General features: G+C 41.8%; 1 long non-coding RNA gene across 1 annotated transcript; it reads left to right on the top strand.

Annotated features, from left to right (window-relative positions):
* Positions 1-40,200: 40,200 nt before the first annotated feature.
* Positions 40,201-48,721, top strand: LOC118939470. Its single transcript, XR_005036388.1, has 3 exons — positions 40,201-40,475; positions 40,796-40,880; positions 47,915-48,721. It is a non-coding gene; the product is annotated as an uncharacterized LOC118939470 (long non-coding RNA).
* Positions 48,722-72,089: the final 23,368 nt, after the last annotated feature.

Raw genomic sequence — 72,089 nt, 5'->3', positions numbered from 1 at the left:
CAGCAGACAGTGTGTGATCTAGGGGCAGAAGGGGAGGAAGTTGAGAAGTGAGAGAGGAAGGGAGAGGAGAGGGGAGGAGAGAGGTCTGACCCTGATCTCAGTGATACGGGTGTGAAAATGTCAGATGCTCCTGAAATTATATAAAGGCGCAGTGCAGTCGTCAACATGATATTTCTGTGTTTTATACAGTATATATATCCACACTATGAGGTTGGAATAATACTGTGAAATTGTGATAATTATGATAACGCCCTTTTAGTGTAAGAACTGTTTGAAAAGACTGCCTGAAATTTCAGCCTGTTTTGGCAGGATGGAGTTTTAGCCTGCCTGGTGACTTCATCAGGCAGTAATTTAGTTAATAGACCAATAAGAAAGAGTTCCAAACCTCTCTGCCAATAACAGGTCGTTTTCAGTTGTCCCTTTCCCACCCAGACCACTCCAAGACTGTACTAGAAAAATGATTGCTTGAAAAACGGCTCTTAATTTTTGTTTCTTTTTGACCACTTTCATTGAAAACAATCACATACACACATGCATTATTTTATATTGAGATAAAAAAAAAAATGGTTGCATTAGACCTTTAAAGACTACCAGAAGAGATGAATCATGTGTTTTGTAACGTTTGCACCTGTTATTGTCAGGGGAGAATATTTATGTTTTAAGACCTTGTTAAATTTGTATTAACTTAATCTCTTTTGTCAACCTTTTAACATAAAGTGCCTTTCATGCTGTTCCCTTATGGCAATAACAGGGTTGGACCTAGCACCGCACTGCTGCACAAACTTAATAAATCAGGCTTTAGATGCATGAAATTATGAACGCTATTTGAGTCTCACTCCGTCTCAAAAGGATAGGCCTACATTATTAACCCTAACAGAATATAAACAGCATTAAAAATACAACTGTGTATATGAATTATAAAATATGAATGTGTTATAAAGTGAGTGTTAATATTAACTGCTAAAAGCAGCCAAGCTGATTCACTCTTTAACTTCAGCAGCCAGTGGATATGTGGCAGTTCCCACATTTTTTCCCCTGGCCAAAATACTACTGTACGTTGCCCTGGGATCTACGCGTGACGACAGCACATAAAAGAGTAATGAAATGCAAGCTAGACTCAATTCAGTCTGCTGTCATGGTCCGATGTGGTCTGGATAATCAGATGTCAGAAGCACTCGTGTCATGTTGATGTTACCTGTTGAGGAGAGCTTTCTGTCCAGTTATGCAACAGCCAAGATTCAGCATGTACGGAGCAGTCGTTCCCTACGGTCTGACACGGACACGTCAGCCCGATGTGACACTGTGATGCCATTGGTCACTTTGTTGCTCCTTGTATCGGTAGCTTATCAAATCATTTGGCAGTATTTCTATCAGGATAAAAAATCAACGGAATTGCAAAACTGTCAGTGGATGGTTTGGAGGATAATGTGGAAATGCTTCCAGATATACGTGCTTGTGACATCAGATCGTATTTGTCCCATGCACCGAATACAACCTTACAGTGAAATGCTTACTAACAAACACTTAAATAAGTGTTAAGTAAAAAAACATAGGTAGGTAAAAAATTTAAATAACAAATAATTAAAGAGCATCAGTAAAATAACAGTAGCGAGGCTATATACAGCGGGTACCTGTACAGAGTAAGTGCGGGGGCACAGATTAGTTGAGGTAATTGGGGTACTATGTACATGTAGGTAGAATTAAAGTGACTATGCATAGATAATGAACAGAGAGTAGCAGCAGTGTAAACGGAGGGGGCAATGCAAGTAGTATGGTTAGCCATTTGATTAGATGATTGGATATTATGGAAAATTATTCAAATGCCATCATCACAACTATCTAGTAGAATTTTCCCTATAACCATGTATTTGTTAATCTCTTGCGAATCTGCCTATTGGAACTGTCACCTGATTGGACAGTTGGCACTTAGCCCTCCAACAGAGAGACAACCAATAGGAGCTAGTCTGTGGGAAATGTCCTCGTCCAATCATCTAAACGTCAAAGTGACGCTGAGGTAGTCATCCAAAGTGCACACCCGACCCCCTGGCTAGGTGCAGCATGCTCACTCACATCGGATCAGAGCTCAGCATGTGAATAAATACATTGAAGTGGATCACTGAATTGGTACATTGTCACATTGCCAGTGTTGATAGCCTACTGAGCCCTCAGATGGCTTCACAATGTCCTTTACTGTGTTCATCCCCACTCTTGTGGAAATTGCATCAATTTAATCTAACGTTCTACAGGAGAGTCACTACTTTAGAATCAAACTTTATTTCAGACCAACAAAAATATCAAGTTTTCACCATGTAATGCAACGCAGGCCCCAATACTTCACATCTATGAAATTCTTGGAAAACAGATTTTTTAAATATTCGAATTAGATGCCTAAAGCGAAATGTAAATTGTTATACCCACTCCACTGGAATATTTAACACAGGTAGCGCAATTGAAAGACTTGTTCACCTTTTTTGGCAATTAATATTTGCAATAAAACTGTTAGGGCTTGGTTTGTCTGCCAGGGGCCATGTATAATTTCACATAAGCCATTAACTAATGTGCATAAATATTTCATTTTAAGCAAAAGACCTGAGGTTGTTTTTACACTGCTCTTGTTCCTGCAGTAAAACATGTATTCTGTGTATTTGTATTTATTAGTGATCCCCATTAGCTGTTGCCAAGGAAGCAGTTACTCTTCCTGGGGTCCAAACACATTAAGGCACTTACATCACATATAAAACAAAAGATAAAACAGTACAATATAAAACATTATTACACCACTACATATCTATAATACAAAATGCATATTACCACCATACTACAATATTATAATGTACGTGTGTGTAGAGTGCGTGTGCTAGCGCTTGTGTGCATATGCGTGTGTCTGTTGTAAGGTTCTGTATTTATTTTATTTGTCAACCTTGTGTTCTGTTTCGTTGTGTTCTTGAACGTAGCCCTGTCTTTCATTATTGTTAATTGATTTCACCTGGGTTAGTTACTCACCTGGTCTCATCAGCTCCTTACGGAGTTCAGTTCATTCTGGTTGTGCCTTTGTGAGATATTGTTAGTTTTGACTCTACTAAGCCTTTTCCTTGCTCGTTTGTGAGAACCAGTTATAGCCTTCAGTCCTAGTTTTGATTCACCTGCCTGTTTGCCCACCTGTGTATGACCATTGCCTGCCTGTGACCACGATTTCTGCCTTCTGCGAAGGCGAAATAAACACCTGCCACGCTCTGCGTGTGAATCTACACCTTTTTCTCCCTGATTATTCATTACATCTGTACCTTTTATGTGTCTCTTCACAGTCCCCTCTGTTCCATAAGGTGGGTTTTTCTAAATCTGATTCTACTACTTGCATCAGTTGCCTGATGTGGAATAGATTTCCATGGAGTACTGTGCACCTCTCATAGTCTGTTCTGGACTTGGGGATTGTGAAGAGACCTCTGGTGGCATGTCTTGTGTGGTATGCATGTGTGTCCAAACTGTGTGCTAGTAGTTTAAACAGACACCTTGGTACATTAAGCTCGTCAACACTTCTTACAAAAATAAGTAGTGATGAAGTCACTCTCTTCCACTTTGAGCCATGAGAAATTGACATGCATATCATTAATGTTAGCTCCCCACATACTTAAGGGCCAGTTGTGCTGTGCTGTCCGGTTCTGAGCCAAATGTAATTTTCCTAAGTCCCTCTTTGTGGCACCATAGTAGCCATATCTAAGAAAACCAAAGTTCCAAAAGGCTGGGCAGTAGTCCAGGTGCAGCAAAATTAGGACCTGCCTGTAGGACCTGCCTTGTGTTGCAGTCATTTCAGTTGCTGTAGAAGCTGACGTATAGTGTTGAGTCATCCGCATACGTAGACACATTGGCTTTTCATGCGATGAATGAGCCATCTGATTCAATTACATTTTCGCAAAATGTAATTTAAGGTGCGCCAAAGCTTTTTACTATCATTCTTTATCGCATGTTGGGAGGGTTTCATAGTATAGTTTCTTTCTTTTTATTTAGTTTAGTCACACGATTTCTCAATTTGCAATAGGTTTGCCAATTGGTTGGGCTGCCAGAGTTATTTGCCATACCTTTTGCCTCATCCCTCTTAACCATACCATTTTTCAATTCCTCATCAATTCAAGGGGATTTAACAGTTTTTACAATCATTTTCTTAATGGTGTGGGCTTATTTGTAACTGGAATAAGCAATTTCATGAATGTGTCAAGTGCAGCGTCTGGTTGCTCCTCCACACACCAAAGACCAACAAATATTCTCTACATCATAAGAATCACTACAAAACGTATTGTATGACCTCTTATACACTATTAGGCCCAGCCTTTGGAACTTTGGTTTTCTTAGATATGGCTATTATATTGTGATCACTACATCCGATGGATTTTGATACTGCTTTAAAGCACATTTTTGCAGCATTAGTAAAGATGTGATCAATACATGTTAATTTAATTTCGGTACTGTTTGTAAATACCCTGGTAAGTTGACTGATGACCTGAACCAGGTTGCAGGCACTTGGTACAGTATTATCCAGATACTGACTGTTAGCACTTGGTGTTCTATAGCAGCTTCCCACAAGAATGGGCTTCAGGTGAGGCAGATGAACCTGTAGCCATATTACTTCAAAAGTATTTAACATGAGATCCACTCTAAGCTTTACAGGAATGTGGTTCTGAATATAGACCGCAACACTGCCCCCGTTGGCATTTCTGTCTTTTCTGTAAAATGTTAACCACTGTATAACCAAAGGCATTATTAAGTGAGTTTCAGAGATATTCAGAATATGAATGTCATCTGTTACAAGCAAGTGATTGACTTCATGAACCTTGTTTCTTGGGCTACACATGTTAATACGGGCTATTTTTTTAGCACTTTTCTGGGTTTCTTGATTGTTTTTCATGCTTTATTGGGAAGCTTATCAGAATTAGACTAGCTCATGTTATTTATATTGGAGCTGATAGCATCAGTCAATAAATTGGATGTAATTGTTTAAAATTAGGCATTTTGTACACAACACAGTCAAAATATATATACTGTACTCTATCTCAGTGGTTCCCAACCAAGAGTACCAAGGAACCCTGGGGGTACTTGACCTATCCACTTGAGAAGACTCATGAGACCATAGGCCTACTGGTAAAATGCACATGATGAGGTACTTAAGGAATACTCTGGGCAGAGCAAAATTCAGTTGGTGGTACAGTAGCCGAAAAGGTTGGAAACCTCTGCTCTATTACCAGTTCATCAAATTACATAGCAAAACATCCTCCTGCATCTCAAACAGATTGGTAATCAGATAGTCAATGCGGTTTGGTAAATGGATTCCATTTTAACATCCAAGGGTGAGATTCATCATGGTGAAAAGTGCTGACTGATCTCTACGAGGGCAGACTTACTGAGCAGCTAGGGGTTTCCCTCCCAGGCAAACTGATCAGGGACTATTCATCTTACAGGGGTTTATTTATACACATGGCATTCCTAACTGGTAAGTGCGCAGTTAACTAGATATAATACTCCATTAACACTCCTAACCATGGGCATAACTTATTTTTATTGATACATGTTCAATCAATGACATCCCTCATCAGAATTGACTACAGGACAGAAAAGTCAATTTTCACCCGTTTTTTAAATATATATTAACACTATTGTTTCTATACATTTGACATGGTCTGTATTTTAAGAGGGTTAGCAGGAGCTTAGTGTCTAGTGTCTGATCATTGATCATATCTGGGTACCGCCAAAGCGGGTATGATGCGCGAACAGTAATTACCCAAATGCATTCATGCATTGCTGAAGAGCACAGCTCCAAGTACACATGCTAATGTATGACTTGGGTGGTCAAATGAGATATGGCGCAGTAAATCCATCGTTGCGTCAGCCTGTGAAAGAACTATCAAGTGCTAACATATGGATCAATCTCCATCTATCGGAACGATGAGTTTGTAGCACAAGCAACAAGAGATCAGAATCTCCCTCTCCACTGCCCAATGTGTTTTATCATGTTATGGGGTTGTATAGCTCCCTAAAGCTATATGATGGTACAGTTGAACACTATAAAAGGAAGTCTGAGAAGAACAGAACCCACATTTTATGTAATAAACCTTTAATATCCATGGTTGACCCTATCACTCCAAGGGGTGTCCTCTCTCGAAGTGGAAATGTAAATATTCAGAATAAAAATATGACACAAAAGGATATTGCTTCCTCAGATGATATATAAGATACATTCATAATTGAAAAAAGTTAATTTCATTCCCGGATAACTGTCGACTTAGCGGGCTCATGAAAAAGGATTATAGGAATTTAAACATGATATTGGATTATTTGTAAGTGTGTCATATCAATCAGACTATGGGCGGCAGGTAGCCCAGAAGTTAAGAGTGTTGGGCTAGTAACGGAAAGGTCACTCGTTCTAATACCTGAGCCGACTAAGTGAGAAATCTTTGAGCAAGGCACTTATCCCTAATTGCTCCTGTAAATTGAGGGTCTGCTAGATGACCAAAATGTAACATTTTTCAGTTGAGCTGAAATGGTTGCAAAATATACTGGATGTGGAGGTTCATGAACATACCGCCAATCCCTTTGTTGGGTTCTAAACAAACAAAGTTAAACTCAAGCAGATGACTAGGAAAAGCTCAAAACAAGTGCATTCCCCACTTTGTCAAACAGCTGCAAAAACACATACACGTTTCCACCAGCACAAGTATTTATAACCTCGTACTAGGCGGGGTCTCCTCCTTGCACCTCTAGACAGCCAATACATCTTTGTCGCTAGGTAGGAACTTGTGTGTGTGTGCAATAGAACTGTTCCGTGTCACTTCATCTGACCTGACTTCGGCCCACATTCCTCACTCCTCCCTAATCCGCGGCTCTCTAACCTTATCAGTGACTGAAACCAGACTGTTACCCTTTGGCCCTCTCCATAGTATCCATGAGATTTAACAATAACATGATATATGTAAAGTAGTTCTACTATAGTCACATGAATAAATATATATTTCAAGCTAGAATTCAACAGTCCCTCCTTTTTGAACACACTGTTCAACATTACACAAACTTTGAAATGACTTATAAACGAACAGAATATAAAACATGATTAACATTCTCAGTTGATTTGTATGTTTACACACCTCTGAGACGTATGGTCTCTGATCTATAATCACACTATTGCACACTCATATTCCCCCCTCTCGTCGTACAACTGATAATGACATTTCAGATGGAGCTTTGGACTTTCTCCTTTTCATCCTTCTGGTTCCAAGAGATTGACAGCACAATACTTGAAAAGCAAAAGGGAAACACAAAACATAACAAGTATTAATCATGCGATAAGCTATGCATAATTATACATGCAAAGAAAAACCAAAGTTTGATAACATGGCGATTCCCACTCTCACTTAGCCTGACTCTATACCTTCGGGATACCATTCTACTGGGGTCCACAAAAACGAAGGCCCTAAAAACATCCTAATGCTTTCACCCAGTCTTCCCCCGTTAGGCAACAGGTTAAAAAAAAAATGTTCCAACTCCATGTCATCTTCACTTTCCTCCCTATCTCCTTCTTCCTCCATGGCCACCCGATATACACGTGCGGTAGACTTAATCAACTTTACCTCATCCTGAGGTAAATCAGCACTGTATATACATTTCAACATCAATGCCTTCAGTAATATCCCAGCAATACTAACAAGGTAACCCCTGCTACCACTAACACTGCCCATGATACATACTTCAAGATACCCCTCATTTTCGCCGTTGTCCAATTCCAGGTTGTTACTATAGAGTCCTTCTGTTGCTGTCCCTACGGCGACAGCCGTGAGAATAGCTATTGCATTAAATCTGTCTCCTGCTCCTGATCTCCTATTGCCCTTGTCGTTCACCGATAGATCTAGGACTGAATCTTTCAGACACTCCCTACCCGTCTCCCAACTCCTACCCAACTTTCCAGCCACCAACATCTTCTATGACATCCTATGTTCTGCTACTTTCGGTATCTGTGAATGATACTTCCCTGTGCTCAGGTTAGGTACACATCTCTCATCCCAAGTCCGATCTACACCCCACCCCTTTGTGAGAACCCTCATTACAGTGGAAACTTTGGGTCCCAACAGTTGATAAGCAGCAACATTGACACTTTCCTGTTACCATCACTTGGTCACAATGCTGGCAGTTAGGAATGGGGGACAGATTAGTGGAGTTGGAAGAGTGTCCAACCATACAAAACTCTGAGTCTGCCTAGTTAGCTGTACAAAACTCTACAACCATACAACACTCTGCATAGTTAGCTGTCCTTCCTTTCCTATGAGCCATCCCCTGGTATCACTATACACAGAGAAGTGGTATCATTTCCCAGATACTCTATTACCCACTTCCTTAATCTATGAGCCTCACAAATCTCTGCCCCAGTTATATTCAATTACGCTTTCCCAATTCCCTGTAATGTTAATGCCATGTTTTGTTTTTTTACTCCATAGAATGCACTGACGTTGGTCCTAACTAACACTCTTCTGCAAACATTCAGTGTCAATGGTGGTGGAGGCTCAGGTGAGCCTCAGGCCACAAATACATTTGCGCATAAATCATTCCATCTAAGCCATAACACGTTAGTCACTACTGCTAGCCCACTTTCATGGCTATAAACATACTAAAACATGCTCAAGTCAATTAGTCAGTTTTCAACAATCCCTCGTCTGGAACAATGATCACTCACTTGTTCCAAGCCACCTAGAAAAAACGTTTACGTACACAGGACGAGAGAATACATGTTTAATAATTTCATACCACCCTTGACGAGAATGAGACTGGGGCAAGGACTGTCCATCCGCTCAGTTCTATGCCAATGGGATGCTAATCTCCATGCCAGTCTCCTTCACCCTCATCCTTGGGGGTCAAAGCAGTCTTGCAAGAGTTTATGGAAACCCTAAATCAATTTACGTGCACAGTTGACCCCCCCAGCTCCTTCCCGGCCTTCATTCATTCTTCTGGCTTCTCTTCCTTTTCTTTTTCAGTTAGCTTTACAGTTCATCCTCCCAAGGGCACACATGTAACTCATGCCTGTCAAAGTTGATGGCCTTTGATAATGTCTGGGGTATAACCTGATTTTTCCAAGCAAACACATTTCTCACCTGAGCCTCCACCACCATTCTGTACAGTCCATTCTGTCTTGTCCATTTTTCCACCAGTGCACCAGCAACATGAGAGGAGTTTGGACGTGATCTCTCTCCATGCTCACTCCACATGCACGCTCTCGCCGCCCGTACACAGGTTGCTGGCTCGGACTCAGGTCTCAGGTAGAAGTGGTGCGGGACAGGGCCATAGTGAACGCCATTGTCACCATTACTTCAGCCGGTTAGAGGGGGTTAGGCTCACACTGCTCACTGTCAAATTATCCCTTCCATGCATCTGCTGTAGATAGCATCTGGAGTCATTATAGCGATAACTTCGAGAGAGGACAGACCAGAACAGTTCTGATTCAGGAAATCCAGAAAAACTATTCACCGTATGACAAATTATTACATTCCCAATTTTCTAAATACAACATTTCTAAGAGAAATGTCAAAGAGCGTAACAACACTGATGAAACCATTTAGCAAATTAGCTTATACTCCCTTATCATGCTCGCAACCTTACCACAGAGTTACAGGGTCAAGGAATGAGGGCTAACCCTTAGGAGAAATCCTGACCATACATCAGACCCAATCTGGTGTTTCCCGAGGCTGTTGTCTTGGGAGAGCAGTTAGTGAAATTATACAAGTTATGAATTATAAAGCTACCCGGATCCGGCTGTAAAAGGAGCTCCCAAATAAGAAAGGCCTGGCCATTTGTTAGATTTTTCCCTACGTTTTACCACACACACCAGCACACGCACGCACACACAACTCACTTGTTATGAATATTTGTTAGCTGTGTTAATACCGTGTCTGACTTCCTTGTGTGGGGTCTTTTAATTTGGTTTTAGTAGGTTCTTCACAGTTTAGAAAGGATGCACCTTAAAGCACACAAATGACATTTTCAGAAGTATATGATGTACTGTCACGCTGAATGAGAACTTTTAATGCAAAAAGTGGACAAAAAAATTATAGAAACTCTCCGGACAATTCCTACCTATACTGCGTCTCAAGTCAACAGAACAGAACTGATAATTGATCACCATAGCACATTTGGCAATAACCTTGGATAGCACCTTTAATGGGAAAGCTTAACACTGTAAGGCAGCCTGTCTTGAAGGTGAAGTTGTTATTATCCTGAGTCATCAGGCAGCTAAGTAAGTGGACCAGTGTCTCTCTTCCTCCTCTTCCCCAGCCCAAACAGGTGTCTGGCAGATTGATGACTGCGTATCAGCCTGACAGGCAGACACTTCTCTCTCTCCTCTCCCTCGCCTGAGAGATGGACCTGTGTGACCTCTCGCAGATTATGATGCAATGAGTGGATCTGCAGGAGACGGCCCCGCAATTAAACACCATGAAAATGGATGTCCCAGCTGTACTGTTTGTGCCATGCAACAGTGCCTTGATCAAAACCCCCCTCCAGCGTGAGAAAATTGATGTTCTTCCCATATTGTTTGCTGTTAAACTTTGAAACTTTCTGCACTTTCAGAAGTTAAAGTCTGAATAATGAAAGGGACCTAGCCTATATTGACTCAGTCAACCTAGCTACACTGCAGTCTATATCCAGCCTTGTTCAGCTTTGTCAAGAGAGAGCTACTGTAGGTAGGTATGGTGGAGTTTCCCCATTGAACAACAAGACTCTGTGTGCACATTTCTGAATGCAGGGAGCATGCTGCTCAGATAACAGATAACACTAGAGCATGAAATCATGCCTTCCTATGTTGGCGCACTAGATGTGACTTCTACCTGTTTGTCTCACTTCCTCAACATCGCTGACTGGGATTGGTCGTGATTGAAAACTCAACAGCAACAGTCGTTAATTCAAACCTGCTAGGTCAGGACACACGCTGGTGCTGAGGTAAAATTCCCTGTGTTTTTAGGGGGAGAGCGAGAAAGAGGGAGCGAGAGAGATTAATAGAAGGAGAGAAAGAGTGGGAGAGTAGGCAACTAATGAAGTGTAGACAACGAGAGACTGTTTGTTCTCTTGTTAACCTCCAGGAGAAGATAATTCCGTCCCAGGGGGAGGCTTTAGAAGGAGACGGGCAAGGTGCTTTGTGTTTGCCGGCTGGATGGCCAGAGCTCCAGCCCTTGGGCTTTAGCCAATCTCACAAGCTCGATTTTCCTTCGCATGGAGAAGAGGACCTATTTTACATAACACGGGATCTCAAAATGGATTTGTAGAGACAGACATCACACTGCTTGCCTTATATTAAAATGTAGGTTATACAATACACACTTGAGAAGCAGCATTTAATGTTAACAGTGAACGGAACATACTGCGGTCAGAAAGTTGTGGAAAAGCACAGTATTTCTGTTCTGTTGTAATGGATGATGAAATGAAAGTGTGTTTCATGTATATACAGTGCCTTGCGAAAGTATTCGGCCCCCTTGAACTTTGCGACCTTTTGCCACATTTCAGGCTTCAAACATAAAGATATAAAACTGTTTTTTTTGTGAAGAATCAACAACAAGTGGGACACAATCATGAAGTGGAACGACATTTATTGGATATTTCAAACTTTTTTAACAAATCAAAAACTGAAAAATTGGGCGTGCAAAATTATTCAGCCCCTTTACTTTCAGTGCAGCAAACTCTCTCCAGAAGTTCAGTGAGGATCTCTGAATGATCCAATGTTGACCTAAATGACTAATGATGATAAATACAATCCACCAGTGTGTAATCAAGTCTCCGTATAAATGCACCTGCACTGTGATAGTCTCAGAGGTCCGTTAAAAGCGCAGAGAGCATCATGAAGAACAAGGAACACACCAGGCAGGTCCGAGATACTGTTGTGAAGAAGTTTAAAGCCGGATTTGGATACAAAAAGATTTCCCAAGCTTTAAACATCCCAAGGAGCACTGTGCAAGCGATAATATTGAAATGGAAGGAGTATCAGACCATTGCAAATCTACCAAGACCTGGCCGTCCCTCTAAACTTTCAGCTCATACAAGGAGAAGACTGATCAGAGATGCAGCCAAGAGGCCCATGATCACTCTGGATGAACTGCAGAGATCTACAGCTGAGGTGGGAGACTCTGTCCATAGGACAACAATCAGTCGTATATTGCACAAATCTGGCCTTTATGGAAGAGTGGCAAGAAGAAAGCCATTTCTTAAAGATATCCATAAAAAGTGTCATTTAAAGTTTGCCACAAGCCACCTGGGAGACACACCAAACATGTGGAAGAAGGTGCTCTGGTCAGATGAAACCAAAATTGAACCTTTTGGCAACAATGCAAAACGTTATGTTTGGCGTAAAAGCAACACAGCTGAACACACCATCCCCACTGTCAAACATGGTGGTGGCAGCATCATGGTTTGGGCCTGCTTTTCTTCAGCAGGGACAGGGAAGATGGTTAAAATTGATGGGAAGATGGATGGAGCCAAATACAGGACCATTCTGGTAGAAAACCTGATGGAGTCTGCAAAAGACCTGAAACTGGGACGGAGATTTGTCTTCCAACAAGACAATGATCCAAAACATAAAGCAAAATCTACAATGGAATGGTTCAAAAATAAACATATCCAGGTGTTAGAATGGCCAAGTCAAAGTCCAGACCTGAATCCAATCGAGAATCTGTGGAAAGAACTGAAAACTGCTGTTCACAAATGCTCTCCATCCAACCTCACTGAGCTCGAGCTGTTTTGCAAGGAGGAATGGGAAAAAATGTCAGTCTCTCGATGTGCAAAACTGATAGAGACATACCCCAAGCGACTTACAGCTGTAATCGCAGCAAAAGGTGGCGCTACAAAGTATTAACTTAAGGGGGCTGAATAATTTTGTACGCCCAATTTTTCAGTTTTTGATTTGTTAAAAAAGTTTGAAATATCCAATAAATGTCGTTCCACTTCATGATTGTGTCCCACTTGTTGTTGATTCTTCACAAAAAAATACAGTTTTATATCTTTATGTTTGAAGCCTGAAATGTGGCAAAAGGTCGCAAAGTTCAAGGGGGCCGAATACTTTCGCAAGGCACTGTAAACCCTTTGTTCTATAGGCTACCTCTAGGCAACATAAACAAACTACCTGTGAACAGAGACAATATCATGACTCCTCCACAGTGCCTGCTCTTAACCAGATCTTTACTGCAAATTCACATTATTGAGTTTTTACACCAAGTGATCTGAGGGACTTTGAAGAAACGATATTGTAAGCAACAGGTATTGTTACTGTGAATGTCTTCATCAAAGCCAGGAAGAACACTGTTCCCACATGAAACATGTGACTCAATGACATTCCAGCACATTTTCAAATTTACGTTATGGGTCTAACAGAAGAGTGTAATCATACCAATTATTTTCCTTACTTCATTGACCAAACCAAGTATTGAAATGGAGTATTTTATGAAACAGTGGAAAACATATCGATCTTCTTCCATCATCTTCTAAAACTTCAGACACACAACTCCAGTCATAAGCCAAAATGGCTGTCTGAAGGAATGACCATAATTCCAGCTGAGATGTCTAGTGTTTCACCAAGCCAGCCAACTCTGATCTGGGATCTGCTGCCAGAAGCAGGGTACGGTGGCAACAGATGTTATCAGGCTGTCCACAGACATGTGGACCGGCTGATAAAGGCAGCCTCTTGGGGAGACACAGACAGTGACAGAATCCCAGGTACTGGAACACATGACGTATCCCTCCATGGCTCCACCACTGCTACCTGCAAAGCCAGGGATTCATCTTTATCTAAATATGTGTTGGGTAAGATAGAATGGAATTTGTGATTATGATTATTTCTGGATTATAGGCTGACAATCAAACTACACTGAACAAAAATACTGTATAAACGCAACATGCATCAATTTCAAAGATTAGCCTGTTACAGTTCATACAAGGAAATCAGTCAATTGGTATAAATGAATTAGGCCTTAATCTATGGATGTCACATGACTAGGAATATAAATCTGTTGGTCACAAATACCTTAAAAAAGGTAGGGGCATGAATCAGAAAACCAGTCAGTATCTGGTGTGACCACCACTTGCCTCATGCAGTGCAACACATCTCCTTCACATAGAGTTGACCAGGCTGTTGATTGTGACATGTTGTCCCAATCCTCTACATGCTGAGACGTGAGGTGGTGGTGGAAGATGAATGGCATGACAATGGGCCTCAAGATCTCATCTCATCTCAATTGTGTTTGTTGTCAATAGCTAATGCCAGCCCATACAATAACCACACCGCAAACATGGGGCACTCTGTTCACAATGTTGACATCTGTAAACCGTGATTCATCCATGAAGAGCACACTTCTCCAGAGTGCCAGTGGCCATCAAAGGTGAGAATTTGCCCACTGAAGTCGGTTACGAAGTCGACTGTAGTCAGGTCAATACCCTGGTGAGGATGACGAGCACGAGGAGGTGGTTTCTGACAGTTTGTGCAGAAATTCTTTGGTTGTTCAAACCCACAGTTCCATCAACTCTCTGGATGGCTGGTCTCAGACGATCCCACAGGTGAAGAAGCCGGATATAGAGGTCTTGTGCTGGCATGGTTACACGTGGTCTGTGGTTGTGAGGCTGGTTGGACGTACTGCCAAATTCTCTAAAACGATGTTGGAGACGGCTTATGGTAAAGAAATTAGCATGACATTTTCTGTGGCAACAGGTCTGGTGGACATTCCTGCAGTCAGCATGCTAATGGTATGCTCCCTCAAAACTTGAGATATCTGTGGCATTGCGTTGTGTGACAAAACTGCACATTTTAGAGTGGCCTTTTATTGTCCCCTTTTATTGTCCCCCAAAGGCTTACCTGTGTAATGATCATGCTGCTTAATCAGCTAATTGATACGCCACACCTGTCAGGTGGATGGATTATCTTGGTAAATGAGAAATGCTCACTAACAGGGATGTAAACAAATGTGTGCCCAAAATTTGAGAAATAAGCTTTTTGTGCGTATTGAAAATATCTGGGATCTTTTATTTCAGCTCATGAAACATGGGACCAACACTTTACATGTTGTGTTTGCATTTTTGTTCAATGTAATACAACCTGCTGTGTTACCTGTAGAGTGTAGTTATTATCTGCTTCAATCCTAATCACCAGAGGCCTGCTGCCTAGCAACAATTCATAACATGTAATTATGCCAATGGGGTGAGAAAACCAATATAAAAACACTTATTAAGAAGTGGATGGCATGCTATCCCCTAAGGGGAAATCCTGGTGTTAATTTACTCATTGAGTAAAGACATATTGATGGTGTAAGTCAATGGTGCCACCTGTAATGATTTTAGAGGGTGGGATAATGATCTGTCTACACTTTTAAATGATATCCAGACATGATGCGTGCCTGACTACCTCTGGAGGTTGTCAGGAAGATCTGAACATATCTCAATGTGTCTTTTAATTGCAAATGGTTTATACTTGCATCTATATTTTTGTTGTTGTTGCTATTTATAGTGTATGTGAATTCAGAAACTCTTTGTCAATACATTCAGTCTTTATTATGTTAACTGTAACTCCCGGCTGTATCTAAATGTTTTGGTGAATAAAGGTGATTTTGATTCTGACGGTCTACAACTGTCTGAAAATGTGGGGACGATCAGAATGTGGACAAGATCAGGACAAAGGATGCATGTTAGAACCAGGTATAAATGGGGCTCTAGTCAATATGATGACCCCAGCTCAAGATCTTACACAGTGAGTATAAAGACAGCATCGGTTGACCAAGAATAACTCAAAAGAAAAGAACATGTGCCAAAGTCTACACTTGGTTTCGAGTGAAAAGCAGTTAGTTACTGCTCTAGCCTCTTAGCGTAAACATAGCTGTCAAGCTGAGCTGAGACCCCCTGCAACGAGGGTTATTTGTAAAGTGTTGAATACAAAGCAAAAACCCACAAACTGGTGAATGGATCTCACTTTGAAGATATATCCGAGGAACAATCGTTGCTTCGCCATTTTTTTTCTTTTTTTTTCACAAACCCATCAGCAAGCACACTTTCAGATGCCTTTTGTCACAAACATTCAGGGCTACATTGTCAGATTTTTTTTCAACACAAAAAATACAAAGAAGAGAAAGGCAAATCAAACTCTTATTTACTTTACTGCGAGGCTTGTCTGAGCACAGGCCCTCATGCATTGTTCTTTGATGAGCCCACTTCAGCACTATTGATGGAAAGTTTCATGAGAGATTACTAAAGCGGAGATACACTGAAAAAAAGAGGGATGAAAAGGAATCATTTGAAAGACAGATATAGATATTCTGGTATTATGTTCCACTCTTAGAAACTCAGAAAAATATTTGTTCATACATTATACAGATGTAGCATGTTAATTTGATCACTTTGTTGCAGGAGAACTTTCCTGCAATGTAGGACATTTAACATGAGTATTTGAGTCTTCTTAAATTAGTAATCAACTTTGAAATTTCAGACTTGATTTTCCCCTCACACAAAATGTATCAACCTGTACAAAAATGTCCAATAATTATAGTCCACATAATAATTCACATTTCCTAGCAAATTGGCTGAAATTAAGATCCTACATAGGCTTGAAGTACTTAATTGTGCAAGTTGTTTTCTCTGCAGAGAGAGAGAGAGAGAGAGAGAGAGAGAGCGAGCGCTTGTTGATGTGAAAAGACCAATGTCCATGTGTGATGATTACTCCATGAGACAGGGAGACGGTTCTGACGTCATCCAATCCCACATGGTTGTGATAACAGCCATCAACTCGTGTTAAATCACATTGGAGACAAACCTAATGCTGAGAGAAGCTACAGTGACTTTCCTTTTGATTAGTCTCCATCTCTGTCCAAGCACGATTGATTCAGTTCCAAACGTGAGCCCTGGGATACAAGTACAAATCTATCGATTCCAACATGAGCGCCTCCTTTGTGTGCCTGTAACATGCGCACGTTCCATGCGAATGTGTTCCGTGTGAATGTGCATGTTCCTATTGTGTATGCATGAGTACTGGCATTCTCTGCCCTGCGTATCATACTAACATACTGTAGCCATCCTCGCTATATGAGCCACATTACCAATCCCACCAAGGTGCGTAAGGTGTTTGCCTTTCACACTAGTGACCCGGGTTCGATTCCCTGCCCCGCAGTTCGCTACAATAAAGACACAAATGTGATGATTAAGACAGCATATTGTACTATGGATTACCAGAGGCGGTCTCTGTGAAAGCCTTGTATTGAATAGAGTGCACAGATACTCTGCCAGTGTGAACATACTGTAACCAGCTCACGATGTAGGTTAAGGAGTCCCATATGAAGAGGTCACTTCAACGTGTAGATGATCATCTCCCTTTTCCTGCCGGTGGTGCCAGTATGCACAAATAGTTTGTTAAGGTCATTTAAGCAATAACGCCCGAGGAGGTGTGGTATTTGGCCAATATACCACGGCTAACAATTGTTCTTATGCACGACGCGGAGTGCCTGGACACAGCTCTTAGCCGTGATATTTTGGCCATATATCACTAACCCCCGGGGTGCCTTATTGCTATTATAAACTGCTGTCATGATGTCCTCTGGGGTGTGGATCATAGCCCCCCCCCCCCCCTCTCTCTCTCTACAGTTTTATGACTTTACGACAGGTCATAAATACCTGGTAGAAACTGCCATGTAGTATTGAGAGAGTCTACCAGTGGTTCTGCGACTCGCAAACACGATAGCTCCCTGGCTAACACTGTCAAACAAGCTTGGAATGAACACGCACACGTTTACTATCATAGTGTCACGACTTCCACCGAAGGTGGCTCCTCTCTCTGTTCGGGTGGCGCTCGGCGTCGCAGGTCTACTAGCTGCCACCGATCCCTTTCCTTTTTAGTTTGGTTTTGTCTGTCTTGTGTTCACCTGTGTCTAGTTTAGGTTAATCAGTGCGGTATTAAATCTCGCCCTACCCGCTAGGTTTTGTGCGGAATTGTTTGTGTATCTGTCGTTGGTTTGGGTTGCGTTTTGTTTGTTCTGTTAAACAGGTGTTTTCACGGGACTGTTTTCCCGCACGTTAGTTTAGTCAGAGGAGTGTGTTCCTCCATGTTCGACACCTTCTTCACCAACACCTTCTCCTGCGGCGTCCAGCCCCAGCGGGATTCGGCTCGCGCTCCCGAGGGAGTACGATGGGACGGCTGCCGGGTGTAAGGGGTTCCTGCTCCAGCTGGAGCTTTACCTGGTGACCGTTCACCCGACTCCCTCGGGAGAGGAGAGTGTCAACGTCCTCGTCTCCTGCCTTTCGGGCAAAGCCCTGGAGTGGGCCAACACGGTCTGGGAGGGTCCAGACTTGGCGAGGGACCATTACCCAGAGTTCACCCGCTGCTTCCGGGCTGTGTTCGACCACCCACCGGAGGGCATCTGAGGCAGAAGACGAGGGGTGCACAAGATTTCGAGCTGGAGTTCCGGACCCTGGCCGCCGGCCCGGGATGGAATGACAGGGCCCTGATGGACCACTATACAGTGGGGCAAAAAAGTATTTAGTCAGCCACCAATTGTGCAAGTTCTCCCACTTAAAAAGATGAGAGAGGCCTGTAATTTTCATCACAGGTACACTTCAACTATGACAGACAAAAGGATAAAAAAAAAAAATAATGAATTTATTTACAAATTATGGTGGAAAATAAGTATTTGGTCACCTACAAACAAGCAAGATTTCTGGCTCTCACAGACCTGTAACTTCTTCTTTAAGAGGCTCCTCTGTCCTCCACTCATTACCTGTATTAATGGCACCTGTTTGAACTTGTTATCAGTATAAAAGACACCTGTCCACAACCTCACAGTCACACTCCAAACTCCACTATGGCCAAGACCAAAGAGCTGTCAAAGGACACCAGAAACAAAATTGTAGACCTGCACCAGACTGGGAAGACGGAATCTGCGATAGGTAAGCAGCTTGGTTTGAAGAAATCAACTGTGGGAGCAATAATTAGGAAATGGAAGACATACAAGACCACTGATAATCTCCCTCGATCTGGGGCTCCACGCAAGATCTCACCCCGTGGGGTCAAAATGATCACAAGAACAGTGGGCAAAAATCCCAGAACCACACGGGGGGACCTAGTGAATGACCTGCAGAGAGCTGGGACCAAAGTAACAAAGCCTACCATCAGTAACACACTACGCCGCCAGGGACTCAAATCCTGCAGTGTCAGACGTGTCCCCTTGCTTAAGCCAGTACATGTCCAGGCCCGTCTGAAGTTTGCTAGAGAGCATTTGGATGATCCAGAAGAAGATTGGGAGAATGTCATATGGTCAGATGAAACCAAAATATAACTTTTTGGTAAAAACTCAACTCGTCGTGTTTGGAGGACAAAGAATGCTGAGTTGCATCCAAAGAACACCATACCTACTGTGAAGCATGGGGGTGGAAACATCATGCTTTGGGGCTGTTTTTCTGCAAAGGTACCAGGATGACTGATCCGTGTAAAGGAAAGAATGAATGGGGCCATGTATCGTGAGATTTTCAGTGAAAACCTCCTTCCATCAGCAAGGGCATTGAAGATGAAACGTGGCTGGGTCTTTCAGCATGACAATGATCCCAAACACACCGCCCGGGCAACGAAGGAGTGGCTTCGTAAGAAGCATTTCAAGGTCCTGGAGTGGCCTAGCCAGTCTCCAGATCTCAACCCCATAGAAAATCTTTGGAGGGAGTTGAAAGTCTGTGTTGCCCAGCAACAGCCCCAAAACATCACTGCTCTAGAGGAGATCTGCATGGAGGAATGGGCCAAAATACCAGCAACAGTGTGTGAAAACATTGTGAAGACTTACAGAAAACGTTTGACCTCTGTCATTGCCAACAAAGGGTATATAACAAACTATTGAGAAACTTTTGTTATTGACCAAATGCTTATTTTCCACCATAATTTGCAAATAAATTCATAAAAAATCCTACAATGTGATTTTCTGGATTTTCTCATTTTGTCTGTCATAGTTGAAGTGTACCTATGATGAAAATTACAGGCCTCTCTCGTCTTTTTAAGTGGGAGAACTTGCACAATTGGTGGCTGACTAAATACTTTTTTGCCCCACTGTATTTCTGTGATTATTTAGTTAGTTCATTATTTATTTACTAAGGCAATTTGTATATTGCTGATTCATTATGGAAACTAGGTTTCGTGCAGATAACCAATATTTTTACGATGTTTGGAATGAGACTAGTGAAGTAACAATTAATAATTCATTAATAGAAGACTAATTGATCAGATATTAAAATATCTGAAGAGTTTTATTCAGAAAATTATAACTTTTCCTTGATGCCCCGACTTCCTAATTAATTAATGTTTACATGGTTAGTTATATATCCCATACTGAGTAGTTATATATCCCATATCCCAACTGCCCAGGAGACACCCTCGGATAGATGGGACATGGCCAGGGTCAGCCATTGTCAACGGCGATATGACACGTCTCTCTCCCTCGGAGCTGCTGTAATCCTGTAATTAGTATTATGCCGAAAGGACAGGTACTCAACCCCTATGCTCTTTTTCAATGTTGTTGTTGCTGTTGTTGTTCGACGAAAGTATCCTGAGGCAATTGGAAACATTGCTTCTGATGGAAACATTTCATCTTTATGATGGTATGAGACAGAGGCAAACCGTGAGTGATGCTCCTTCCAGCGTCAACGTTTGTTCCCATGGTGTGTACAGAAGGACACCTTCTCTATAGTAGACGGAGCTGGAAACCAGAGCAGGGGGGTCACCCACCCACACCGATAAGGTAGCTTGCTTTTACACTATTGATGTTCATTGGCTGCACGTATCATGGGGCCTGCTTGTACAGTCACTGGGTCTTCTGGTATGGAAAATAACTGAGAGAGTATTTTGTGTTTGTCTTTCAGCTCATTAGGTAAGAAAATGTAGGAGAATGTGTGGTGTTAAAATGTCTTGTGATGTCCAGTGGCTGTGTTAACATCGCCATTGAGGAAACCCAATTACTCCAGTCCTGCAGAGCCATATACATAGCCGCGGGAAGTAGTTTGGAGGGGTTGGGGGGTATTCATTTATTTTTGCCGGTGCTACAGATATCAGTCCTCTAGTAAAGGCCCAGTGCACTACTTTTGTAAAAAAAAAAACATGTTATATATTTTTTCTTTTATTTCAGATTTTTCAGTGGATGCTGAAGCACCCTCGGCACCCTACTTCCTTCGGCTATGGCCATGTACATTCTGGATATAAATAAAAACCAATGGTGGAGAAAGCCTTAAATAAGACTTCAACTGCAGCAGCTGACAGGAAGTACAGCACCAGGGCAGAAGACTTGGAGTAGGACCAGATCATAACATCAAATCTGAGGCTGGTTTATTGTACTGTAATTGTAATTACTTCCTGACTGTTTTACAGTGGTCATCATGTTGTCTCTGTCGTAGGATTACTAAAAAGATATTCCCAATAATAAATGTATTCTGCCCAGTTCTCTAGGGCGTGTCATCGTACTATGGTGAGCAGACAGTGCTGTGTTGGATAAACAAAAAATAATACTTACACCAGATAGGTGCCATGAAATGCATGGCCGCGGGACCATGTTTTGAGTTGAGGGTGCTGTCGACGGAAAAAAACGTTTTATTTATCAGCATCCTCAGCATCCCTACTTCCCACAGCTATGGTAAAATGTGTTGTTTTACAGGGTCAGCCATAGTAGTATGGTACCACTGGATAAAATGATGGTTAAGTGCCTTGCCCAAGAGCACATTGACATATTTTTCATCTTGTAGGCTCAGGTGTTCAAACCAGTAACTGGCCCAATAATCCAATCACTGCCGCCCTAATGGGCTATCGTCAATTATTGAGAGTCATTGAGGATCCAGAATCCAAGAGGAGCAATAGGGAGATATATTGTAGTCATTAGGGTAATAAATGATAGGGTAGCCTGCAATAGCCCTGCTAAAGATGTCACTAAAGAACCTGCACCTCTGAACACTGAATGATACAGTGCAATCGGAAAATATTCATAGCCTTTCACTTTTTCCACATTTTGTTACGTTACAGCCTTATTTTAAAATGGATTCAATGGTTTTTTTTCCTCATCAATCTACACACAATACCCTATCATGACAAAGCAAAAACAGGTTAAGACATTTTTGCAAAAAAAACCTGAAATATCACTTTTACATAAGTATTCAGACCCTGTACTCAGTACGTTGTTGAAGCACCTTTGGCATCAATAATAGCCTTGAGTCTTCTTCGGTATGATGCATGTGTATTTGGGGAGTTTCCCACTCTCCTCTACAGATCCTCTGAAGCTCTGTCAGGGTGGAGCGTCCCTGTACAGCTATTTTCACGTCTTTCCAGGTACGTTCTATAGGGTTCAAGTCCGGGCTCTGGCTGGGCCACTCAAGAGAGACTTGTCCCGAAGTCAATCCTGCATTGTCTTGGCTGTGTGCTTAGGGACATTATGCTGTTGGAAGGTGAACCTTTGCCCCAGGCTGAGGTCCTAACCTGCTCCAGAGCGCTTTTCATCAAGGATCTCTCTGTACTATGATGCTGCCACCACAATGCTTCACCATAGGTATGGTGTCTGGCCTCCTCCAGACGTGACGCTTGGCATTCAGGCCAAAGATTTCAATTTTGGTTCCATCAGACCAGAGAATCTCGTTCCCCATGGTCTGAGAGTCCTTTGGGTGTCTTTTGTTAAACTCCAAGCGGGCTGTCATGCCTTTTACTGAAGAGTGGATTCTGTCTGGCCACTATACCCTAAAGGCCTGATTGGTGGAGTGCTGCAGAGATGGTTGTCCTTCTGCAAGGTTCTCCCATCTCCACAGAGGAAGTCTGGAGCTCTGTCAGAGTGACCTTCAGGTTCTTGGTCACCTGCCTGACCAAGCTTGGTCCATCTCCCCCGATTGCTCAGTTTGGCCGGGCGGACAGCTCTAGGAAGAGTCTTGGTCGTTACAAACCTCTTCCATTTAAGAATGATGGAGGCCACTGTTCTTGGGGACCTTCAATTCTGCATACATTTTTTGGTACCCTTCCTCAGACCTGTGCCTCGACACAATCCGGTCTCAGAGTTCTACGGACAATTCCTTCAACCTCATGGCTTGGTTTTCTCTCTGACATGCACTGTCAAATGTGGGACCTTATATAGACAGGTGTGTGCCTTTCCAAATCATGTCTAATCAATTGAATTTGCCACAGGTGGACTCCAATCAACTTGTAGAAACATCTCAAGGATGATCCTGGAAACAGGATGCACCTGAGCTCAATTTCGAGTGTCATAGTAAACGGTCTGAATACAAGGTATTTCTGTTTTTTGTTTTTTTTCATTGCATTTGCAAAAATCTCTTAACCTGTTTTTCTTTGTCATTATGGGGTATTATGTGGAGATTGATGAGGAAAACAATCAATGTAATCCATTATAGAATAAGGCTGTAACATAAAAAAATGTGGAAAAGTGAAGGGGTCTGAATACTTTCCGAATGCACTGAAGATTATGGTATATTGTAAGTGTCAACCATTCACTGCTAAAGAGGTGAAGATTCAGATTAGGTGTTATTATTGATTATCAGGTATCTTCCAACCAATACGGTTAAAGGATTGCTTCACAAAGCATCAGAAGATTCTGAGTTTATAAAGTTTATGATGTTTTGCTACAGATAGATAATAATTTTCTCCCTTGATCACAAGTATGGAGTCCCTCAAACCTACAATCAATCTGGTTCGGACGCGGTCCTATGGGAGCTCCCTGTGAAGCAGCAAGATAGAATGCAATGCAGTGGTGGAATCGCTCATTGTGTCTAACTGCCCTCCGGGGACGGCTGTGTATATTATCCCCTTACAGCCCTAAAGTGGTGCCATTTGATATATGAATTCCACCAGAAGAAGCAAAGTATTGGAAACCCAAGTTTGCCGAACCTCACAGTGAGGCATGATTAGGCATGGAAAATGTTGAGCAAATCACTCTGAACAAAGTTACATAATTATAATTCCCAGAACTAATTAGATTAGACTCTATTTTAATATGTGGCCTCAGTGACAGGTCTATTAGCTTTGTTCCAGCATTTTTTTTCACTGATATGTCCACTTTCAAGTCACGTAGTTGTGAACTAAGTTAGACATGAGGTTGTGGTTGAGAAGCTATGAGGGAGATTAATGTTGCTAGACTAGTGTCATGACGTTGGCCTGGGGGGTAGGTTTATGACAGTCATAAATACCTCTTCCCCCCTTTTTCCTCTCTCTACCCTACCGAGGTTACATTTGCAAAACCCTTGGTTAACATAGAGATTCGGGGAACATCAGAAGGTGGGGGGAAATTAACTATATTCTGGTAATGCGACCAATTGAACATATGCGGTGGTACTTAATGAATATGATGTCAGTTCGGTTGTCATCTGAGACATTCTCATCAATGATAAGATGACATAAACTCTACAGTGGAAAGTCTACACATCAGAGTTATCGGATTCACATGGAATTGTTGTTCAATTTAAATGTTTGAATATGAAATTATTCGTGATGGGATGAAATGTGATTTTAGCTTCTAAAATGTGAGATTTGGGTTTTCATAAAACAGGGCTCTGCTCAATCAGTGGCCCGCCCCAGTGGCCCGCCCCCTATATAAGCCCTTGACGACAATATAACCTCCTGTTCCGAGGATGTAGGACGACGGTCCGATGTCAGAATGGTTCAGATAATAACTACAGAACGAAGCCAACATCAGCGTGAGCTTTGGTTGCGAATGGTATGAACTTTGAACTCTTATTCACTACAGAAGTTATAACTCCTAGCCGTTGAGTTAGCAACCGCAGATGCAAACGAGGGTTAGGAAGGGACAGACAGAGTATCCCATCTATCACTCAACGACATCACTACAACATATCCAATTGACAACCAGAGACATTCTTCCAAGGACTCGGTTTGGCAACACGGCCTTCCATCTACCACCAACCTACGGAAGCGCAGCTCAGACTAAATATTTATTGCATTTTCCTTTTCCAAATGGGCGGTAATTTAGAATGCATAAGATACTGTATTTACGATAGCACAGCTTCGCTTTTGTTCCTCAGTCTTCCCGCTCCTTCACTCAAACCCAGACCCTTTTCTTTTGTGTAACAAGCTGTCATATCTGTTCTGCCCGCAAGGGACGTTTTCCTTTGACGTAATTTGTAATCAAGTTATGATTTAATTATGTGTATGTGTAATTCTGTGTGATTAGTTAGGTATTTAGTAAATACATAATTAAACCCAATTCCGTATTGCTGATTCAACTTGTTAGCCAGGGTTCGTGCAGATAACTAAGAATTTATAACTTTCAGATGAGACTGAATTAAGATGAGGATTAATATTGACTGCTATTGATGTAAAATATTACTAGGTCTTTAAGAGTTTATTCGGAAGATAACAGCTCTATAAACATTATTTTGTGGTGCCCGACTCTCTAGTTAATTACATTTACATGATTAGCTCAATCAGGTAATATTAATTACTGAGATATGATTTTATAAAATAGCATGTCATATCACTTAATCCGGCATAGCCAAAGACACGACACTAGCCACTGGGAAAAATACCCTTTGCTACACATATTACTTCAATGTAAACTTGTGAACTTGTCAGGTTTCGACCGCTACCTCTGCACATGGTTGAATATTTTCCCTGTAGTTTACAAATGTTACATCCCAAGAATAAATAACTTTTTTCCCAGGTAACACTATATTTCTCGCCAAAACCGTAAGTGTCATTCTAAAGCATTTAAAGCATATTAATATGTCTGTATTTGGTTAGAACGTTGATCGGCATGAAAATTCAAGTCTGATGCTACCTGAGCCTGATGAGCTATACACTACGGACATTTAAGACATTTTATGAGCCCAAGCCCAAAGAAGCCCAAATGATTTTGCCATCATCCAACACATAGCTGAATCCGTGTTTAAATAAAGGGCAACTTTATTTTTTTTTAATACGGACTTGAATTTTTATCATTAGCAGGCTGATGAAAGGCCTTGGATACCTTTTCATGATATTTCCCCTAATGTTGCACATTGTGCTGTATTAGCCTACCTCTTTTGTATCCCTTTTTCAAAAGTCTAAATTTTAAATGAGTCTATTAAGCTATTCAAGTCTAGCTTTTCCTTGGACTCCAACAGCTAAGGAGCATTGAGCAAGAGGCTATAAGTTAGAAGTTAATGCATTACCCATCATTCATTAGTTAAATATCAGGCTATACTGTATTGAAAATATTACCTGAACAGGTAGGCTAGGACATATAAATCTATAAATCTATCTACTGTATCTATCTACTGTATCTATCTATCTATCTATCTCTATCTATCAGTTGCGGTCAGTACCATTTCAGAAGAGGGAGGACAATTTTTTCATAAGCATTGCCTTATCTCTATTACAGTATATTGGATGACTGTCATTCTTATTCTATTCCCCCAGTTCAATGTAACAGCGATAGGTTTAGGCTGCTACTACCCAAATTTCCCTATACCCATCATGAGGTTGCTACAACCTAGGCTATGAATTAAAGTTTACAGCGTAGGTGCGCACAGGTCTAAAGACAAATTTGATGTGACAGACAGTCACAAATGGACAGACAGTGACATTCAATACCGCCTTGCACACTCTTGCCTGCATCTAGCTGATATTGGGTATAATCATTAGTCCAAAAGTTGCAAACACGAGTTTCAATTGGACAAATTCAGGTTTCATAGCTGCCACTTTGTATTCCTTCTCGCATCTACGTTAAGGGCTCTCCTCCTTTCAGCTCTTACCTGCACTTGTGGACTTCAGCACAACACATCAGCTGTATTTGACCAGCCGAAAAAAACTTTCCAAGCCAAACTGCCTACAGACAGTTGAAGTCGGAAGTTTATATACACTTAGGTGGGAATCATTAAAACTAGTTTTTCAACCACTCCACAAATTTCTTGTCAACAAACTATAGTTTTGGCAAGTTGGTTAGGACATCTACTTTGTAAATGACAAAAGTCATTTTTCCAACAATAGTTTGCAGACAGATTGTTTCACTTATAATTCACTGTATAACAATTCCAGTGGGTCAGAAGTTTGCATACACTAAGTTGACTGTGCCTTTAAACAGCTTGGAAAAATGCAGAAAATTATGTCATGGCTTTAGAAGCTTCTGCTAATTTACATAATTTGAGTCAATTGGAGGTGTACCTGTGGATGTATTTCAAGACCTACCTTCAAACTCAGTGCCTCTTTGCTTGACATCATGGGAAAATCAAAAAGAATCAGCCAAGACCTCAGAAAAAAAATTGTAGACCTCCACAAGTCTGGTTCATCCTTGGGAGCAATTTCCAAATGCCTGAAGGTACCACGTTCCTCTGTACAAACAATAGTACGCAAATATAAACACCATGGGACCACATAGCCGTCATACCGCTCAGGAAAGAGACGCGTTCTGTCTCCTAGAGATGAACGTACTTTGGTGCGAAAAGTGCAAATCAATCCCAGAACTACAGCAAAAGACCTTGTGAAGATGCTGGAAGAAACCGGCACAAAAGTATCTATATCCACAGTAAAACGAGTCCTATATCGACACAACCCGAAAGGCCGCTCAGCAAGGAAGAAGCCACGGCTCCAAATCCGACATAAAAAAGCCAGACTACGGTTTGCAACTGCACATGGGGACAAAGATCGTACTTTTTGGAGAAATGTCCTCTGATCTGATGAAACAAAAAATAGAACTGTTTGGCCATGTGTTTGGAGGAAAAAGGGGAGGCTTGCAAGCCCAAGAACACCATCCCAACCGTGAACCACGAGGGTGGCAGCATCATGTTGTGGGGGTGCTTTGGTGGCCCAACGCTTTTAACCACTAGGCTACCGGCTGGTGTACACAGTGGTAGAGATCCAAAGGACATGTGATGTACAAGTTAAGTTAAGGATCGGGGGTGTATAGGCTGTCCATGAAAATGTTCTCTCCATCTGGCTGAAAGGTCTATTTATTCCTTGGGAGCTTAATTAAGGAAGCTGTAGTAAAGCTCGCCGTGACCATAGCAACAGAACCGACTCGCCACCTATACTAAAAACAAGAATAGATGTGTTTTTCTATCTGGAAAATGGATTCAGCACACTGGCTGGCTCACAGAGGAACAATGACCAGTTGAAAGTCAATAGAATTTGATTTAGTGCTAAATAACATCCATGTAAAATATGTGAGAATAGAATAATGAGTGCTTTAATACAAACTGAGGTTTGACGCCAGTAGCAAACATCAGGAATCAAAAAATCCTTTGGTTGAGTTGATTATTATGTAATTGGATAATTCCCTCCCTGTTGCATTGAAAGGTTTATGTTACAATATCATTAGTGCTAGAAACAGTATGAACTGTTTGCCTCAAAGTTAAAAACTCTGCACTTGGCCTGATCGAAGTGCTATCAACTGGAGTTCAGGGAGTAATTGAACAATAACCCTGGGAGACAAACATAAAAAAATCTGTTAATGGTCCAATTACCACTGTAGTGTAGAACATCGTGGGCAAGGCTGATTCCCACTGCTGCCCACCGAGATTAAAAGGTAGCAGAACTAAAGCTTGATTAAAAAGCGAGGGTATCATTAATTACATGTTTGTTGGTTTATTTGTTTGTTAACATTGTGCTGGCTGAATGATGACGGATGTACAGTATATTTTGCTCTCTGCGTGTGCTTTCCCCTATACAGAATACAGGTAACTGCCAAAATAAAGGAAACACCAACATAAAGTGTCTTAATAGAACGTTGGGCCACCACGAGTCGCCAGAACAGCTTCAATGTGCCTTGGCATAGATTCTGCAAGTGTCTGGAACTCTATTTGAGGAATCCATTCTTCCACAATAAATTCAATAATTTAGTGTTTAGTTGATGGTGGTGGAAAACACTGGGACATTTTTAGACATGTCCCTAAGCATGATGGGATGTTAATTGCTTAATTAACTCGAGACCTACACCTGTGTGGAAGCACCTTCTTTCAATACACTTTGCCTCCTTCATTTACTTAAGTGTTTCCTTTATTTTGACAGTTACCTGTAGATAAATTTTAGCCTTGCAATCACCTACTGTTTTGAAACTTTACAGCAAGGACTTTGCATAACCCTCAACCCCATGGCCATGTTCCCTCCAATGAATGGCCTTTTATGTTTGAGGAGAGAAAATATAATTATATGTCTCTGACTGACGGCTGCCTCTACTGTAGTCACGAATTTCGGATGAAGGGGCATGTCTGAGTGACGTACAGTAAATATATAGTTTGTGTGCATATCTATACATGACAATGCTAATGACAGGGGTCCATGGTACTTAATGACATGTGAAGAACATACACTACATGACCAAAAGTATGTGGACACCTGCTCGTCTAATGTCTCATTCCAAAATCATGGGCATTAATATGCTGTTGGGCCCCCCTTGCTGCTATAACAGCCTCCACTCTTCTGGGAAGGCTTTCCACTAGATGTTGGAACATTGCTGGGGACTTGCTTCCATTCAGCCACAAGAGCATTACTGAGGTCGGGCACTGATGTTGGCCGATCAGGCCTGGCTCGCAGTCAGCATTCCAATTCATCCCAAAGGTGTTCGATGGGGTTGAGGTCAGGGCTCTGTGCAGGCCAGTCAAGTTCTTTGACCCCAATCTCAACAAACTATTTCTGTATGGATCTCGCTTTGTGTACAGGGGCATTGTCATGCTGAAACAGGAAAGGGCTTTCCCCAAACTGTTGCCATAAAGTTGGATGTACAGAATTGTCTAAAATATCATTGTATACTATAGCATTAAGATTTATTTCACTGGAACTAAGGAGCCTAGCCCGAACCATGAAAAACAGCCCCAGACCATTATTCCTCCTCCACCAAACTTTACAGTTGGCACTATGCATTGGGGTAGGTAGCGTTCTCCTGGCATCCGTCAAACCCAGATTAGTCCGTCAGACTGACAGATGGTGAAGCGTGATTCATCACTCCAGAGAACGCTTTTCCACTGCTCCAGACTCCAGCCGATGCTAGGCATTGCGCATGGGGATCTTAGGCTTGTGTGTTTTACACCCTTGAAATTACTCAGACAGCAACCGCCCGTCTTCGTTTTAGCAGCTTTCAGGCTGGGGTTAAATTTTTAGTTTTAGTAGTGTAGTTTTTTTTTTAAACACATTGTATAATTTCCAATGCTATACATCCCAATACGAAAACAATGCTTTCACAATGAATTAACACAATACTCCAAAATATTACTAGTGAGTGATGCAACCGGGGACAGACAATATACACTGAAAACCTGTGCTAACGCACAGTTACAGTGCCGTGGAAAAGTATTTTCCAACTTTCTAATTTTCTCAACTTTGGCATATTTTTTTATACCGAACGTTATCAGATCTTCTACGAAAACCTAATATTAGAGAAAGGGAAACTGAGTGAACAAATAACACAACAATTAATACTTGCATACCTTTGTTGATTAAATTAATTATATAACACCCAATGCCCCTATGTGAAAAAGTAATTGCCCCCTTAAACTTTCTGGAAAACTTGAGTCAAGTTTTTTGACAAGATCGGTCCCATTATGTCTGGCAAAAACCAAACACTGCATTCCACAGAAATAACCTAATAAAAACAGTCCAGCATGGTGGTGGTAGTATGATGGTTTGGGGATGCTTTGCTGCCTCAGGACCTGGATGACTTGCTTTAATAGAAGGAACCATGAATTCTGCTCTGTAACAGAGAATTCTACAGGGGAATGTCAGGCCATACTTCTGTGAGATTAAGCTGAAACGCAGCTGGGTCGTGCAGCAAGACAATGATCAAAAACACACAATCAGGTCTACATGAAATTTGTTAAAAAGCAACAAATTGTACGTTTTGGAATGGCCTAGTCAAAGTGCAGACCTAATCCCAATTGATATGTTGTGTCAGGATTTGAAACGAGCAGTTGCATTCTGCATGCAAGCCGTTCTGCATTCAAGAGTGGGCCAAAATGTCAACCTCAAAAGGGGCAAATGCAGGGCAAAGATCAGCTGTTTGTAGGGAAGATGTATCCATTGTATGGCTTGGGATAAATGAATAGAGAGCAGTAGATATCAGAGCAGAATGTGAAATTTGCCATGTCATTTCACATTCCGAGGCCCCAAAAAGAGAGCATAACCATCTCATTATTGTCAGGGACAGGGGGGTTGGATTCACATTTCCACACAATATACCTGTTATCCTATTAAGGTGAAAATCTATTCGAACTGTTTCATTCCCAGTGTCTTAAGAATATTCAGTAACACTCCACAATTACTCTTATTCCTGTGTAATAACCTGTTCCTTCTCAATAACATATTGTTGTATAGGATTGTCTTCTTGCTGATTGTAAGACGAGCTCTGGACCACATCAGGCCCAGTAGGAGGCAGTGAAGTTTAGCTGTCATCCACCTTCTCTCAGTCAGTCAAAGTCCTCAAGGTGTTATTCTATCTAGGGGACATCAGTAAGATACAGTCAATTGATCTTGCTCCCTCAATATTTCAATCAAGAGATTTTAAACACAATGCATCCAGGCAGTAGGGTGGATCAGCAAAGATATGAAAGCAGATTTTAACTGGAATTTTTCACCAATACTGTATTAAGCCTGTCCAATAGCACAGATGCCTTAACATATCGCACATTACACTTTTGATTTGTGTTTGATGTCAGTGAAATCCACATTTGGAAATGTAGGACTAATATGTTTTTGTTGTTGAAAGAGCTCCTGGTGCTCTAACACCCTTGGGGACTAAAGATATGTGATAAAGCTGACAAATGAGGCTGTCCTAATCTCTTTTCCACAGACAATGTGAGTTAGATACAGCTTCTCACTTCACAAGCTTTCAATAAAAAGGAGAGCCGGAGATGGGGTGACTATCAATTATAGTTATTATACTTTTTTGGGGACACAAAGAGATCCATCTACAAATGTGTCTTTCCTCCAATAAGTCCTGTTTCTGAGCCTCTGAGGGAGAGAAAAGGATTCCTGACTTGTAGCGTACAAATCGGCAGTTTAGAAAAAGACTCCCCACAAATCGGCAGTTTAGAAAAAGACTCCCCACAAATCGCCAGTTTAGAAAAAGTCTCCCCACAAATCGGCAGTTTAGAAAAAGTCTCCCCACAAATCGGCAGTTTAGAAAAAGTCTCCCCACAAATGCCCAGTTTAGAAAAAGTCTCCCCACAAATGCCTAGTTTAGAAAAAGACGCCCCACAAGTCACCAGTTAAAATAATTACCCCCACAAGTTGTCAGTTTACAAAAAGACTCAATTTAAATGACCAATTTAGAAAAAGACTACTCACAAGTTACCAGACACACGTAAAATGTCTGGTATTAGATGATTTGGAGGAGATTAATTCATTCTAATATGTCCCATCTATCTAGAACACGGCAAGACAATATTTTTCTTCTAGATCATTTATATCACCACAGATTCAGCATCCCATTGTTACTCAGAGTCTGCCATGCAGGTACGCTCTCTCCTCGTGATTTCACTGATGAATGCAGGACTGGCTCGGCTGTCCTGGGAGGCCTTTTGTTTTGCCCAAATGAAAGATCCATTCATTTATAACATGCTGTTTTAATCATTAAAAACAGCCATATGGCTCCTTCTAAATAATTACCACCTGTAATGCAATGCATTAAGAACAATAAAGATTATACGCTTAGCAGCTGTTAAAAAGAAAACGTAGTGGCGACTCATTACATCTCTGCTGTCACCCCAGATTAATGTAAAAACTGTTTATCCAAGTGATGGGGTTGTTGTTTGCTGCATGCTATGGGAAGGCAGGCAAGAGTAGTTTACATTTTATTTAGTAGTATTAGAAAACAATAACTTCTAACCCCTCAAATATTGATCAGAATGAAAAAGTTGTTTGAAAATAATGACTGACTAGTAACTATACAGGAATGTAGTATATAACTGAATCTCACACCTCAAAATGCGATCATTATAACACATCTCTGGATGTGATCATGACAACTTGCAACATATTGAATGGAACCCTTTTCATTTCAAAACACATCATTTTCACACAGTGCATGATAGCACAATCATGACAATGTTTTGGCTGATTTCAATTCAGTACAGCTATGATATGCTGTTGTACTGAAGAGTCAGGAGATTCTACAAGAAGCTTTAGAGGGACAGGAGCCTGTGTGAATGACACATTGACCTCACAGCATTGTTTTTCATGATCAAAAGATAAGCCTAACCATTGTTACGTCTCTTAATTACATCATTCTTTAAATTCAATCTCAACATGGATTCCCTAATTTCCTCTGGCGATCACAGGGAAGAACTCTTACTCTTTCATCTGTGATTCATGCAATTTACAGGCTTTGCATACCCAGTGAGATTCAAACCAGTGGAAACACGCAGATTGGCAACATCATCCGTCTTCCCTGAGCTCAGCCTCTTTCTTATGGAGATCAAACAATCTAAACTCATTAGGATTAGGTTTGCACTTATTTTTGCACAACCCTGCGATTCTAGGTCTAAGGCGGGTAGAGGCAGGTAGGCTTCAAGGGGGCAGCTGGTGGATAAGAAACTCTGTGCAACACAGCCATAAGAATGATGATGATGGGGTTTATTTCTAAATGGTGACCAGTAGATGAACTCGCTAGAAAACAGGAATGGGCTGTTGTTAGATCCCCCTTGGTAGCTATCTTGAAACTTGGATTGCACGGCCGTCTTGTCGTTTGGATAATAGGCAGTACATGAATTATACTGTAATTTGAAAAGACTGGAAAGGGTAAACACACACACACACACGCACAAACTCAACAGTCAACACTGCTGTTCTAATATACAGCTGAAGTCGGAAGTTTACATACACCTTAGCCAATTACATTTAAACTCAGTTTTTCGAAATTTCCAACATTTAATCCTAATAAAAACTCAGTCTTAGGTCAGTTAGGATCATCACTTTATTTTAAGAATGTGAAATGTCAGAATAATAGTAGAGAGAATGATTTATTTCAGCTTTGATTTCTTTCATCACATTCCCAGTGGGTCAGAAGTTTACATACACTCAATTAGCATTTGGTTACATTTCCTTATTTTTTTTAAATTTGGGTCAAGCGTTTGGGTAGCCTTCCACAAGCTTCCCACAATAATTTGGGTGAATTTTGGCCCATTCCTCCTGACAGAGCTGGTGTAACTGAGTCAGGTTTGTAGGCCTCCTAGCTCACACACACTTTTTCAGTTCTGCCCACAAATGTTCTATAGGATCGAGGTCAGGGCTTTGTGATGGCAACTCCAATACCTTGACTTTGTTGTCCTTCAGACATTTTGCCCCAACTTTGGAAGTATGCTTAGGGTCATTGTCCATTTGGAAGACTAAAAACTTCCTGACTGATGTCTTGAGATGTTGCTTCAATATATCCACATAATTTTCCCTCCTCATGGTGCCATCTATTTTGTGAAGTGCACCAGTCCCTCCTGCAGCAAAGCACCCCCACAACATGATGCTGCCACCCCGTGTTTCATGGTTGGGATGATGTTCTTGGGCTTGCAAGCCTCCCCTTTTTCCTCCAAACATAACAATAGTATTTATGGCCAAACCATTCTATTTTTGTTTAATCAGACCAGAGGACATTTCTCCAAAAAGTATGATCTTGTCCCCATGTGCAGTTGCAAACCATAGTCTGGCTTTTTTATGGCGGTTTTGGAGCAGTGGCTTCTTCCTTGCTGAGTGGCCTTTCAGGTTATGTTGATATAGGACTCGTTTTACTGTGGATATAGATACTTTGCACCTGTTTCCTCCAGCATCTTCACAAGGTCCTTTGCTGTAGTTCTGGGATTGATTTGCACTTTTCGCATCAAAGTGCGTTCATCTCTAGGAGACAGAACGCGTCTCGTTCCTGAGCGGTAAGACGGCTGCGTCCTGCCATAGTGTTTATACTTGCGTACTATTGTTTGTACAGATGAATGTGCTACCTTCAGGTGTTTGGAAATTGCTCCCAGGGATGAACCAGACTTGTGGAGGTCTACAATTTTTTTTCTGAGGTCTTGGCTGATTTCTTTTGATTTTCCCATGATGTCAAGCACTGAGTTTGAAGGTAGGCCTTGAAATACATCCGCAGGTACACCTCCAATTGACTCAAATGATGTCAATTAGCCTATCAGAAGCTTCTAAAGCCATGACATAATTTTCTGGAATTTTCCAAGCTGTTTAAAGGCACAGTCAACTCAGTGTATGTAAACTTCTGACCCACTGTAATTGTGATACAGTGAATTATAAGTGAAACAATCTGTCTGTAAACAATTGTTGGAAAAATTACTTGTGTTATGCACAAAGTAGATGTCCTAACCGACTTGCCAAAACTATAGTTTGTTAACAAGAAATTTGTGGAGTAGTTGAAAAATGAGTTTTAATGACTCCAACCTAAGTATATGTAAACTTCCAACTTCAACTGTAGCTAACATTTGCTAGCTAACCAACAACTGTAACTATGTATTTGAGAGACAACAAGTACTCATTGTGCAAATGTATTTATGTTTTTAATAAACATCGGAGATTAAATAAGGTTTACATGTTGTCAACAATCTAAGCCAACCATGTCTGTTTTGCTCCTTAGTTGTGCACACTTCTATTTTGTTGCTAACCCATATATACACAGGTGCACAGATGAGGATGAAATGGAACCAAAGCCATATTCTAATGTTGAGCACAACAATTTACACTCATTCTTTCAATCGTTCTTTTACTATGTCTTTGTTTTAGTATGGTCAGGGCGTGAGTTGGGTGGGTTGTCTATGTTAGTTTTTCTATGATTTGCTATTTCTGTGTTTGGCCTGGTATGGTTCTCAATCAGAGGCAGCTGTCAATCGTTGTCCCTGATTGAGAACCATATTTAGGTAGCCTGGTTTCGTGGGTGATTATTTTCTGTTTAGTGTGTGATGCACCTGATGGAGCTGTTTCGTTTGTTCTCTTTTGTTACTTTGTATTTAGTGTTCAGTTCAGTTTATTGAAAGGATGAACACTTACAACGCTGCGCATTGGTCCTCCGATCCTTCCTACTACTCCTCCTCTTTAGAGGAGGAAGACGAAAACCCTTACAGATAACCACAACTGGGTTCAAATACATGTGTATATGTTTATTTGGGTGAATCTATTTGAAAGTATTTTCAAATAATATTGCCCAAATCAACTACTTCTACTAAAAGTATTTGAAAGTATTTTCAAATGATTTAAATATACAGTATAGCCTACTATTTGAAAGTATTTTCAAATTCTTATTTTCAAATACCTGGGTTAAATGTATGGGAGTGTACTTGAGTCAGTGTATTTGAGCATTTTCAAATCCTGACAATACTTTCCAAGTGTATTTCAAATACAGCACATTCCAATATTCAACAGCTTGTCTCAAATAAAATATCTGAAAGTAATTGAGATATTTGAAATAGTATTTGAACCCAGGTCTGTCGATAACAGAGAGATGTTTGAAGCAAGCATCATGCTCACCATATCAGTAACCAGCAGCTCAATTTAGTAAAAAAATAAATATTTAAGCCCACTGACCAAATATTACAGCTGCCTGGCCATGGATCCCTAGGCGAGGCGCCTGTAGCAACCTGCAGATGGAGAGAAATTATATCTTAATTAAAAGTGGCATCCTAAGAGGCCCAACAGGGCATTTCACCAGACGTGACTGGCTCAGTTAACCCTCAGAGTCCCTCTGACCTGTACTGTGGCAGACAGTTCAGCCTGTTCTGTTATCCCTAACATGCCCTCATCTGTGTAGAAGCATATATGAAGTGTACATAGGCCTACTACAAGACTTACATAAGGAATCAGAACAGCCGATGTCATGTTATGGCTAAAAGGTCACGATAGCTGTAGGAGGTATGAAATAATGTAACGTAAAAGATGACAGAAAAAACGGTCAAAGTGTCAAACTAGTCGTGTTGAAGTGTCATATGCACTATTGTAGCTTTTTCATACAGTGGGGCAAAAAAAGTATTTAGTCAGCCACCAATTGTGCAAGTTCTCCCACTTAAAAAGATGACAGAGGCCTGTAATTTTCATCATAGGTACACTTCAACTATGACAGACAAAATGAGAAAAAAATCCAGAAAATCACATTGTAGGATTTTTTATGAATTTATTTGCAGATTATGGTGGAAAACAAGTATTTGGTCACCTACAAACACGCAAGATTTCTGTCTCTCACAGACCTGTAACTTCTTCTTTACTTCTTCGTTACCTGTTGAAGTGTACCTATGATGAAAATTACAGGCCTCTCTCATCTTTTTAAGTGGGAGAACTTGCACAACTGGTGGCTGACTAAATACTTTTTTGCCCCACTGTATAGTTAATGCGAATTCAAGTGGCCATTCTCTTCAAGTAAAATGTAATAGGGAGTCATTACTTAGTACAACTGAATGCCAGTATAATGAGGTTGTTTTTTTAATTTCTCAGTTTCATTTCTAGTGTAAAAAACAAAACAGTTGCGCTTTGAACATCATGTTGTTTCAGCTGGTGCTAAAATAAAAAACCTAACTGTTCCCCCATCTAAACATTGGCAGTGTCAATGTGTTCCCTGTCATTTGTAAAGTGGCATATGGTTGTGTTCAGTCGTGATTAAATATTTAGAGGCTTGTTCATTGCCTGAAGCGAACTAGCACACTGTATGGAGGGATTGAAGGTCAACAGAATTCAACAGTGTGAATTAAACATTGCGTTGCAGGAACACGCAGAAATGGGAGAGAGATCTGCCACTTTAAGACTAGCCCTGAAGATACCTTTTTTTCTTCCGTTTTATTTGTTTCTCTGGTGCTGAGTTTTAATGAGAAGAGTTGTGTTGGAGAAAGGGCAACGCTCTCCAGTATTCTTAATTTCACAAAGGTACGGTATTATGCAAGTAAAGCATCATTTTTTGTATTTACATCCTGTCCCTTGCATTCAATTCACAATGATACTTTTCTTAGTGTTTCTGGGGTTTTCATGAATGCACAAGGACTGTAAAACTGTCAGCAATAGCAGATTTCTGATAGATACATACATGCCACGTCAGTGCCAGGTCAAAGCATGTGAATTCGGTATCACTTCCCTTCAAGGGACTCCGTTGGAAGAGTAATCTCCAATCTCACCATCCAGCCCTCTTTGTGCGGTGCAACAGCAGGACGCCACCTTTTCCCATTACAGTTTGGCTGGACTAGACAGATCTACCCATTCTGGCACGGCTAGCTAGCTCATCATTCTGACAGGCTCTCTGGAGCTGATATTCATGCAGACACTCATAGCTAGGAAAGATGTAAACAATTCAATACCTGACCCAGACCTTCTGCCAAAAACCCAACCAGGTATACTCCCTTCACAGATAGATGCCTCCTATTTTCAAAATAAGAAGTATGTGTCAATACCTGACCTATGGCCTGTATGAGAAGCGGCTTGAAAACTAGTAAACATCCACAGTAGGACCCATCTAGGTACACATTGACAGCGTGGGACTATAACGTTTTATCTGCGTTTTTGTCAAAATGTAGTTATTGACATAGCCTTGTTCTGTTTAATGTTCTCTATCTATTTCGTACTCTAAATACCCCAAATCAGAGGCAGACTGGGACAACAATTTGGCCCTGTCATTTTATCAGTAGTTGTATCAACATTTGTTCAATAGAGATGAATTACATACAGCTTTATGTGCTCAAACTAATACCATAGGCTATTTTAATTTGGGGTTCAACTCCTGAGGAAGTGGAAACTTAAAACACATGAACTAGATTGCTAACTCTAAATATAATACCCACTGCTTGTAGCCATATTATTAATCCACAGGAAATGTAATGTCCTAAAAAATGCAGATGTAGGCTACTACTATAGGTCTATGGAGACCTACTGTATTGACAAGGGTTAAAGCAGAACAGAAATCCCATGACTGAAACTTTCCACTGGGCCCATACTGGTTGAATCAACATCGTTTCCTACCTCATTTTAATGAAATGACGTTGAACCGACGTGGAAGAGACGTTGACTTGATTGGCAGGTAATAGGCACCCTTTCAGTTTGTTATAATCCATGACTATTCATGTTGTTAAGTTTAAAAGAATACAAGATAAAAAATTATGACACCATTCAAACCAATGAGGGTTCGGAAGTTTAAAGCCAATTATATCTCAGAATCATCTTCTTGCAGATTAAACCTTATAGTCCCAATATCTCGAAATGTTGAGTGATAGAGTCTTTGTTACCGGTTATACACCTGAACAATTCTGATACAGCAATGTAAAAATACTATAAAGCATTAGAGGTCATTATTCTCTCTTGGAAAAAAATTTGAAAATGTGTTTTCTCCTTCTCTAAAATATACACGAAAACCTCAGTTATGATTTGGAAAACCCCAAAAGGCAATTAGAACATTCACTCCTCAAATAAAGCTGCCTCAGGAAGACAGATTTTCCTCACACCATGGAGGAGAATCATTCTCACAGCTGAATGAGCTCTCTTGAGAGAATCACTGACCTTTTATGCGGTGTTCTTGACATGTCGTGAATTCGTAAATATGAGTAACGACTGCGAAAAAAATACACTCGAACGCCCCTCCAACGTGTAGTTTCTAGTGGGGAAACTCGTCTGTCATCCCTGTGCTCCCACTTGCAGCCCTCTGACGTCATATGTCAACAAAAAAGACAGGAAGCATGGCGGTATCTTCAGAACGTGTTCTTAATGTTAAGAACAAAATACAAATTGTAATGCATTTCTAAGCTTTTGAACATATGCTTATATTAAATGTTGTGCATGACATGCATTTAGGTTAATTAACTGCTGTGACACATTTTTTTTGTTGATACTGTAGGTACAACGGTTCTGTAGCCAACTAGCCAATGATATGGTTCATTTCATCTTAGTTTTGATTCAGAAAGCAAAAGCAGTTCTAGATAGAAAAAGACCAAAACAATCACAAGCTTTCCAATGATCTCCATGCTTGATGGTATTTCCCACTTCAAAGCATTTGAATGCACCCCAACTCGTACTTACAATTACGATTTCACAACTGGTACTGTAACTACATCCTTCCCACTTGGTCATGAATGAAGCATTAGCCCATGTGGTAAACTTATTTCAAAAACAGACAAAAACAGACTGGAAATTCCAACCAACTGGAAATTAAAAGACCAAGGAGAGACATTCTCGCCCTCAGTTGACAGGAGGTTAGCTAGTAACTGCTCTATTTCAGCTGGGTTGCATTTGTCATGGGTCATGTGGTTGGTGATAGCACATTTATCTTAGAGGCAGAGGTGGGCGTCCACAGAACAGGGTGTCACCATGAGGGCGCTCGGCTTGTTAACTTAATCTGCTAGGGGGCTGAAAAATGGAGACGGTGTGTGGTGTCTGGGTGATAGCAGGAAACAAACTCGGCGGAAATAGAGTCAGAGAAGGCAAGATTAATCCCTTTAGTGAGGGAAAAGAGAAAGTGGAATGTCTAAGGGCTATCAACACCTCTGCTCCAACACGCTGGGTAATTTCATGGAAATTGAAAAGTCCAAATTGCTACAACAGTAAGGTTGGTAGTAGGAATGCAAACGTGGACTTACAATTATAACCTGCTGTATTTGGAACTCATATTGTCATATTATAATAATAAAGACATTTCGAAATAACATGTGTTACATAACTTATACCATAACGTTGATCTCCTCAGAAAAACTTCGGCAAAGTTCAAATGTTTGAACAAGAAATTACACTTTTCGAGACAAGAAATCACACTACTTTAATCTGCCTCAAGATACATTATATACTCAGAGAGCAAGGTGTTTGTCATGAATTGGAGTGAAAATTATTGTAGAGAGAGTAACACTTCTCCCATCTTCTCTGCATTATCAGACACACATCTGACAGGAGAACGTGGCCCGGAGCTGGGGGGCCCAGAGGCAGACAGAGGATTGTCAGCAGAGTCCCATTTCTCCCGGTACGAAATACTTCCCTTTATCTGCAAGCCTCTCCAACCTCTGTCTGCACAGGCCGTTTACCAATGAAAAGTACATTCTAAGCGAATACTGACAGATGTGAAATGCCGGTTAAACAGAACTTGTGAAAGTGTAATATGAAAAGGCATCATAGCTACATGCTTCCCACTTTAACTAACCATTAGCAGATCAAGTTTTTGTCAACAATGAGAATCACTTTGGATAGGTATTTCTAGTAAGGTAAGAGAGGGATCTAAGGTAAACGCTCAGGGTTGCTGCTGCTGCTTCTTTGAACAGGCATAATCGTGTTTATCATCAAGCAATCTATCCTCTGGTAACATCATTCGTCCATGTGCCCTTCGGCACCTCTTTTCTCATTTCCTTCAGACCAAAGCAGCTCGCTCTATCTGTTCTCCTCTGTCACGGAGTATCAGACGGATGTATTTACTCCATCATTTTAAACTTTGTTTACAACTGCAATTTCAGTGCAGTGCGCCCTCCTCCAAATTCCATTGCGTAAAGGTAAATAATATCTAGTCAATTGACCTCCTAAACACAATAAAGACCTATATGACAGCACTGTAAGCCATAACAGTAGCTGTGAACTCCCCAGCTCCCGCTCAGGTTGAAGTATTCACAGATTCTTCAAGTTTGAGGTGACAATACATCGCTCACTTGGATTCTCAGAAATCCCACCATTTTGTGGATTAACATACCACAATGCATTCTTATACAGTGCATTCAGAAAGTATTCAGACCCCTTCCCTTTTTCAACATTTTGTTATGTTCCAGCCTTACCATAATACATTCTTATAGATGCTAGACGACAGTATGTCATTAACAGAAAAGTGAGTTTTATCATCGAGATGCGGTTTGGTTTTAATATAGCTCAATAAGAAATAGTCTGATGCTATTCGATTACTTTATTGGCGAGCTGGGGTTACACGTTGTTCATCGTGCCAACCAAACTATCCCTTATTTGATGGCACCACGTCAACAGGCCTTGGTTCCCATAACCACACAATTGTTGGCTGTACGTATTTGCAAGAAAACATGTTTGGTATTTTATGTATCTCGTCCTGTCTTTTCACATGATGTCCTGGCGGGCATCAATGATTAACTTTGATGACAATGATAGTTTCTAAACTATACCAAATTACTCCATTAAGGCTCAGAGAATGCTTGTATGGTGCTTTTCTGTTTTCAGCTCAGGGGTGCAGGAAGAAAAGCTGAATTGGTCCTTTCAGGAAAATCATTTCACAATGTACAAACGCTCTCCCTGGACCAAATCCAAGGTGTTATTATCCCGTCCTGATGATCTAACTGCAAGCCATTTTCTTTAATAATTGTTTGCCTCTTTAAGCAGTTTCTATGAATGATAATGTCCTTTGTTGTTAGCAGCTGTAAATGGTCAAAATCGGATTTCAACTGCTATTTGTGAGGATTAGACTTATCGTTCCTGTTTTTCTCTGAGGACCAAGGTCCATTCTGTTTCCTTATACACCTATCATCAATAACTTTGCCATAATAGTTAGCAGCTTCTTCCTATGGTAAAGGATATCTAGATTTGAAAGTGATCGGCTCTTCTATCACTGATGAAGACATCTCTCAGAGCTGTGGAGGAGTTATTTGATCCTCCTGTCTCTTCTCTTCCCAGGTCTTTTCAGGCCATTATTCCACCTCCCTCTTTCTGGTCCTTCAACACTCCTCTCCTGGGAACCCAGAAGGCGAGCAATCTCTTATCCATTTTCAAACGCTCTTTCTCTCTCACCGTGGCCAAATGAATGGTACAATGACACGTCCAAAAAGCGGTGTGACTGAAATTTGATTGCGGCGTTCTCAATTTGTATGCCCGATTAGCATAATGACAACAGGGTACTTGAAATCCCTATGCCCCCCTTGGGGAATCTAGTAGGCAAAAGCCAATTTCCCTAGTCAGGGGTAATACCTTACTTGTCAACAGGGCTGTGTGCTATTCTTAGATAATAGGCACGGTTGTTTCTTGCGAGGGGTAGTGTTGCCCTCAATGCCAAATCCAGTTACATGATGCAGTCACAGGGAGCTGCAGAATTCCTGCACTGAATGACAGTAGAAGATCTGCATGGTTTCAAATGGTATATTTCCTAATGAAAAAAGTGTTTAAGTCTGTTTTACATGAATGCACAATATTACATGACGCCAGGAAAACACTTGTCTTGCCTTTCAGGAAATAAGAACAAAGCCATGAACAGTAGTTGACGGCAGAGTGCATGCCTTGCTAGACTCCTTAGCTGTGAAAATGCACTTTTCTGAGATCTCTCTTGATTTGCCAGTGGAGTTGTACGTTTGAGAAAAAGTACAATTCATGAGGCCTATTTTAAGAACTTACATCTATTTTAAGAACTTACATCATAAGCAGAGGCATTTTAAGTATGCAGGGGTAAAAACAAGTGTGCCCCGTACCTGCTCAAGGGTACACTCTACCTTGTCTATCTGTGTATTTGTCATAAAATATCGAAAAACAATGTCTGTTTAGATATATTAACTTTGTTTAAGACAGTTAGAAAGTCCATAGGTAGCTTGTTTGTGGTAGCAGGTCCAGGAATGGCTGAAGAATTGCAACATTTACCTGGAGCTAACTCTACAGATAGCCCTACTGGGTGATTTGAAAAGTCAAAGTCAATCAATCAATAATATAATAGCAAAAATTGTATCTTTAATTTACAATCTGTAGAAACTATGAGACTAGAGGTTCAGAACTTTCGTGAAACATCACAGCACAGTTGAAAAATATATGGCAAATAGAAATCCAATATGGATGGTGTTAAGATATAGATGGGAGGGGTTGAGTGGAGCTAATAACAAAAAAGATAACTCATGTAAAATATACTGCATCTGTAAAATGTACACTTACCGGTCAAAAGTTTTAGAACATCTACTCATTCAAGGGTTTTTCTTTATATTTGACAATTTTCTACATTGTAGAATAATAGTGATGACATCAAAACTATTAAATAACATATATGGAATATTGTAGTAACCAAAAAAATGTTAAACAAATCTTTGAGATTCTTCAAATGACCACCCTGTGCCTTGATGACAGCTTTACACACTGTTGGCATTCTTTCAAAAAGCATCATGAGGTAGTCAGTCACCTGGAATGCATTTCAATTAACAGGTGTGCCTTCTTAAAAGTTAATTTGTGGAGCCAATCAGTTGTGTTGTGACAAGGTAGAAGATAGCAGAAGATAGCTCTATTTGGTAAAAGGCCAAGTCCATATTATGGCAAGAACAGCTCAAATAATCAAAGAGAAACGACAGCCCATCATTACTTTAAGACATGAAGGTCAGTCAATACGGAACATTTCAAAAACGTTAAACATTTCTTCAAGTGCAGTTGCAAAAACCACCAAGCGCTATGAGGAAGCTGGCTCTCATGAGGACCACCATAGGAATGGAAGACCCAGAGTTACCTCTGCTGAAGAGGATAAGTTCATTAGAGTTACCAGCCCAAATAAATGCTTCAGGGTTCAAGTAACAGACACATTTCAATATCAACTGTTCAGAGGAGACTGTGAATCAGGCCTTCAATTGCTGCAAAGAAACCACTACTAAAAGACACCAATAAGAAGAAGAGACTTGCTGGGCAAAGAAACACAAGCAATGGACATTAGACCGGTGGAAATTTGTCCTTTGGTCTGTAGTGCAAATTGGAGATTTTTGGTTCCAACTGCCATGTCTTTGTGAGAAGCAGTGTGGGTGAACGTATGATCTCGGCATGTTTATTTCCCACTGTAAAGCATGGAGGAGGAGGTGTTATGGTGTGGAGGTGCTTTTCTGGTAACACACTCTGTGATTTATTTAGAATTCAAGGCACACCCAATCAGCATGGCTACCATAGCATGCTGCAGCAATATGTTATCCCATCTGGTTTGGGTTTAGTGGGACTATCATTTGTTTTTCAACAGGACATTGACCCAACACACCTCCAGGCTGTGTAAGGGCTATTTTACCAAGAAGGAGTGGTGGGGTACTGCATCAGATGACCTGGCCACAACAATCGCCGACCTCAACCAAATTGAGATGTTTTGGGATGAGTCGGAAAAGCAGCCAACAAGTGCTCAGCATATGTGGGAAATCCTTCAAGACTGTTGGAAAGGCATTCCAGGTGAAGCTGGTGGAGAGAATGCCAGGATTATGCAAAGCTGTCATTAAGGCAGAGGGTGGTTATTTGAAGAATCTCAATTATAAAATATATTTTCATTTGTTCAACACTTTTTTGGTTACCTCAGGATTCCATGTGTGTTATTTCATAGTGTTGATGTCTTCACTATTATTCTACAATAAAAAATAAAATAAAATAAAAACCATTGAATGAGTAGCTGTGTCGATACTGGTACAGTATATGTATATGTATTTTATATGTATGTACATACAGTTGGAAGTCGGAAATGTACATACATCTTAGCCAAATGCATTTAAACTCAGTTTTTCACAATTCCTGACATTTAATCCTAGTAAAAATTCCTCGTCTTTGGTCAGTTAGGATCACCACTTTATTTTAAGAATGAGAAATGTCAGAATAATAGTAGAGAGCAGGATTTATTTGAGCTTTTATTTCTTTTATCGCATTCCCAGTGGGTCAGAAGTTTACATATGCTCAATTAGTATTTGGTAGCATTGCCTTAAATTGTTTAACTTGGGTCAAACGTTTTGGGTAGCATTCCACAAGCTTCTCACAATAAGTAGGGTGAATTTTGTCCCATTCCTCCTGACAGAGCTGGTGTAACTGAGGCAGGCTTGTATGCCTCCTTGCTCGCACATGCTTTTTCAGTTCTGCCCAGACATTTTATATGGGATTGAGGTCAGGGCTTTGTGATGGCCCCTCCAATACCTTGACTTTGTTGTGGGGTCATTGTCCATTTGGAAACCCCATTTGCCACCAAGCTTTAACTTCCTGACTGATGTCTTGAGATGTTGCTTCAATATATCCACATAATATTCCATCCACATGACGCCATCTATTTTGTGAAGTGCACCAGTCCCTCCTGCAGTAAAGCACCCCCACAACATGATGCTGCCACCCCGTGCTTCACGGTTGGGATGGTGTTCTTCGTCTTGAAAGCGTCCCCTTTATCCTCCAGACATAACAATGGTCATTATAGCCGAACAGTTCTATTTTTGTTTCATCAGACCAGAGGACATTTCTCAAAATGTACGATCTTTGTCTCCATGTGCAGTTGCAAACCGTAGTCTGGCTTTTTTTATGTCGGATTTGGAGCAGTGGCTTCTTCCTTGCTGAGTGGCCTTTCAGGTTATGTCGATATAGGACTCGTTTTACTGTCGATATAGATACGTTTGTACATGTTTCCTCCAGCATCTTCACACAGTCTTTTGCTGTTGTTCTGGGATTGATTTGCACTTTTTGCACAATTTGACAAGCTGACTTGTTGGTAAGGTGGCATCCTATGATGGTGCTACTTTGAAAGTCACTGAGCTCTTCAGTACGGGTCAGTCTACGGAGATTGCATGGCTGTGTGCTCCATTGTATACACCTGTCAGCAACGGGTGTGGCTGAAATAGTGCGTCCACATACTTTTGGCCATGTATATTACAGTCTAAATCCTCACCAGGAATCTGAAGTTTTCAACCTATGGTGAATAAATAGAAAATTAAGAAACATAACAATTCTCACTCATAAACAGCAAAATAACCCTGAAGAAACGCTTTGAGCCTTGTTAAATGTCAGTGGCATCAGGAGCCGGTTATACGCTCCCTGCTTCCCCCTAGCACCATCTGCCCCTGTTCACTCCTCCATCTTTTTCATGAATACAGGAGAGATGGAATTCTGGAAGAGTCTTGATAAACAACTGTAAAATTCAGAGGAAGTGAAATATTGACTAAAGTAAAAAGAAGTAACATTTGCACAACTCAGATGAACGCCCCCGCACTGTTCTGTTAATTTGTGGGCGTTGGCAACTCGTAGAGGTTAATTTATGATTATTGTAATCATGGCGCTTCCGGAACGGTTTGGTAGTCATGGCTGCAATGTGATTGTAACGCCTGTCCCTGGCGGGGAGGTGACACCATAGTGCAAGCTCGAAGGGACAGAGAAAGGCACAAGGACAAAATGTTTTTACGACAACGATAACACCCTGGATGAATACAGAAGCAGTGTCTGTCTGAAACGGCGTGTTTGCCGTTTATCGGAACTGAACTTCAAACCATTTGAAATGACCTTGGAGATCTGTGTGTGTCTGATACTGATCACAAAGCCTGGTAGATCAAACAGGACGTAGCTAAGATCGCTCAATCGCTCCACTGCTTATGGCACCAACCCAACCACCCCAGGAACACTTATTCCAATAATAATTGACATTCAGGAATGGTGACATGTTAAGAAATGACAATAAACTGAGAGAGAGATATTCATTGTGGTGCATCAGGGTCTCTGTCTAAACCTCACTGGCAATATGTTGCATGGTGCCTCTGTCTCAGGGGATGTCTATTGGATGCCTCTCCATTAGCCTTCCAACTCGCTGTGCATAATCAAGTTGTCACTTTGACTGTTTTTCAGTGTCTCCTAAAAACATGATTTGGCACCAAATGGAGGCAGGTATCAGGAGCGAGCCAAACAGTCCTCAGGAACGGGCAGGCTGATAGACAGAGAGTAAATGAACACTTCATCCTAGAAGGGTGGCACTACAAGATAATATGTGTTTTTCACCGCCCGCATCCTGTCCAATATCTTGTAGAAAGTTTTATATTTTAACCTATTATTGTCCACATCATAGAGAAACAATACAAGAGTTCTGACATTCTGTGTTCCATTACAACAGTTCTGTCATTCTGTGTTCCAATACAAGAGTTCTGTCATTCTGTGTTCCAAGACGAGAGTTCTGACATTCTGTGTTCCAATACAAGAGTTCTGTCATTCTGGGAACCAATACAAGAGTTCTGTCATTATGTCATCCAACACAAAAGTTCTATGATTTTGTGGTCAATATACAATTGTCCTTATGCTATATAACACGTTTCTCCCCATTCTGTCCTCTAGGATTAAGTCAGTCACTGTACTCAAAGACATACAGGAGGGCGTCGTGCCAGACTTTCCAACAACTCAGATATTGGAGTCTCAAAAGGCCCCTTCACACCATAAAGAGAATTGAGTGTACCCTGGTCCTATCACAGGTCATTGTCCCGTTGACTGCCTGCCTATCGAATGTACTGAATGAGCAGAGAACACAACAGAAAGGTAATTGCACTCTGAATGAAAAGCAAGCGATCTACTGCCGCTAATGATGTTTGAAACAAAGTATAAGAAGAAGGAAGACCTGGTTCTGAATGCTCCAGGAACCACAGGATGTGATGTGTGTGTGAGTTTAGCGTAAATCAAACTTCAGCCTCACAGATCAATAAAGACCTCGTCTAAAGCTTTTTTTGGCAGCAGGTCAACTTTCAGGTCGTAAACTCTGCTGGGTAGGTGGACAGAGAGATATGACCATTTCAGGAGTCATAAAGCCTTTGCAAACGGGCTGAGATCTATAATGATATGTAACCGGGAAAATGTGTGCCACTTACTAGGCTGTTTGGAGTTCTTCCTGTACGAGCTATTCATTTTTAAACTGTGTAAACAGGACATAATGTCCTATTACTAATGTTTTGACATAAATTATTTGTTTATACATTGTTTGGAGATAAATTGATTCTAGCGGATTAAACAAGTGCTTAGCTCGTTTTCTTGCCTAATTGGATGTCTTATCTGTAAAAAAAAAAATGCAAGAAATCTGAGGATGGGATGTTGAACATAGACTGTAGTTCATTGAATGAAAGAAAGAGATGTTGAACTTCTTTGATGCCTCTATCATACCAAGGCTTAAACATACTGTACCATCATTAAATATCTTAGGTAGAGATGGGTTCCTCTAGATAGAGAGCTAAGGGGATAAGGGAGGGTTCCCATTTCAATAATTTATGGGCTACATCCCTCTAAGGAGTTCAGGAGTATAGGGTTATTTGAAATAACTTTCCCTTTTTTAGCCCCAAGGATAACAACATTGTCACGACTTCCACCGATCCTTGTTCGGTGGCATTCGGCGGTCGACGTCATCGGCTATCGAGCCTCCACTGATCTACATTTATTTTTCCATTTGTTTTGTCTGTATTGTAAACACCTGGTTCCCATTATGTTTGAATTATTTCCCTATTTAACCCTCTGGAGCCATCATGGTTTTGTGCCTGTTTATTGTTGTCAGTTGTCTCGTTTATGTGATTCTGGATTTTCGTTCTCCTTGTTGGAAGATTATCTTTGAGTAGTTACTATTATTACTCATCTCTGTGTTCTGCGCCTGACTCCGCCTTACCCACATCACTTAGACTCTGACAGATACACAAACCTTCAATGGAGTCAGCAGGTGCACACAGCCCTCCTCTACCTATGGAGGAGTGCGTCCAGCAGCACGAGACTATGTTGCAAAGTCTCGGCACAGCCATGGATCGCGTGCTGCAAACCATGGAGCGATGGGAGAGAGGGGGTTTTCCAGCAACCCCATCATCATCACCCCAGCTCCCACAACAATCCACACCACTGTCCACCCCTCCTTAACCTGGATCCAGTGGGATTCGGCTCGCGCTCCCGAGGCTATACGATGGAGCAGCTGCCGGGTGCCTACTCCAGTTGGGGCTCTACCTGGCAACCGTTCTCCCAGCTCCTTCGGGATGCGAGAGTGTAAATGCCCTTATCTCCTGTCTGACTGGTAGAGCACTCGAATGGGCCAACGCAGTCTGAGGAAGGAAAGGACCGACATTGGACAATTATGAATTAGTATTTTACCTGCCGCTTCCGGGGGAAAGCTTGTATCATCTTAGACAGGGGATGAGGAGCACACAAGACTTTGCTCTGTACTTTCAAACTCTGGTCACCGGCGCGGGATGGAATGAGCTGGCCCTGATCGACCACTATAGGTGTGGTCTACGTGAGGACGTTCGTAGGGAGCTAGCCAGCAGGGACACCACCCTTACCTTTGAACAGCTGGTGGACCTATCCATCAGGCTGGATAACCTGTTGGCCTCCCGCGGACGTCCGGATCGAGGTCCGTCAGTTCCATCCCCCAGCACCTCAGATCCGACGCTGATGGAGCTAGGAGGTGCTGCTATGAGGGGGACCAGATGGGGGGGGGGCATTCCCTGCACCCTCTGTGGCCGCAGAGGGCACACTGCTGGTCGGTGTTGGGGAGGTTCTCCAGGAAGTCGAGACAGCAGGCAGTGCACTGGTGGATCATCCCAGGTGAGTAGGCACCCGACTCACCCAGAGATTCCTGTTTTGCACATGTGTGTATGTATAGAATTTCCTCAGTTTTCCCAGCATAAGGCGCTAGTAGATTCAGGTGCAGCTGGGAACTTTATTGATCGTTCATTTGCAATTAGATTAGGGATCCTGCCTTAGATAGTCATCCTTTAGGGTTGGGACTGATCAGAGAAGTCACAGCTCCACTATGTGTGATAACGCAGGGGGATCATAAGGAGAGAATTAGTCTCTTTCTGATCGATTCACCTGCATTTCCTGTGGTGTTGGGGCGTCCCTGGTTGGCCGATCATGACCCCACTATTTTGTGGAAACGGGGCTCTCAAGGGATGGTCATGTCAGTGATTAGGGAGGTGTGTAGGTGTTTCCATAGGTGCAACTACAGGGGAGAGTCCAAACCAGGTCTCCACCATGCACATCCCCCTGAATATACCGATTTGGCTCTCGCCTTCTGTAAAAAGAAGGCGACTCAATTACCACCCCATCGACGGGGGGATTGTGCGATAAATCTCATGGTAGACGCAGCACTTCCCAGGAGTCACGTTTATCCAATGTCACAGGAGGAGATGGCGGCTATGGAAACACGTCTCCAAATCTCTGGGACAGGGATACATTCGGCCTTCCACTTCACCTGCCTCCTCGAGGTTCTTTTTTGTGAAGAAAAAGGATGGAGGTTTACGTCCGTGTATTGACTATCGAGGTAGATCACAGTGAAGTACAGTTACCCGCTGCCTCTCATAGCCAGTGTCACAGAATCATTGCACGGTCCACGCTGCTTCACAAAATTGGATCTCAGTAGCGCTTACAACCTGGTGCGTATCCGGGAGGGGGATGAGTGGAAGACGGCATTTAGTACCACCTCTGGGCACTATGAGTACCTTTTCATGCCGTATGAATGCTCCATCAGTCTTTCAATCCTTTGTAGACAAGATTTTCAGGGACCTGCACGGGCAGGGTGTAGTGGTGTATATAGATGACATTCTAATATACTCCGCTACACGCACTGAGCATGTGTCCCTGGTGCGCAAGGTGCTTGGTCAACTGTTAGAGCATGACCTGTACATCAAGGCTGAGAAATGTCTGTTCTTCCAACAGTCCGTCTCCTTCCTAGGGTACCGCCTGTCCACGACAGGAGTGGAGATGGAGAAGGATCGCTTTTCAGCCGTGCGTGTAATTGGCCGACTCCAACCACGGTAAAAGAGGTGCAGCGGTTTTTAGGGTTTGCCAACTACTACCGGAGGTTTATCCAGGGCTTTGGTCAGGTAGCGGCTCTCATTACCTCTTTTATAAAGGGCGGACCGGTACGACTGCAGTGGTCAGCTAGGGCGGACAGGGCTTTTGGTCACCTGAAGGTTCTGTTTACCTTGGCTCCCGTGCTGGTTCATCCTGATCCCTCTTTGGCATTTATAGTAGAGGTGGACGCGTCCGAGGCTGGGATAGGAACTGTGCTGTCTCAGTGCTCGGTGTGCTACCAAAGCTCCGCCCCTGTGCTATTTTTTCGAAGAAGCTCAGCCCGGCGGAGCGAAACTATGATGTGGGTAATCGGGAGCTGTTGGCTGTTGTCAAGGCTCTGAAGGCATGGCGGCATTGGCTTGAGGGGGCTAAACATCCTTTCCTCATTTGGACTGACCACCGCAATCTGGAGAACATCCGGGCGGCGAGGAGACTGAACCCTCGTCAGGCAAGGTGGGTCATGTTTTTCACCCATTTTGTTTCACCCTTTCCTACAGACCAGGTTCCCAGAATGCTAAGGCAGACGCACTGTCCTGGATGTATGACATTACCAAGTGAAAATACCAACAAACAAAAGGTGACCTTCTACTTTAGTCAACTTTACTCTAACATGTAAAAATTCCTTACATTTCTTACAAAAGAATAAGATTTTTTATTGTTAGATTAATAATTTGATTAATTAGATTAATCAAAGCTACTGTATACAGTGCCTTCAGAAAGTATTCATACCCCTTGATTTATTCCACATTTTGTTGTTACAGCCTGAATTTTAAAGGGATTACATTTTTTTTCTTCACGCATCTACATACAATAACACATAATGAAAGTGAAAAACCTGTTTTTAGAAATTTTTGCAAATGTATTGAAAATGAAATACAGAAGTATGTCATTTATGAAAGTATTCACACCCTTGAGTCAATACATGTTAGAATGACATTTGGCAGCGATTACAGATGTGCATTATTTGTGGGTAAGTTTCTAAGAGCTTTGCACAACTAGACTGTAAAATATTAGCACAATATTCTTTTTAGAATTCTTCAAGACCTGTCAAGTTGGTTGTTGATCATTGCTCGACAGCCATTTTCAAGTCTTGCCATAGATTTTCAAGACAATAAATTGTTTTTGTTGTTTTTTTCAACCTCTTTTAGTGGTATCTAATTGGTAGTTACGCTGTTGTCTCATCGCTACAACTCACGTACAGACTCGGGGGAGGCCGAGAGCTGAAGGTCGAGAGCCGTGCGTCCTCCAAAACACAACACAACCAAGCCACACTGCTTCTTGACACAATGACCACTCAACCCAGAAGCCAGCTGCACCAATGTGTCGGAGAAAACACTTTACACCGGGCAACTGTGTCAGCATGCACTGCACCCGGCCCGCCACAGGGGTCCCTAGTGCACGATGGGACAGGGACATCCCTACCAGCCATACCCTCCCCTAACCCAAACAACGCTGGGCCAATTGTGCACCACCCCATGGGTCTCCTGATCGCAGTCGGCTGCGACAGAGCTTGGACTCAAACCCAGAATCTCTAATGGCACAGCTAGCACTGCAAGGCAGTGCCTTAGACCACTGCGCCACTCGGGAGGCCCCGATTTGCAAGCCAATTTAAATCGAAACTTTAGGCCACTCAGGAACATTCAACGTTGTCTTGGTATTATCCTGCTGAAAGGTGAATTTGTCTCCCAGTGTCTGCTAGAAAGCAGACTGAAGCAGGTTTTCCTCAATGATTTTGCCTGTCATTTATTTATTTAACTTTACATAGCCTTGGAGTTCACCTTTCTGGTATTTTGTACCGGTTTCCATCTCCATACAAAGTTATGGTATTCAAGCTATGGAAGATGAAAAACTTTGAATAATAATAATAGGACTTACATGGCACCTTTCTAGACACCTAAAGCTATTACCTAAAGTGTAAGGGGAAACTCACCACCCATACCCCACTTACAGTACATATTCTAATTAGATTTATTTTAATGGCCCATCCACCTCCCTCTTCGAAGGGCAGAAGGAACTTTAATTTACAGATATGTTGGTACATATACATTATTCTTACACTTTACATACATGGTACTATTATACACAGTATGACATTATGCTGGGATACAGTTTGATCTACTGTACACATTACACATCAAATGGTACTCATCATTATGTACTCTGGCATTAAGTGCCATGGGATCTTTAGTGACCACAGAGTTAGGACACCCGTTTAAAGACCAATCTTCATCAGTTTCATTGAGGAACATGACGTTGTTAGTCAGTACTTCAACATTATTGAAATTAAATGAATGTTGTAAAAGTGTATGGTATAAATTCCAGTGATCCGCCTTTGAACTTACTGCCTTCTTGTTCATTTCAGCAACATATTTATCTTGCTTTTGTTTGTCTGTCTTTCCTCTGGTGCCATCTTTGTTCTATTGAGGATAAGTTTGGCTCTTTTTACTGACCCAGATCTTATCAACTCGTTCCTTTAAAACAACACATCTTTAGACTAATTTCGTTAATTTGAGTCAGTAATTGTCACGCCCTGACCTTAGAGATCCTTTAAATTCTCAATTTGGTAGGTCAGGGTGTGACTAGGGTGGGAAATCTATGTTATATTTCTTTGTTGCCCGAGTATGGTTCCCAATCAGAGGCAGCTGTCTATTGTTGTCTCTGATTGGGGATCATACTTAGTCAGCCCTTTTTCCCACCTTCTGTTGTGGGATCTTGTCTTTGTTTGGTTGCATGTATTTTTGCACAACGAAGCTTTTTGTTCGTTGTATTGTTTTTTTTTTTTTTTTCTGGTTCACATTTCAATAAAATATGATGAACTCAAATAACGCTGCGCCTTGGTCTACCCTTAACGACGAACGTTACAGAAGATCTCACCACCAACAGACCAAGCAGCTTGGTCAGGAGGACTGGACCTGGGAGGAAATCCTGGAGGGAGCAGGACCCTGGACAAGGGCCGGGAGTATCGCCGTCGGAAGGAGGAAATAGAGGCAGCGAAAGCGGAACGGCGATGATACGAGGACTTAGCTCAACGAAGCAAGCACAAGAGGCAGCCGGGAGATTAGCGGAGTCAGGGTTTAGACCTGAGCCAACTCCCCGTGCTTACCATGGGGAGCGTGACTGGTCAGGCACCGTGTTATGCGGTGTTGCGCACGGTGTCTCCAGTGAGCATTCACAGGCCGGTGCACTCTGTGCCAGCGCCATGCATTTGACGGGCGGAAGTGGGCATCCAGCCAGGACGGGTTGTGCCAGCCCTACGCTCAAGACCTCCAGTGCGCCTCCACGGCCCAGTGTATCTGGTGCCTGCTCCACGCACCAAGCTTCCAGTGCATCTCCCCAGTCCGGTGAGACCTGTTCCGGTTCCACATACCAGGCCTCCAGTATGTCTCCCCAGCCTGTTAAGCCCTGTGGCAGCTCCATGCACCAGGCTTCCAGTACGTCTCCTCAGTCCGGTGAGACCTGTTCCGGCTCCACGTACGAAGCCTCTAGTGATGATCCATGGTTCGAAGCCTCCAATGATGATCCATGGCTCGAAGCCTCCAATGATGATCCATGGCACGAAGCCTCCAGTGATGATCCATGGCCGGAGCCTGTATCGACGATCCATGGCAAGGGGCCTGCAGCGACGGTCCCCAGTCCGGAGCCTCCAGCGACGGTCCCCAGTCCGGAGCCTCCAGCGACGGTCCCCAGTCCGGAGCCTCCAGCGACGGTCCCCAGTACGGAGCCTCCAGCGACGGTCCCCAGTCCGGAGCCTCCAGCGATGGTCCGGAGCCTCCAGCGACGGTCCAAAGTCAAGAGTCTTCAGTGACGATCTGCAGTCCAGAGCCTCCGGCGGTGGTTCCCAGTTTAGAGCCTCCGGCGAGGATCCACGGTCCGGTTCCTCCGTCAACTATTCACAGTCCGAAGCGGAGGGATCAGCGTAGGGAGCGGGGGCTAAGTCCCGAACCGGAGCCGCCACTGAGGGTAGATGCCCACCCGGACCCTCCCCTATAGGTTCAGGTTTACAGCCGGAAGTCCGCACCCTGGGGGGGGGGGGGGGGGGGGGGGGGGGGGGGGGGGGGGGGGGGGGGGGGTACTGTAACGCCCTGACCTTAGAGATCCTTTAAATTCTCTATTTGGTAGGTCAGGGTGTGACTAGGGTGGGAAATCTATGTTTATATTTCGTTGGCCGAGTATGGTTCCCAATCAGAGGCAGTTGTCTATCTGATTTGGAATCATACTTAGGCAGCCCTTTTTCTCACCTTCTGTTGTGGGATCTTGTCTTTGTTTGGTTGCATGTATTTTTGCACGACGAAGCTTTTCGTTCATTGTATTGTTTATTGTTTTTTTGCTGGTTCACATTTCAATAAAATATGATGAATTCAAATCACGCTGCGCCTTGGTCTATCCTTAACAACGAATGTTACAGTAATGCCCAGAGCATCCAGGATCCCCTACCGGTGAAAGATTAACTGAAAACTTGAAATAGCCATGATTCTACGAGCCTCTCGTTCACATGTCATTCTCCATAGGGGGTTTATTGGAGCTGTCATTTGTGACAGACTTGTAAACGTCTGCTTTAAACAATATAGGCATACAAATAATATTATTTCTTGATACATTTGAAACAAGGTCTAACTGTGGCCACTACCGGACTAGATTGTGAACGACTCTTGGTGGAATGCATTGCTTGACTGGCGTGACGGTGATGATAAGCATAGTAATTCGCAAACTGTAGACCCTCAAACGATTCATTCTCAAATTCGAGTTTGTATGTTTTGGTTCTACAAAAGCTGTGTCCATCATAACATTCAATAATCAATTAATTGCAGTCATTCTTGCACCATGTGATCAATTACGAGTTTTAAACATGTATTTTTCTTCTGTATGCTCATTGTCTATATTCCTGCACTCATATGACAGGCAGTTTGTGGTTTGAGCACTACTCTGGAGCCGCTGAGCCGGAAGAGCGTGTATTAATCCTGGTGTAGGGCTCATTGCGGCCAACACCAGCAAGTTAAACGAACGACTAAAGTAGATGAGTCACTCAGAAAAACTAATCATGACTCTTCAGTCTGTAAAAAGAGTAGTTAAAAAAGAATGTTTAATGGTTGAATTAATTGACCCATTGTCAAATGCACCATTAAATTGTTTAACAATTGATTTTTTTTTTTATGTGAACAGTTCGTGAACCCATTTTAACCATTGGGCCTGGGCATGAGACACCAGAGCCCTTTATTGTAGAGCTGTGTCAACGAGGTGGTCGGAGTTCAATTGGATAACACTTATCATGTGGTTTGTGCAGGCATTATGGTGTGCTGGGATGCTATCAGAAATGTTTACATTTGCAACAAGCATGGTTACAATAATTAATTGTTAAATCCCTGTAATTACAGACGGCAATGAATTATTAAAATGTATTACAATATTTGTTACAGTGGACCCGTTAAAATGAAATATTACCTACAGTAATTGTATAGTCTATGTTTACTGAAGACAGGGCAATACGAACCACATAGCAAAGGATCCTTATCATTTTTTAAATAATGTGATCATTGCAGCGATGAGACACTCTGGAAGGACTCTCTGGTGATCATTGCCTTGAGCGGGTTTAGTAGCTTTTCTGCAAAATAGTCATAGAATTACACTGGGAATCCATCCATGCCTGCTGATTTTGTCCTTCGTAGGTATTTAACAGCCCGAGGAATTGAATCAGTTGTTATGCTTTTTCTAGTGATTTTGTCTCATCATCTAACAATGTAGGTAACTCAATGTTAATCAAACAAATCTCAGTCTCCTCCTTAGAACCTTTATTTTCTGATTGGTGCAACTTGTAATAAAAAGCTTTGAAGACCGAGTTGATTTCTATGGGGTCTGCGTTATCTTCTCCTTGTTCCACATACAGATTTTTTGGATCTTAATATATCTCTTTCCACTGACTGTGTATTGATCGAGGTGCATTTCAGTTTGAGAAAGTCCAATTAGTATCTGGACTTTTGTTTGACTATCCTGTTTTTCTAGATTCTACATTTCTAATTCCAGGAAGTCCAGCTCCTTGCTTGTTTCCTTTCTTTTAGATGTGGAAAATGATGTGATATATGCCCTCTAAGGAATGCTTTCAATGTATCCCAGATAATAAGTAGGCACATATTATCCCCCATGTTAGTCAATATAATATCACCCACCCATTTCTGTCAATTTTTTTATTTAACCAGGTAGGCAAGTTGAGAACAAGTTCTCATTTACAATTGCGACCTGGCCAAGATAAAGCAAAGCAGTTCGACACATACAACAACACAGAGTTACACATGGAGTAAAACTAACATACAGTCAATAATACAGTAGTAAAATAAGTCTATATACGATGAGAGCAAATGAGGTGAGATAAGGGAGGTAAAGGCAAGAAAAAGGCCATGATGGCGAAGTAAATACAATATAGCAAGTAAAACACTGGAACGGTAGATTTGCAGTGGAAGAATGTGCAAAGTAGAAATATAAATAATGGGGTGCAAAGGAGCTAAAAAAAAAAAATACATACAGTAGGGGAAGAGGTAGTTGTTTGGGCTAAATTATAGATGGGCTATGTACAGGTGCAGTAATCTGTGAGCTGCTCTGACAGCTGGTGCTTAAAGCTAGTGAGGGAGATAAGTGTTTCCAGTTTGAGATTTTTGTAGTTCGTTCCAGTCATTGGCAGCAGAGAACTGGAAGGAGAGGCGGCCAAAGGAAGAATTGGTTTTGGGGGTGACCAGAGAGATATACCTGCTGGAGCGCATGCTACAGGTAGGTGCTGCTATGGTGAACAGCCAGCTGAGATAAGGGGGGACTTTATCTTGTAGATGACCTGGAGCCAGTGGGTTTGTCGACGAGTATGAATCAAGGAACAGCCAACGAGAGCGTACAGGTCGCAGTGGTGGGTAGTATATGGGGCTTTGTTAGTCAATATAAAAAATATTGCCCTTCGTTTGTCAATATAGAAATATCCAACTGTTGGTTAATAAACTCAGTGAAACTTGTCTCCCAAAAGTAAGGAGTCAAAATGTCATCTTTTGGGGGGTGTTTAGCACATCTCCACGTAACATCAAAATACAGGGGAGAGTGGTCTGACATTTTTGGGAGGTATTCAAAATCTGATATACAGTGCAATAGATTGAATGGGATAAGGAAGAAGTCTGTCCTAGAATAGGAATCATGGACCTGGGAGTAGTATGAGTAGTCCCTGACTGTGGTTGTGATGTCCACAATTCACTAAGACCCAGATCTATACTGTTATGACTCAAAACCTTGGCCATATCTAGGAGAGGGCCTCCCCTTGTAGATGATTTATCATGTGTATTAAAAGTAGAATTAATATCACTCACACAGATTACTGGAATCTTAAAATGTATGAACTTCAAAGTAATATTGTTTATGAATTTTGAATCATCTTGATTAGGGCAGAAGCAACGGAGTAACAACTTTCTCTTGATCCAAAACACCCCTTATTGTCCCTTTGAATCAGATATTACTTTCTCGGGCTGAATCAATATACAGTTGTGCACTAAAAGGCAACCCCCCTTGCATTAGTTGTGCAAGAGGAGTATTCTCAACCCATTCCCTTTTAAGATTATGATGGTCAGTGGGAGAGAGGTGTGTCTCCTGCAGAAAAACAATACTGACTTTATACTTTGAATGACACAATACTATTTTTTTAAATGTACGATTAATTCCCCTCACGTTCCATATCCAAAATTGTATAGATACCTGTCATGACATATTAAGACCAGTGTATGTAAAAACCCCTGTATTGATGTTTACCCATAATTCAATACCAGTTCCTTGATAAAGTACAGAGCATTCAGAAAGTATTCAGACTCCTTCACTCTTTTCACATTTTCTTACATTACAGCCTTATTCTAAAATGGGTTAAATAGTATTTTCACTCATCAATCTACACACAATACCCTATAGTGACAAAGCAAACATGTATTTCTTTTGTTTTGCAAATGCATGTTATTTTTATTTAGCTTCCAGGAATTGTGTACAGATCTTTGCAACATGGGGCTGTGCATTATCATGCTGAAACGTGATGGCGGGGAGTGAATGGCATGACAATGGGTATCAGGATCTCGCCACGATATCTCTGTGCATTCACATTGCCATCGATAAAATGCAATTGTGTTTGCTGTTCATGGCTTAACCTCACTGCCACCATAGGGCACTCTGTTCACAATCAGCAAACCACTCGCCAGCACAGTACCATACACACTGTCTGCCATCTGCCCAGTACAGTTGAAACGTGGATTAATCCGTGAAGAGAGCACTTCTCCAACATGCCAGTCGGATACGACGGCGAACTGCAGTCAGGTCAAGACCCTGAGGATGACGAGCACGCAGATGACCTTCCCTCTGACAGTGCAGAAATTCTTTGGTTGTGCAAACCCACAGTTTCATCAGCTGTCCGAGTCGGGTCTCAGACGATCCTGCAGGTGAAGTAGCCAGATGTGGAGATCCTGGGCTGGCGTGGTTACACGTGGTCTGCAGTTGAGAGGCCGGTTGGATGTACTGCCAAATTCTCTAAAACAACGTTAGAGGCAGCTAATGGTAGAGAAATTAACATTAAATGATCTGGCAAAAGTTCTGGTAGACATTCTTGCAGTCAGCATGCCAAATGCATGGTCCCTCAAAACTTGAGACATCTGTGGCATTGTGTTGTGTGACATGACTGCACATTTTAGAGTGGCCTTTTATTGTCCCCAACATACGTTGCACCTGTGTAATGATTATGCGGTTTAATCAGCTTCTTGATATGCCACAGGTGGATGGATTATCTTGGCAAAGGAGAAATTCTCACTAACAGGGATGTAAACAACATGTATCATGAGCTGAAATAAAATATCCCAGAAATGTTCCATACTCACAAAAAGGTTATTTCTCAGAATGTTTATGCGCACATTTAGAGAAATAACCTTTTTTATATAAAACATTGATTCTTGCATTTCAGGCATTTGGAATATCATGCTAAAACATACATTCAAATTAATTTCATATATCTCCTTGCCCTAAGCCTTTCCCATAAAATAAAATTCCATTGGCTGGGTCTGTCATGAATCCATCATAACACATGCTTGTCCCTGCTTCAAGGGTCAGCTAATTTCCATGAAACGATTCGCCTCTTTTACCGTTTTCTTCCACTTCAGTAGTGTAGCCCGGGTATATAGGCCAAGTTTTCATTTGTTCTCACCAGTGTCAGATTGTCCCTGTTTTGTCAGAAGCTCAGAAACCTTGACGAGATGATGAGGCCCCTTGGCCGGGCACCTGACTCCCGTCTAGGGCCAAGTTGGTGGGGGACTTTAATGGTGAATGTGTCTTTGATGTTCTCGGCACCCACCATCTTAGCGATTGCATTCTCCAGACACACTTCAGCGCCATCTGCCATGTCACAGCCATCTGCCGTTTCAAAGCAAATTATTGTTATTATTATTATTCTCCTTTTAGTTCTGAGAATGTTTATTTGTGCCTTTCAATTGTTTTAAGTAAAGAAGCAATGTCCACCTCTTTCTGACCCACTCTAGTTTCTTCTTTTAGCTTTTTGTTTATAGAAATTATATATTGTCTGATGCTTGTGACATCGGTGCCAATCTTCTCAACTTTAGCTGTTAGAGCCTTATTTCCTGCACAAACCTCAGAATAGTTCTTCAGTCCTCAGGACCTCAGGTCTTCAGTCTTTTCCTTCATACTTGCATTGGTGGGTTGTATCTCCTTTGCTCAGTCAATAGTTTGGTTAGTGTCCCTTGCCGGCTGGGCTTGCAGCTTCGATTAGTAGCTTTTTCAGTCTGTCGTTCTGCTTTCATCCCTGTAGAATCAGCCATAGCCGTAGGGGCAAATGGCAGAATTAATGCTGTTGAATAATAATATTTTCTTATTAAGTGAGCTTTGCAGTTTATCCAACCGGATCATGGTAGCGAACTTGCATGTGGCCTCCATAAACGAAATCATTCAGAAACACTTTCACCTCTGTCTTGTTTTTAGTTGTTCATCTAGAAATATTGTGGATTCAAAATTAGCAACATCAGATGCTTTTTTGTTTCCAGAACGGCCACACCACAGCTTGCCATTACACTAAATGGCGTGAAGTCGCCACAGATGGCGAGCCAGACTTTCTTACATACTGGATTTACCTCAGAATTATCCATGACTACTTTTTTTATTTATCCATTTCTAAAAACAAGTTGTTTTGATCGATTGTGAGGAGAGATGAGGCAAAAAGAGACACCACTGACTACACTCATATTTTTTCAGATCAAAGTAAATCACATCTGTGACAATCCCGCAACACGCCACAGCAGCTGCTGTCTTCTGTGTGTTTGAAGCCAGCAGTGTACTGCCATGATGCTGGTCTCTCTCTGCAGAGGGAGGCTTATACAGCAGCATGCCAACTCTAGGGCGCGTCAGGATCCACAGAAATGAACCGGGTGTAATGACCTGTTCTTTTTAATTAGCTGGGAATACAGTCTTCATTAACCACTTGGGCACAGCCTGCCTTCATTTGAGATACCTGCTTCCACGATGACGGTGACTGGCCTTCCACAGGGATATACAACACAGCTAAAATACATACTGTATGTGTCAAGCAGCACTGCTTCAAGCATTTACGGAGTAAACAAATATATATTTCTGTGTTGACTTTATTTCAGCTCCACACACTGCAGGTGTTTAGGTAGTATTTTATTCTCAGTGTGGCCGTGTTTGCATGCACTTTGGTACATCTTGAATGGTAAAAATGGGGTTTCATCTTGTTTCAAAAGAATGTGTTCTCTTTTTAGAGAACATTGGAGCTCTGTGTGCCTGAGAGGAATAAAGAGAGCGACAGGAACAAAACCTGGGAATAAAAATGCAATAGTGGGTGTGTCAATCCAGCTAGCTGCTCATGCTTGATTAGAGTGGACAGAAGCTTCGTCAGCTCTATATGGTTACTGACTGCTGAACACTCAAGCTACAATGGAAAAATCTAATGTAATATGGATTGCTTGTGCTCATTCAGGGAGAAAGGAACCGACTCCTTTATCATGTAAGATACAAGAGCTGAGTAACCTTGGTGAACTCAAGCACACAATGTTTTACTTGGCATGCTTGTGTGACCCTTGCAGCCAATTCAGCAAGCACGCTGGGCTGAAGGGGGAGATCTGTACACTTAGTTTTTCAAAAGCATGATTTGAATGGAGTCTCTCCTTCTCTCTCAAACTACACTATGATTCAAATCCCATGGCACTTTAATGCCGCCTGTTTTCTGCAGTATTTCAGACCTATGGCTGTAACCTGGTCTTTCTGGCAGAATCGTGATGATCTATGTGGAGGGATGAGGGAATGAAGCCAAACCCTGACCAGGCAGGTTGCCCTGTGTAATTGCCATCCATCCCCTCAATGCACAGAGTCATCTGAGAAGTGTAGTCTCCGCACATTAGGCGCGGGGCCTTAACCGAGCCAGACAGACAGGGAGGAGCCACTAACACCCAGGGGCCACACAGGACTCCAGAGGCACAGCGGGTCAACAGGAAGGCTGAGGCTTGGACAGGGAGCACCGGGGCTGAACTGACCTCCAGTCTGCGGTAAGCAGTATGGACAGGGCCCTAAATCAAGATGCTGTGGGGATTTGCACCACTGTCATGCTGCTCTTGTTACCTGGCAAACCTGCGGAGACAGCTAGGGTCAGTCAAAGGTACCCCTCACAGTGACAGTTTTTCCCCGAGACCTGGCTCGACCTCATCTGCCAAGCTCCTGATAGGACATTTGAGAGCTGGAAATTGGTTGTGGCAGGCTTCTATTCCGTCCCTTCGTTGCACCAAAGCTTTGCATTTTGCCTGTATGGGAGGATTCTTGCTGGGCTAGAGAGAACCACTGGATTTGTGAGTTCAGTGCCACAGTCTTCTTAAGTGTCTATTCTGTAAAAAAAAAAAAATGATGTGCTTCTTCCCACAGATGGATGAGAAGCAAAAACATTGTGCTTAATTCACCTCAGAAGATATACTAATTTCCTCCAACAGCTCCTTCTCCAGCGTGACAATGTGCACTGAGTGTCTTTAATGTCTTGATGTTAAGCTTCATGTCTCTCATACACTGAGTGTACAAAACATTAAGGGCACCTGCTCTTTCCATGACATAGACTGATCAGGTGAAAGCTATGATCCCTTACTGATGTCACTTGTTAAATACACTTCAATCCATGTAGGTGAAGGGGAGGAGACAGGTTAAATAAGGATTGAACATGTGTGCATTCAGAGGTTAAATGGACAAGACAAAATATTTAAGTGCCTGTGAATGGGACATGGTAGAAGGTGCCAGGCGCACCGGATTGGGTCAAGAACTGCAACGCTGCTGGGTTTTCACTCAACATTATACCGTGTGTATCAAGAATGGTCCACCACCCAAAGAACATCCAGCCAACTTAACACAAACAAGGGCCAGCGTCCCTGTGGAATGCTTTGGACACCTTGTAGAGTCCATGCACTGACTAATTGCGGCTGTTCTGCAACTCAATGATCTCTCCGTTCATCTTTCCCTCGATCCTGATTAGTCTTCCACTACCTGCCGCTGAAAAACATCCCCACAGCATGATGTTGCCACCCCCATGCTTCACCGTAGGGCTGGTGCCAGGTTTCCTCCAGACATGACGCTTGGCATTTAGGCCAAAGAGTTCAATCTTGGTTTCATCAGACCAGAGAATCTTGTTTCTCATGGTCTGAGAGTCCATTAGGTGCCTTTTGACAAACTGCTAGCGGGCTGTCATATGCCTTTTACTGAGGAGTGGCTTCCATCTGGCCACTCTACCATAAAGACCTGATTGGTGGAGTGCTGCAGAGATGATTGTCCTTCTGAAAGGTTCTCCTATCTCCCCAGAGCAACTCTGAAGCTCTGTCAGAGTGGCCATCGGGTTTTTGGTCACCTCCCTGATCAAGGCCCGTCTCCCCCGGTTGCTCAGTTTGGCCGGGCAGCCAGCTCTAGGATGAGTCTTGGAGGTTCCAAAATTCTTCCCAGGTTCCAAATCCTTCCATTTAAGAATGATGGAGGCCAATGTGTTCTTGGTACCCTGACACAATCCTGTCTCAATGCTCTACGGACAATTCCTTCAACTTCATGGCTTGGTTTTTGCTCTGACATGCACTGTCAACTGTGGGACCTTATGTAGACAGGTGTGTGCCTTTCCCAATCATGTCCAATCAATTGAATTGACCACAGGTGGACTCCAATCAAGCTGTAGAAACATTTCAAGGATGATCAATGAAAACAGGATGCACCTGAGCTCAATTTTGAGTCTCATAGCAAAGGGTCTGAATACTTATGTAAATAAGGTATTTCTGTTTTTTATTTTTAATACATTTTCAAAAATTCTAAAAACCTGTTTTTGCTTTGTCGTTATGGGGTATTGTGTGTAGATTGCTGAGGAAGAAAAATAAATGTAATCAATTTCAGAATAAGGCTGTAACGTAACAAAATATGGAAAAAGTCAAGGGGTTTGAATACTTTCCGAATGCAATGGAGGTCAGGTTAGCTCTGTTTCTCTTCAAAGTAGTTTTACACTGTTATTACATGAGATGAAGTCATGCTTTCCCCCCAAAATAGTTAGGGTACATCAATGCCAGTGGAGAAAAGTAAACAGTTTGGGGCAGGAGTCAGGGGGAGAACAGAACATGAAAAAGCTTCAATCACTGATTACAGAAGCAGAGCTTCTCTTTTTTTCTTGACAGACGGCTCCTTTTCCAGACACTGTTTTGGTAGATTGCTCCCCGCACACACTCTTTTATCAAAGCTTTCCAGGCCTATTTCAACAGCTTTACCAGTATCCTGCAGCTTGTATTCGGGCTCATCAAACCGTCCTCCCATCCAGCGCTCCCTTTGATACTCTGTGCTGTTGACATTTAAACACATTCCTACATTCTCTGTTTCACACAGAAACAGAGAACCCACACAGCTCGCATACACAAGTTAAGATATTTCACGTCCAGAAAATCTAAATGACCTTGTTTTTTGTATTACTCTAAATGAAGCTCGTTGTTTCAGACTACAGAGACGGTAGCTACTTTATATAAGTGATGATTTTCCCTCTGTCTTTGTGAGTTGTGACCATTTGTTTGGCTTAAGCACAATAATGGGCATTCATTCAACCAAAACAACCTTAAATGATGCCCGAGACACTACTACGGCGAAGTAAAAGGTCAGCAATGATAATAGATACTAATGAAAAAGTCCCATCATGAAGAAAGCAAGTGAAGGATATAGAAACTGCAGTTGGATTGAATTCAGTTGTAAGACTAGATAATTAATTTAAAGCCATTGCTACTTTTATCGTCAATCACACAACATAATGAGTTTTTCTCATTGCCTGCCACTAATTGAAAATGTGACCAAGACAAAATACCATCAGTTAAGGTAATTGATTAGCCGTGGCATTAGCAGAAGAAACGCATTGTCAAAGACTGAGTTCTATCCTAGGTCACATTTTTCAGATAATGGTGGAGAAAACATTCAACTGACCGAATGACCCTGATGCGGCAATTGTTTTTGCAGGAATTTAAATGAAAACCCTTTGTATAAAAAGTAAGTGTCTTTACCATACCTAATGAACAAGAGATTTACCATTTGTCAACCCCACTGAAAACACATTTTTCTACTACTACTTTTTCTACTTTTTGGGGCCAAAAATGTTTTGTTGTAATAATGTAATATATCCAAAATAATCTTAAATACACTTTATACTGAAGTCTTGTCACCTGCTGGCTTTCCTCATTAACTCAAATGTATGAACCTGTTTTGAAGTAGGTACCATGCCTGTAGAAGATGAATAGATCCATGTCTGTGAGTGTATACCATTATTTGTTCAATTGCATACACGTGTTCATGCTTAAAATACCTCTTAAGAATTGGCTCCTTTTTTTCAAATTTCGCCTAAAATGACTTACCCAAATATAACTAACTGCCTGTAGCTCAGGCCCTGAAGCAAAGATATGCATATTATTGGTACCATTTGAAAGTAAACACGTTGAAGTTTGTATAAATGTAAAAGGAACGTAGGAGAATAGAACAAATTAGATCTGGGAAAAGATAATACAAAGAAAAAAACTACCTTTTTTGTACCATCATCTTTGAAATGCAAGAGAAAGGCCATAATTTATTATTCCAGCCCAGGTGCAATTTAGATATTGGCCACTAAATGGCAGCAGTGTATGTGCAAATTTTAGTCTGATCCAATGAACCATTGTATTTCTGTTCAAAATCTTGTATCAAGACTGCCCAAATCTTCCTAATTTATTAATAACTTTTCATGTTCAAAACTGTGCACTCTCCTCAAACAATAGCATGTTATTCTTTAACTGTAATAGCTACTGTAAATTGGACAGCGCAGATAGATTCACAATAATTAAGGTTTCTGCCAATTTCAGATATGTCTATGTCCTGGGAAATGTTCTTGTTACTTACAACCTCAAGCTAATCGCATTAGCCTACATTAGCTCAACCGTCCCGCAGGGGACCCATCGATCCTGAAGAAGTTTTAAATCCGCTTCCTGGGAAATTACGTTTTTGAGGGCGACAATGTATTATCTTTTCCTTTATGCATTACTAAACAGAACAGGTAGGCATGAGTGGAAACCATAGAGAAAGGGTGTTTTCTATCTATACAGCATGTGATTTTTATGTTAAGACAACACATATTAGCCCTTGAAAGGAAATGCTTGTTATCTAAAAATAAAAATACTATCATGGGAAAGTAGAATGTTCCTTTGGCCTTGACATGAAAATCCTTCTCACCCCGTTCTATACTCTTCTTCACAAACTTTTATCATACCATATTTTCTCAATGTTTAATGATAACCAAAAGGATCACCCTATGACTCATACTGTGAATTGCCTACTACTTTCTAACCTGAGAGGATCTCTCAGCATTTCAACAGCTTGGGACTAAGGTTCTATCTGGAAAAAGATGATTCTGAGATAATTGGCTTTAATGTTCCGAACCCTCATTGGACTGGACTGGATGTCAGCCATTTTTTATCTTGTATTCTTTTGAACATGAATTTGGGTATTTAAGTACTATGTAGCTAGAGAACATTGAACAGAACAAGGATATAACCATAAATCAATTCTGATAAAAATACAGAGAGAACCATAGTCCCTCCCAAGCTCTCTCGATCTGTACTTTGTCTATTTCAGCACCCTGGCCAGCGCCCATCAGCTCAGTGATTTCCCTCATATTACATTGACTGTCATCACTTTCCCACACTTGCCTGGTATAGGTCAATGCTATGAGCACCTGGCTTTAAAGTACGATTCCCCAGAATATTCCCTTATTGGTGTGTTGCTATTCCATCCACTCTCATAATTCTCATCCACCCTAATTAGCTAGTCACAGAACTGGGGTTTATGTGATGAGGTAATTAGTGGCAACCTGAAGAGGTCTTAATCTGTGTGGGTATTTTCTGTGTGGAGGTTGGATTGGGTGGGGCAGGGAGCAGGGCGTATGATTCGCTGCTCAAACCAAGGTCTAAACTGGGATAAAATGATCCTGCTCTCATTGCTGCTCCAGAACTAGCCTTTGAAGACTTGTAGCTTGAAAGAGAAAGTGAGAGAGTGTGAAAGAAAAAGAGAATGGGACAGAGAACAGAAATAGAATGCTGCTTGCTGTGTCAGTCTTTCAATTAAACAAAGCATCTGAAACTAAACTAAACTGATAACAGTAATGACTGCATTGGAAAAAAACTTTTCAATTGACTCCTCGGTGGAGTTTTAAAGCAAAGTCAAGTTAGCCAAAGCACTACTACAAGTGAGAACATGCCGTTTTTTTCTGTGCTACAAAGCACAAAGAAATCATGAATCTCTGTTGCAGCTCATCTTGTTGCTACTGTTTTCTTTGTGTTAGTTCCCATGTTTCCCCACTCAAAACAAGCTAATCTTTCTGGCATCATTAACCAAATCAAAAAGAACAGTTTAAGCTGTGTGTTATATCAGACTGCCGTTGTTGACACATCTTCAATGTAGGAAGCACATGAGGCCCCAGCGGGCTCTCATTCAAGCAGCGTGATCTCCTCTCTACAAACACAAATTAACCCATCTAATGAAGCACAAACAATACAGATTAATTAGGACTTAGACAAGGACTTCAGAAAATAAATCACATCAAAGTCACAGTTGAGATCAATTATTTGAAACTCAAGCTATGTGCTCTGTCTGTACCCATTCCAATATGTTACTGTACGTTACTATATTGCAAATAATATATAACAATAAATATAAACTCAGAAAAAGAAAGAAATGTCCTCTCACTGTCAACTGCATTTACTTTCAGCAAACTTAACATGTGTAAATATTTGTATGAACATAACAAGATTCAACAACTGAGACATAAACTGAACAAGTTCCACAGACATGTGACTAACAGAAATTGAATAATGTGTCCCTGAACAAAGGGGGGGTCAAAATAAAAAATAACAGTCAGTATCTGGTGTGGCCACAAGCTGCATTAAGTACTGCAGTGCATCTCCTCCTCATGGACTGCACCATATTTGCCAGTTCTTGCTGTGAGATGTTACCCCACTCTTCCACCAAGGCACCTGCAAGTTCACAGACATTTGTGAAAGATCTTTGCTCTTTGCTGGCCTTGGCAGAACACTGACATTCCTGTCTTGCAGGAAATCATGCACAGAACGAGCAGTATGGCTGGTGGTATTGTCATGCTGGAGGGTCATGCCAGGATGAGCCTGCAGGAAGGGTACCACATGAGGAGGGAGGATGTCTTCCCTGTAACGCACAGCGTTGACATTGCCTGCAATGACAACAAGCTCAGTCTGATGATGCTGTGACACATCGCCCCATCCTGTACCTGTCCCGCAGGTGTGATGTTCGGATGTACCGATCCTGTGCAGGTGTTACACGTGGTCTGCCACTGCGAGGACGATCAGCTGTCCGTCCTGTCTCCCTGTAGAGCTGTCTTAGGCGTATCACTGTGCGGACACTGCAATTTATTGCCCTGGCCACATCTGCAGTCCTCATGCCTCCATGCAGCATGCCTAAGGCACTTTCACACAGATGAGCAGGGACCTTGGGTATCTTTCCTTTGGTGTTTTTCAGAGTCAGTAGAAAGGCATCTTTAGTGTTCTAAGTTTTCATCACTGTGACCTTAATTGCCTACCGTCTGTAAGCTGTTAGTGTCTTAACGACCATTCCAGAGGTGCATGTTCATTAATTGTTTATGGTTCATTGAACAAGCATGAAAAACAGTGTTTAAACCCTTTACAATGAAGATACAGTATGTGAAGTTATTTGGATTTTTACAAATTAGCTTTGAAAGACAGGGTCCTGAAAAAGGGACTTTCTTTTTTTGCTGAGATTATGTAATTTAACAGCCAATTTTATCCAAAGACACTTACCATCTGAGCTACTGAGAACCAAAAACACACACACACAGGTGTTGGTCACATTACCAAGACAGGCAGACAATGTTAATGACAGATCTATGGTGAGTGACAGTATAGGGGACAGGATGTATGCATAACCCTCATGTCTGCTCACCAATGATATTAGCCGTCATATCTGAGCTATATCAAGTCTTAGCGCTGTGTCAAGTCATATCAACTTACAGTAAATGATGGACTGAAAATGTCCACTGTTTTCTAAAATTATTTTCACATGATGTTGTTAAACCCCTTGTTGATGTTGGCCAGGCGACCCATTTATCAATAGGCCATCAATGCCTGCTGCTTTCCTGATGTTGATTCTCTTCAACTACCACAGTATGTCCTTCTCTCTGACCGCTAAGGGTGTCGCCCTGTTGTAACAACTGGTTCAGCACATTCTGCTCGGCTGAGAAGGCTGTGTCAAATTTAGCATAAAAGTCATTCAGCTCATTTGCAAATGTTGCGTTGTCTTCACATTAAATTTTCTTTGTTCATGCTCCATTCTCTCTGTCCAGCAACATGTCCACCCCCTGCCATGCACTTCGCGGGTCATTTTCTCTGAACTTGCTCTCTATTTTCTGTTTGTAGTCCTCTTTATGCTCTCCCCACAACTAATGTCTGGTCTGGCTTGTTATTGCTATTGACTTGTGGAACAATGGCACTGTATTAGTACTTTCCTCATAACACAATCAGAGACTGTGTGAGGATACATATTCAATGTGATGATGGCCCTGACTTTGGCTCGGTGTCCATCCCATTCCAAGCATCTCCACATGGGCTGGTGATCGGAGATGGGGAGGCTTCCCTAGAACCAGAGCTTTGGCAACTTTCCCCTCTCTCTTCCCTCCCCTGCCATAGCCAGATTAATTAGGCTGCCTACTCGGTCTCATTAGATGCTGATTAGCACCGGGATCTTGTCCCTTTATGTCCAGCGAGAGGCCTTGGCTGTCTATCTGTCATCACATAATGCATTAATAGGGTTGGAGAGGGGAAGCTGGCTGGACAGAGAGTCTCCTAATACCCCTTCATTGGTGACTGGAGGGTGTATGGGCAGCACATTTGTCTGTGGTCCATTGTAGGAAATGGATTAGCTCTACAGGCCACACTTTTCCATAAACCTGTCTGGAAACAACCCGATCATAAACAAATCTATGACATTTAAACTGCACTGTCCAACAAAAATAGCTGGTGAAGAAAGATATTCAGAAACAATCAGTGGAGACTGGTGACTTGAAAAAATTGAGGAGGAAGTGAGACCCAGAGATGACAAAGTGTGTTTCAAAAGTCGTCACAGACTAATTATTTTAACCTAAAGCATTTAATAAAGACATTTATAGTCAAATATTATGAGAAATTGGAAAGGGCAACTTACAGTGTTGGGATTTCAGTGCTTGATTTCAGTGCAGGACAGGGTTTGAGGTCTTCATAGGCTTCAGTGCACGACAGGTTCATCATTGATGGCGTTGGAGAAGAGCTCAACTCTTCCACAATAACACAACACAGTTAGACAGAAGAGCTAAGAATGAGTTAGTCCGAGCAAGGATTAAAATAACACTGATGTGTAATAATGTGATTGTATTTGTGTATGTGATTGGCCCTACATACAGCAATGAGGGAAAATTGAGATGTCTACTCACAGTGCTTGGAGAGGAAACATTCAATGTACCAGTGGATGAGAGGGCACATGAGACGTGGATTCAGTTCTTGTCAGGAGAGAGTTGACAAGGGTAGTATAGTGGAAGTCACCTCTTAAATCGGGGAACAGGAAGGGAATTCGCTGTAAATACAAATAGCAGATACATTCCATTACAGCAGCGTCATCGTAGGTTTGGGCAACAAGTTCCTCCATGAAGTTAAACTCAGACGTCTCAGAATTCAAGTCAAACAGACTGCGCATCTCGCACACTGGACATATCAAAGTAGCCCAAGAAACATTCCTCAATCACACGGTAGATACATCCAATGTATGCACCACACCAAACGCACTGCTACTGCCTCTGCAACGCAATGCTGCAAGGCAAACGCAGCGTTTCATTGGAAATTAATGTCATTCTGGTGTACCAAAATGCAATGACTTTGTCGGTGTGATCAAAGCGTAGGAGCAGACTGGTGGCACCATAGGTCCCAAAGTGGTGGGGCAATTTCTTCCCCCTGGGGCCATGAGTTTTTCCTCATCTGGAACCTAAGCAGGAAAACTCCGGACCCTATAGGGTATGAGAGTGATTCATTAGTTGTAAAAAGGTTTTATACAGGCTGGGACCAGTTTTTTTTAAATCAGGTCACATTGTTTAAGGATC

Source organism: Oncorhynchus mykiss, chromosome 16 (assembly GCF_013265735.2).
Source record: "Oncorhynchus mykiss isolate Arlee chromosome 16, USDA_OmykA_1.1, whole genome shotgun sequence".
NCBI lineage: Eukaryota > Metazoa > Chordata > Actinopteri > Salmoniformes > Salmonidae > Oncorhynchus > Oncorhynchus mykiss.
Note: the sequence above shows the minus strand (reverse complement) of the source record. Positions and strands in the feature narration are given on the sequence as shown.